At 36.8% G+C, this 72,089-nt stretch overlaps 1 protein-coding gene across 1 annotated transcript; it reads right to left on the bottom strand.

Moving 5' to 3' along the window:
- Positions 1-47,068: 47,068 nt before the first annotated feature.
- On the bottom strand, positions 47,069-68,326 carry CXXC4 (CXXC finger protein 4; the record flags this gene model as incomplete). Its single annotated transcript, XM_080698079.1, has 2 exons — positions 47,069-47,113; positions 67,292-68,326. The coding sequence occupies 2 exons, from the start codon at positions 68,324-68,326 to the stop codon at positions 47,069-47,071; spliced, it is 1,080 nt and encodes a 359-aa protein (XP_080554205.1).
- Between the last annotated feature and the right edge of the window lie 3,763 nt (positions 68,327-72,089).

The raw sequence follows: 72,089 nt of genomic DNA, 5'->3' as shown, positions 1-72,089 counted from the left end.
CATCAGTAAGGTAATTAAAAAAATGTTTAGATTTTTGTTTTCATAGACGTAACAGTATAAATGCAACTTCTGCTCAATTAAGCTCCAGTGTCAGCAAGAGGGGGAAGGGAGGAAGGTTTCTTTTAATAAGAGCAAGTTCCAGGCTTCTCTCTTCACACTGGAGATACGGATTTGTGATTTTTCCCTCCCCCCATGGAAAGGAATCTTTAAATAAAGATGTCTTCATCGGAATTGACCACCGTTTATAAAAGCAAATCTGGTCGGGGCTCTGCTGCTGATGCTATAGGAACATTCCTCCCCATTACAATGGCATTTGCACATTTATAGGGGGAATAAAGAAAAAGATGCATGATACATGTGAAGGAGCCTTCTCTCTGCCATCCACAGAAAGAAGAACTAAAAGGATTATAAAAGTTCAGATTAAAATGATATAAAATCTAGCATTTGGCTCCAACACTAGTGCCTTGGTCCTCTGAAGCTAATCTGTATGCACTCTGTGACCTCCTCGCAGCGAACCCTGCTAAATATATTATTCCCACGGGGGCTTTCACTGCTGCTTGGTGTCAGAAATCAATATGTATGAGGCGCGTGGATGGGAATTTCTAATAGATCTGCCTGGCCCTGTGCTGCTTTTCAATATCTGCCTTGGACTATTAGTGCCGGCTCGGTGCCTGTGAAATAACCGAGATAATCTTTTAAGGTGCACTGTTAAGGTGGAACCTAAATGTTGCTGTTTCAATTAAAACAAAAATTATATTCATAAATCAGTCAGGTCTATGTAACCTTGTATAGTCACTCTGGAAGGCTGATTAGAAACAAGGTGGGATTTAAGGCTTTTAGGAGTGAAATGTTATTTTTAACTTCTATTTAGAGTTCAGATAAAGGTTTTACGTTTTAAGGCTAATGATATGTTTGGGGGAAAGGATATCTGATTAGAAATGAAATTCAGAGAGCTCAGAGTCCCCTAACCTAACAATGCTTATTTTATTTGATCACCTTACATAAAGAAAAAAAAAGGAATGGCTAACAAAGTCATTTTTATATTAGGTGAGAACACATTTGTATATATGGTTCTTTTTCCTATAACTTATTCACATTAAAATTACTGCATGGGGGAGGGTGATTTTGTGTTTTGGATACCTGAACAAATTAATGGTACCATCATCAGGCAATTGTACCAAATCATTTTTGGTACTTCTATCTGTATAGCAATTTGGAGATAAAAGTGCGCAAGAAAGTAGCTCATTAAAGGTCCCTGTTACCTGCCCTCACTGATGAATAACTTCCTTTCTTCAGTGGCACAATCTCAGAGCACAGTAGCGGGATGAGCTGTGTACAGGGAGTAGGGCTCCAGTGTCTTGGTTCTCATTGTTTTCTCCTTTGTTTTCAGGCCAGTGTTCCGAGGAAGCCGTTCCAGTTCAATGCCCAGAGGTGCAGCACCCCTAAAATGGCACGCTCTTCATCATGACTGGTAGTGTCAGTATTAGCATAAACGAGAACCCACACATACATGCATCTGGCTCTGTGTGCAGCCAGGCTGGGTTCGAATTCCTGCAAGGTGTGGCGGGAAGAGAGTGCTAGCCCAGGAGCTGCTTATTGGCCACCTTTCACTCTGCTGCTTTGTGAGGTTGCCACCCTCCCAAAGATTCAGGAACTGGCATATCACTTTGTTTTTTTCCCTTCCTTTCCTACACACTTCAGTTAGCACAGCATAATCCACCTGACAATCCTCTGGAACCACCCTGACTGCCTTGGGCCTTCTGGGGACGGTGAGTGAGGACTCAGCACACAGCCAGAGAGGTGGGGCTCTGGGCTGGAAACACAAAAGGAAGCAGGACAGGAATCAGGCTGGAAGCCTCAGGTCCTTAGGGAGCTGCCTTTAAATAGTATCTCAATCTATTTGGGCTTTATTTTTAGTGATAGCGGTATAATTATGGAGGGGGTAAAAGTACATACTTTACAAAATACACACTTTTTAACTTGTGAACTGATTTTGTAAAAATGATGCCAGCAGAGTCGAACTTGCTGAGCTGTGACTATTACTCCTCAGCTCGTTTCCTTCCCAACATATAAGAAAATATACTTTGAAGTTAGTTTTCTTTGCACACCTGTTTTGCTTTAGAGATGCCAACCCATGGGCACATTTCTTTGTGATCTGTACCTCCACTTCAGAGGTATTAGAAGAAAAGAACTGCTGGATGCACAAACCATTCTCTGACTTCTTCATGGATGACATGGAGCTGTATGTATGTACTAATTTTATTCAAAATGTCACCAGAACCTGTGAATGAAATGTACAGAGTGGCACTTTATCATCCAGTCGGGAGAAAACAAGCTAGTCAGCTTTATTTTCAACCGGGTATATAACACAAACAGTCATGACCTAACATGAGAAATCTCCAGCAGTTTAATCTCTTAGAAGCCCCTCCCTTCCAAGTCCCTCCCTCCCTCAACCCTTCAATTAGAGATTTGTGAAAACAATCTCCATGATTTCTGCATCTCCCAGGGAGGTGTAATGTTGGGAACAGTGGCTATACGCTTCCATAATGCAAATGGGAATTATGATGGTGTTTTATAAATGAGAGCTCCTAGCAAATGTAAAATTTATAAAGGGAGAAAGAAACACCCACCTAAGCAGTAGTGCTAAACTGTTTCCTTCTACACTGGCTGAATAAGAGTGACCAGTCTTAAGAAATTTCACCAAAGGCAAATTCAAGGTGAAAAAAATAATTTTGAAGGTGATTTCTTATCAAAATAGTGGTGTTGAGCAGTGAATTCACCGAGTCCAGTACAGCTACATCTACGTACTCAAGAACAGTGAGTCAAATTGCGGGCCACAGAGGAGAAATCCCAGTATTGTGCCTCCTGGGACTTGACCCAGTGAGGGAGTGGTGGTGGCAGAGATATCACACCATAGGAGAGCGTGCAACCTGGCACCCTCCGTAGTTTAAAGCAGCCTCTATCGACTCCCTGGGTCGGAGACTCTGTGATACAACCCAGTAAAGGAGTAGTAGGGTCTGAGATAATACAGACTCGAGATCCAGAGCACCTTAAGTGAAGCCATAGTGACCCAAGGGAAGAACCCAGAGAAGGCACAAACCTCCGAAATCATGGGAAAGAGGAATAACACTGAAGTAATGAATGTGCACAACCCCACAACATCAGAACCTGATAAAACAGAAAATCAGAGATTTCTAGAAGATCAAATCAGGAAAATAACTGTAGAAATAATAGAGGTGCTTCGAAAAGAACTCAGAGAGAGCCAAAAAGAGATAAAGGATGCAATTAATGAAGTAAAGGCCTCAATTCAAAGCACAAACAACCGATTAGACCACATGGAGAACAGAATCTCGCTCTTAGAAGATGAGCAATCCAAAAATGAATGCATAGTTTCTAATCTAGAAAAAGATATCCAACAGCAGGAATCTGACATTGAAGAAATATGGGCCCATCTTAAGAGAGCTAACCTAAGAATAATTGGAATAGAGGAGGGAAAAGAAAGTGATACCAAAGGGATGAACAATCTCTTCAAGGAAGTAATAGCAGAAAATTTTCCAAATATAGAGCAAGAGGTTGATACACAGATCCAGGAAACTTATAGAACTCCCTTTAGACAGGATCGGAGAAGAGGATCCCCACGCCATATAATTGTCAAAATGACCAATGTGGAAGCCAAGCAGAGAATCTTAAAGGCAACAAAAACAAAGGGCCAAGTGACATTCAGAGGCAAACCAATTAGAATCACTCCAGACTTCCCAAACCAAGTCATGAGAGCCAGAAGGGCTTGGAGTAACATATTCCAAACTCTGAAAGAAAACAACTTCCAGCCAAAAATTTCCTATCCAGCAAAACTTTCTATCAAATTAGATGGAGAAATAAGAAGCTTCCATGACAAACAGAAACTGAAGGAATTTATGTCTTCAAAACCAGCGCTAGAGAAAATACTCAAAGAGATTAACTACAAAGAAGAAATAGGTAACACTCACCAGAACCAGAGAAACAAGAGTTTCCATCCAACAGACAACTAAGATTGGTTATCTGTGGAGATTCATTATTTATGTTAGTCTTTTACCTATCTCTAAGTTGTATTGTTTACCTTTATTATTGTTAATTTTTAGGATTTCTAGTTGGAATATTAATATATCTTCAGATATAGCATTTGGAAATATTTTATCCAATTCTATTAGTAACTTTTAACTCTGTTTACAATGTCTTTGGATATACAATATTTTCTTTTATTTTTTAGGGAGTTTGTATATTCTTCTGTTGCCTGTGCCATTGAAATCATATCCAAGAAATCACTGCCAATTTCAATGTTGTGAGGTTTTATGACCCAGATTTTCTCCTAAAAGTTTATAGTCTTAAGATTTATATTTAGGTCTTTTATCTAGTTTGAGTTAATACTTGTATATGGGATTAGGTAAGGGTCCAATTTTATTCTTTTCCATGTAATTATTATTTTTCAACAATATTTAGTTAAAAGAGTATTATTTCTACCACCAAATCTTCGTGGAAACCTTGTCAAAAATAACTTGACAATATAGGGAAGAATTTAGCTCTAGGCTTGTATTTAACTCCAATGGTCTATATATCTGCCTTTAGAACAGTACTACACTGTTTCAATTATTGTAGCTTTATATGGTTTGAAATCAGAAAATATACATCTTCTAGCTTTGTTTTTGCTTCGAGATTGTTTTGGGTATCTAGAGTCCATATTCCATATCAGGATAGATTTTTTTCTGAAAAATAAATATATGATAGTTTCACCTAAAAAAAAGAAAAAAATATTCTCTGGTAAGAAAGAAAGCAAAAAGAAATATTGAAATGTTATCTTTAAGTCATCAAAAGCTTGGTATCAGACAAATGAAACTGTTATGTGAGATTATCATTTTTAATTTTGGATAAATTGCTATAATACTAGATGTCAACCACTAAGCCAAGCATGGGAGGGAGGGATGGGGAGAGAATGGGGTGGGGATCGGGTGGGGGCTGACTGGGCGATGTGTGCATGTATGTCTACAAAAGTTTGTATCCCACTATGATGTATGAATACAGTGCACCAATAAAATAAAATTAAAAAAAAAAAAAAAAAAAAAAATAGTGGTGTTGTCCAGGCCTAAACAAAACAAAATGTGTAGAAAGATAAGAACAGTAACAATATGTGTGGTTAAAATGAACATAGGTATTGGATATTTATATGAAGAAAAGTAATGATAATATTTCTACGTAATGTCCTTACCCTCATAGTTGAAAAAATACCTTCATGTATTTACATCATTGTGTGTGTGTGTGGAGGGGGGTATTTGTTTCTTTGACAAAGTCACCACAATTATATCTGTCATGGATTATCTAGAAAACTAAATTGTAGCTGGGTGTGGTGGCGGACACTTCTAATCTCCGCACTTGGGAGGCTGAGACAGGAGGATAGCGCAGGTTCAAACCCAGCCTCAGCTACTTAGTGAGGCTCTCAGCAACTTAGTGAGATCCTGTTTCCAAATAAAATATAAAATAGGGCTGGGAGTATAGCCCAGAGGTAGAAAAGCTTCTGGGTTCCACACACACACACACACAAATACATTGTATAGCATTTTTTATCTCATTAAATCTCAATAACTTCTATAAACACTAAAGCATGAGAACAGAGCTTGGTGGTGCATGCTTATAATCCCAGTACTTGGAGGCTGAGACAGAAGGATCACAGGTTTGAAGTCATCCCCAGCAATTTAGTGAGGCTCTCTGCAACTTAGTGAGACCATTTCTAAATAAAAATTAAAATCAGGTTGGGGGGTATAGCTTGGAGGTAGAATGCCTCTGGGTTCAAGGTCTTTGAAGTAGAGTCTACCACATAGCCAAATAAAAATAAGATAAATCGAACCATTTCTGTTCATACCTAGGAACAGAACTAATTCAAATATAGTATCAAGCCAGTATATTGGAAAAGAGTCTGAGCTCACATCAAAAAGGGAAAGGATCATATCGTGACATTTTGGGCAAATTTAGAAGAAAAAGGCTTCCTTTCACAAGTTCTGTGCTCTTCCAATGAGATAGGAATTTCCTACAAAGAGGTTTAAAATATATTGTTGCCTCTGTCTGTCAGACTAGTTATTTCTCTCTCTCTCTCAGACTAGTTATTTCTCTCTCTTACTGGTCATTTCCTTACCCTTTTTATAAACATTTAAGTCTACAAGAATACAGTATTTGACTAAATAGATTACAAATACAAGAAGGAAAATACAGAAGAAAGTATAAGGTAAAGGGTTGCCTTCCTTTGAAATGATAAACTCCTTAAGGATATCCATCTATCATTGTTCTTTAAAATTCCACGAATCCGACTAGAAAGTTTTCTCTAGGGTGATAATCTTTCTTAGAAATTGTTATAGGATGTGATTTCTTCCTGAATTCTTGCCTCTTCTGAGAGAAAGAATTTGAATGGAATGCACAAATAGGGAAATATAAGAGGTTTATTTAGGGAGGGGCACCATGAAGGAGTTACTTTCCAGGGAAAGGAGCCTTTTCCATGTGGAGAGATTTATTCAGCCTGGAAACCTTTTCCCCTTATGCATATGTATTGGAAGAGGTCACTATCTCTTTTAGTGCCACAGTTTAGTGCAGCTACACTGTTCAGCCATGTTGTAAACTTTCCCATTAGCACCTAAGTGAAAGCCCAGGGGGCTACACGTGTAGCAAGTTTAGCCTCCTGATATCTCTGCTGTTCTCTGATCAGTGCTAGGTGGAGAGGCCCTGCATTTCCTTTCACAACACACAAGGCTTAACTTTTCCTCAAGTCCATTCCAATCTTTCCTTTCCTGCTCATTTCTATCTAACTACCTACACATTAATTAAGCGCGCGTGCGCATGTGTGTGTGTGTGTGTGTGTGTGTGTGTGTGTGTGTGTGTGTTACCAGGGATTGAACCCAGGAATATTCTATTTCTGAACCACACCCCAACTCTTTTTAAAATTTTTAATTTTGAAACAGGGTTTCACTAAGTTGCTGAAGCCAGTCTTGAATCTGTTTTCCTCCTGCTTCAGCCTCACAAGAATAGGCATGCATCATCATGCCAAGCTCATTGGGCATCTTTAAATGTTGGTCAGTATGCCAGGTTCTATAAATAAAAGGCTTTAAGGTTTAATGCCCCCACGAAATTTATAGTCAAATAAAAGAGAATGGCCTGCAAACAATATTTAAAGTATTAACTAATAAGATTAATGTATCATCTAGTTCTATGAAGTCAGGTTTTCAGTTTGTTTGACTTACTATGATTGCCCCAAAGCATAGCCATGTTTGGACTAATCAAATGTCCAGTCAGGGAAAAAATATCACTCGATCACTCAAGGTACTTCTAGAAGAGGGGAATTTAATGTGGGAAATTCATTACAAGAGTTACAAGAGCTGCAGGAGCTATAGGAAGAAAGGAGTGGCCAGTGAATCAATATGGAGATGGAGATTATTCAGAGTCCTGAGGGACAGTGAGATGCTGTTGGAACAGCATCCCCCTGAGCAGGACAGATCAAGGAGCACAGACCGTGTTGATCTCCCTAAAAGTGCTGCTGCTGCTGCTGCTGCTGCTGCTGCTGCTGCTGCTGCTGCTGCTGCTGCTGCTGCTGCTGTCAGAACTGGTGGCCTGGGCAGCAGCTTGAACACCCTGCTGTGACCACTGTGGAAGCAGCTCCAGATGCTGGGACCTGGTATGAGAAGGTTTCTTCTTTCCCTTGTGTCTTCCAGACTCCTACTAGTGCATCTTATTGGCAGACTCTAACTAGAGGATAGCTGAGGAAGAAATCTATAAAAGTAGTTTGCAGGCTTTCAGCCTACTGAGATACAAAGGAGAACAATGAATGATGGCAATGGAGCCTAGAGTAAATAGCCAAATAATGGCATAGAACAGTGGAATGTATAAATTTAAGGGAAAAAGCATTTGGATGCCTGCATGGAGCCCTATGTTAAACTCCAATGATTTTGAAATGTTTTTGACAATAAAACCAGTACATTTTTCAAATTAAGCTTTAATAAGAAGCATTCGTGCATACTGAGTGACAAAAGCAGTCACGTAAGCTTTAAGTACAAATATATTATGTTACAAGTTATTACAGAGTTATTGAGAATAAATAAAGCTCTATTGAAAATGAAAACATCAGCTTGGTGTGGTGGTGCACACTTGTAATCCCAGTACTTGGGGGCTGAGAAAGGAGGGTCACAGGTTTGAGGCCAACCTCAGCTACTTAGTGAGGCCCTCTGCAACTGAGACCTTGTTTCAAAATAAAGAATAAAAATAGGGCTGGGGAGTGTATCTTGGAGGTAGAATGCCCCAGGTTCTACCCCCAGTATTGCAGAGAGGGAGGAAGGGAGGGAGGGAGGAAGAAAGAGAGAGAGAGAGAGAAAGAGAGAGAGAGAGAGAGAGAGAGAGAGAGAGAGAGAAAAAAAGAGAGAGAGAGAGAGAGAATGAAAACATTATATTAGAGATTGTAGCTGATACTTGTAGTCCAGATCCATGAAATTCCAATTGAATATTAAGAGTTTTCCTAATGAAGCATCTTGTCCAATCACAGGGCTTTAAGAGTATTAAAACTTTTTCTGTTCTATCAAAAATAGTGTATTTGAGACTTATTCCCAAATTATAAAAGATATCAAAGTAGCTATAGCAGTCATAGTATTTCATTATAAAGGATCTCATTTTAATATAATTTGTATAACAGAAGTTTATGTATGCCAGGCAATATTTATTTTTTCAAAGCTGCATGTAGTAAGAGCTTTAACACAGAGCCCAATTATAAGCAGTGAATAAAATATGTTTATCTACTACATTTAAGATGGCTCATCTCTCTGTATAGGTCCAGGTAAGACAAAGAATATGGCTTTGCCTGCATCACTCCTTTGCTCAAATAATCTTTTAATATTTCTTCACAGCCTACATGATAAGGCAATGATGTCTAGTTAGCTTAAAATCCAAGGACTTCTAATGTATGAAATGTAACTAATATCCCAATCATATCTTTCAAGACTTATTTACATGACTCCTCTGCTTCAATTGCCTGCACATTATTCACATTTTTCTGCCTTTTCACTTTCAATCAAGTCATTCCCTTTATCAAATTGTTTTCCTTACCCTACTCCAGAAACTCCTCCAAATATTCACACCCACATACACTTTGGTTACCTCTATAGTATTTGTTATTGTGTGCATGTATTCAGGGTTGAAAAATGCTAAATTGGATCTGAGAGCACAATTTACCAAAACTCAATATTAAGCCAACTTTTAAAAAATAATAATACAGGCAAGACATAGTGACACACGCTTGTAATCCCAGCATTTGGGAGGCTGAGACAGGAGTATTGCGGTTCATGGACAGCCTCAACTACTTAGTGAGGTTCTCCACACTCAACTTAGTGAGACCCTGTTTCAAAATAAAGAATAAAAAATAGGGGTGTAGCTTGGAGGTAGAATGCTCCTGGGTTCCATCCCCAGACCCACAAAAAAAAAAAGAAAAAGAAAAAGAAAAATTAGTACTCAGTATTTGTTGAATTAATCAAATTAAATCCCCAATATTTTAAAAGATCGTAATACACACAGACAGGCCTCCACCATGTTCTTCCCTATGCATGAGATGACATCAAGAGCCAATCTAGGCGTTTATTTACTGAACCCAAATTTACTTTAATGATCTCTTTTTATACAGTGCTCCAAGCAGCCATTATTCATCTCTCTGAATGGAACAGGAGATAACAATTTGCCATCCACTGACACTTGATCAGTCTTTTGAATATGATTACTAGTATTTTCATTTTACATTTAATGTTATTTCAACATTTTGTCCCATTAATTGGATAGAGACTGAATGTATCTCTCTAATCTATGTAAGTCTCTGCACATAATGGAGAATAAATAAATATTTGTTTAGTATGATAGAATCCATGCAGAAAAAGATCTGTAGTTCCAAAATACTCTGATTCTTTTCTACAGTGTACCCACACCAATGAGTATAGCACAGGAGAGCCTAAAAAATTGCCATGAAACACGTTCCCATTACTGAATGTCAGACTTCTACAGAGCACACTCAGTTGAAATTCTTGACACAAATCTCCTGAGGATCACAGCCAAATAGAAGCCCATTTGAACTGGTCATAAACTTTTCTGCTCCCTCTCCCCCTTTGCCTGTGAATTATTCTGCAGTTTGGGTTATTTGTGTGTGTATGTGTGCTTAAGATATAGAAGAGAAAAGCAGACAGCATTCTTTTTGTCTGCACATCACATATGTGTTCTCCAGTCTTGCAAATGATGTAATCAGCTCTTCTTTTAATATCAGAGCAAAATAATCATTCATCAAGTAAAACTGTAACAAAATGTTAATAAAATCAATGAGGTAGGGAGAGTGATAGGAAGCTTAGAGCTTTTACTCACAAGAGCAGGCTGTAGGACTGGCTAAAGAGAGGTAAAAACCCAACCACCATTATCACCGAGCACAGCACTGCCATTTAGCCTGCAGCTAAGACCTCATGGATTTTTCAAGAGCCATGAGAAAATGATAACTATACTGCAACTGAAGAACTGTCCTCCCATGTGGACTGAAAATGGCATAGCTCCCTTTACAAAGAGAAAAAAAAAATCTATCTTTTAATCATCTTCCCAGTCTGCCTCTATAAAAGACTGCAGGAAACCGGTTGACATACAAAGTGTGGAACAGCCTGTTTCTCCTATATTTTTTCTTCTATAAAAATAATGAGTTTGATAGAAGTTAAAGTATCAAGATGAATCCAGTCAGGAGTCTTCTACCAAACTCTCATCCATCATGCTGGGCCCCTCTATCATAACTCCTTGAAACTAGATAATCCCTTTACCATTGTGGTCCAAAAAGCTTTATAGATACTACCTCATTAACTTTGGAAAGGGCTATGTAAGCTGAAGAGAAGGCAAGTAAACAGAGACCTGGGAGCTGGCTCGAAGTGTCAAATGATGCACCAAATGCCCATGCCCAATTTGTGCAGCTGAGTTCATAAATCAAGGCTGCTACTTGTTTCTCTTTCTCTTACCTCAATGAATGAACTCATGACGCCTCATACAAATGCACTGAAGACAAAGTTTAGCAAGGAGTGGTTCAATTCTTTAGAAAAGATCTTTAATGTATGTATTACCATCCAGGATAATTCAGGCAATAATAATAATAATAATAATAATAAATAATAATAATAATAATACAACTTGAGTTAATTAGCTACTCTGTACTAGATTCGTGCCAAAAAGAATGAGATTAATATCAGTAAGTAAACATCCAAATCGGCCTTTTACCATTCATTACCAAATAATTGTTCATTCCTTGGGTTGAATACTCATTTACCTGCTTCTGTGGAGAAGCCTAACTTTAGTAGACCTATTTCTACTTGGAATTAATCCTTATCATTAATAAAAAGGATATTTTTGCTTCATTAACTAAACTCAATATCAGGAAATAACTTTCTGACGGATCTATGACAAAAAGTATTTAAAAAATTTGCTAGAAACATCTATTCCAGTCGTATCATATAAATATGGAAAACACTGGAAACCTACTATACAGAAGAACTACAAACTGGCCTCCAAAAAGATGTGACAGATATTTCTAAACTTCATTTTTAAGGTTATGAACAATATTAGAATATTGGATATGACAAAACTTCAAAATAAAGGTAGTGAGCTCTAACCCAAATCCTTTAGCATATACACTGACTTCTCTTTTTAAAACCTTTTCTAGATATTCTCTAATATGGTCACTTATTTTCCACTTCACAAAAATTTCAGTGCCAAATAACAAATCACATATGAATAATTAAATCATTTCATTTGGATTAATAACAAATATGTGTCAATCAGACTCTATAAGTCCAACATAAGGACTAGAGATTGAAGAATGCAAAATGCTACAATCATCCTGAGGTTTAAATCTCCTTGAACTTATTGTCTATATCTCAGTCTTTCAATCTACATTTACTTGCTTGCTATAATGACAAATACCATCATCATTATCTAGGTGGCTCAAGCTAGAAATGACTCCTTTCTCTTTCTCACTCCCCCATCCCCAATGCACACACCTCGGGAAATCCTTTTTAGAATGCTTCTTAATTGACTTAATTGCAGAGTCACTACCCACATCTAAGTCACCACTGCAGAGACCAGAGTTTGAATGATTCCCTGGTTCTAAGCTTGCCTCTCCAGTCCTTAACAGGGACCACACAAAGTTGTCTACTAAGAATCCAAGTCTTATGTTGCCATGACTCAAATAAAAACTTTTCTCTACACTACATTTTATCCAGATAATGTTCATACTTGAAACAAAATGTCTTGCATAAATTGGTTCTAGCTTGACTTTCAAACTTTATAATTTTTAAGTTCTTTTTTTATTTTATTTTTTTTATGTGGCCTGGGAATGGAACCCAGGGGCCTTCTGTTTCTGAGCTACAACCCCAGCCCTATTTTTTTATTCTTTATTTTAAAACAGTGTCTCGCTGAATTGCAAAGGGCCTCACTAAGTATATGAGGATGTCCACCAACCATTCTTCTTTATCAGCCTCACACCAGGCTCAACTTTTATCATTTTTAAATCTACTCCTCAATAGATGTATATATATATATATATATATATATATATATATATATATATATATATATATACATCCCTGAGAAAGCCACGTATTTATAAAAGCCCATTTATTTTTCAACTGTTCATATAACTAGATTACATTTTCTAGCATCACTTGCCATTAGTAGTGCCAATTTGACACAATTCTGACCAATAGAGTATGAGCAGGAATGACTTGTTATTTCTGAATCAGAGTGGTCAAGGAATAGGTGTGTTTGCCATTTTCTATCTTGCCAAATGAAAAAAACTTTGAAGATGTGAAAAAGGTTAAGATATGTTGGGCATGTAGAGATAGATAGATAGATAGATAGATAGATAGATAGATAGAAGATAGAGCTCTCCATACTCTCCATATATATTGCATATATCATATATATGGAGAGAGAGACAGAGACACTACACTATTCAGGATTGGTCCACAAATTATTATGTGGAATGTTACAATACCAGTAATACTGGCCATAGATTAGACTTTGTAATTTATGTTTTAGGTATTCACTCAATTTTAGTTTTGGCACATGCTGTTGATTGTCTAGAATTCTCTGCTTTCCCTGTTCCTTGTCATTTCTCTCACTCCCAATCATTTGCCAGATTTCAGGTTAAACTCTACTTCTAAAAGCTATCCTTGACCAGCATAACCTTTCCCAAGGCCCAGTCTGTGCTTCATTTGTGGGATTTCATAGCATCTTCTACCTACCTATACAAGTACCTGTCACACATACATTGCATTATAATTTTCTACTGATCTGTCTATTCCAGTACCTTTAGTGAGCCTCTTGAGAAGCGAGACTATGACTCACTTGACTCAATATTGTACATTTAACAACTTACACAGGGACTGGCATACTTTAACTATCTTAGCCCTTTCTTGAAATCCTACCATGAGCCCACCTTTACTAATTTTTTTTTTGTGGCTAAATCTCCTGTATTTACTTTAGTAGTTGTTTATATAGAGAGACCTTGCCTCATTTAAACTGTGTGCTTTTATTAGAATCATTATTCATTTTTGTGTATTGATAAAAATTTTATAATGTAATGAAAATTTCAGGTGGTCTATCCCAAACCCATCCTTTTATATGCCCTTTTATTCTGTAAATTTTGTGGATTGCGGGGTCTTCCAGGAGCCTCTGTATTATCTTAAAGCAGAGACTCCTATATCTTGTGTGATCTTGATTTTCCTTCTTAAGCTGTTTCCATGGACTTGTCTCTGGAAATTACTGGGTACCTTGCTCTTCTTACCAACACTAAACACTGGGCATGTCATTTGGTTATATCAGTGCATAGAAAATCTGTCCAGATATACTTGTCTAACTGTGAACTTAGCCTCTCCATCCAACTTGGTGAGTTTTCTGTGCAAGGCATTTCAAAGTGTATGTACTGTCACGAACAGAAATAAAATGTGGAGAAGACAATTCACTTATCATCTTGCAATGACAGAGCTCTGTGCCTGGTTTCTTTGTCACCCTGGGTAATGCCTCTATATCAGCAGCCAGCCACGCAGGAAATCTTGGAGTAATTGTCAACTTATCACTGTCCTTGGTTCTATAGATATACTTTCTTCAAATCTCACTGTAAATGTTCTTATGCTTCCCAAATATGGCCTTTCTTCAGTATACTTTTACTTTATGACCTTCTTATACATATCAGGTTAAAATTCTCTGATCACTAGACTTTACATGCCCCATGATAACGTATCATAGGGAAATGAATGAATTTGAGAGACAGAATGTTATGCGTCACAATCTTTGCTTTGAAGAATCTAATACAGATTATTCAATCTGTCTGAATTTATATTTTACCATAGGCAATATGAGAATAATAGTGCTTACATGCACAATTATTATGACTTTTGAATAATTTCATATACATTAAAATAGTATGTCAAAAATCCAAATAATTAAATTAAATAATTAAACAAATATTTTACCAAAAACTCCTAAAAACATTAATATTGTATTTTAAAAGATTTTACATGTGGCTAATAAACAGACTGAAATCCTAGTAGAAAGACACACACTACTGCCATTTGTATATCTGATAAAGGGCTAAAACCAAAAATATATAAGGATCTGAAATGACTCAAAAGTAAAATATATGTGACCCAATTAAAATATATAGGAAAAGAACCTAAATAGACATCTTTCCAAAATAAATATAAATTGCCAGCAGATGTATAAAAACATGTTCAACATCTCTGATGAACAGAAAAATTTAAATCAAAGCCACAGTGAGATATCACCTCACATCTGTTAGAATGGCTTTTCTCAAAAAGATAAGTATTGGTGAGAATATGTAGAAAAGAGAACCCTTGCACACTGCTGGGAGAATATAAAATGTTATAGTCATAGAAAACAGTGTGGTGGTTCCTCAAAAAATTACAAATAAAACTACCTGATACCCCCTACTGGGTGTATACCCAAAGGAAATAAACTTGATATGTCAAAGAATCATGCAATAAACATTCCCGTGTTTACTGCAACATTATTCACAATAGCTAAGATCTGGTCTCAACCTAAATGTTCATCAGTGGATGAATGGATAAAGTACAGTGCTTATATACAGTTCAATGCTATTCATTCATAAAACAAAAATTCCTTGAAATAACTAATCCCAGAAAGCCAAATACAATATATTCTCACTCTTATGTAAAATCTAAAACAGTTAATCTTATACAAGTAGGAGCAGTTTAATGATTACCAGGTTTAGAAGCAGTGGGTTTAGGTAACAAATTTGGCCATAAGATACAAAATTTTAGTTAAGAGGAATCATCAGTTCAAAAAGTTTATTGTACAACATGGTAACCACAGCTAGTAACAATAAATTACAGTCTTGAAAAATGCTGAAAGTAGATATAAAGTTTTTCATTACAAAACAGGATAATTACGAGATATAATGTATATGCTCATTAAATTTAAATATTCCAGATGTATACATAATTCAGAACATCATGTTGGCAGGGCATGGTGATGTATTCCTATCATCTCAGTATTTGTGAAGCTGAGACAAGAGGATCTCAGGTCTGAGGCCAGCCTCAGCAACTCAAGGCCCTCAGCAACTTAGTGAGACCCTATATAAAAACAAAATAGGACACAGCATGTAACTCAGAGGCAAAACATCCCTGGGTTCAATTCCTAGCAACACACACAAACACATACACACATTGAAAACAAAATAATAGAAAAATAAATAAACAAAACCAAAAAATGCTATACATAATAAATGCATATATTTGCTATACATGATAAATGCATATATTTAATGTCAATTTTTTTAAAATATGAAGAGGAAAAAACTACAGCCTGCTGGGTATATTCTACTTCTTTGAGAAGTTTTACTCTTACAGTTCTTTAAAATATTATTGTAGACCACAAATTATTCCTCAAACTAATTGTTAAGCAAACTAAAATGTGAAGTAAGAAGTCTCACTTTATAACTTTTACATCACTGCTGTGGAAAGTATTACATTCCAGATCTTCTGTTACAGGCTCAACCAAATCTGAGAAACCATCCTTGAAGAGGGAAGACAGTGGGGAAAGGTTCCTGGTTCTGCATGTAGAGTATTCAGCTATCCTACTGGCTAGCTGACCTTACTCACATACATAGCTCTTCTGAATTCAAGTTACACACTTCCAAAATTGTTTAATGTTCAGGGTTATTTGAGCAGGGCCACCATAAACAGGTGGGCAATTTGTGTGTTGCATAAAGACACTCATATAAGAAAACAAGTAAGCTTAAAATGATCTCTTCTTCAACATCTGGATTGTGACCCTGGTGTTGAGTCTATCTACTGAGAAGATAGGGGTATTTTTCTCTCTAAAATATCCTCCACTTATTGAGCTTCTTGAAACTTAGAGTTGTAGCTGCCCAGAGCAGGTATTTTCCTAGTTAATTCAATGTTGCAGCATTAGGCAAGCTGAGACCCTGATTACAAAAACAACAGTAAAACAAAAATTCCAGCTATAGAATTAAGACAGAAAATGAAACCACCATATGACCCAGCTATCCCACTCCTCCATATCTGCCTTGAAAAATTAAAGTCAGAGTACTGTAGTGATACATGTATACCCAGGTTTATCATAGCACAATTCAAAATAGCCAAATTATGGAACCAACCCGTGCGTCTATTAGCAGATGGATGGATAGTGAAAATGTGGCATATATGCACAATGGAATTTTAAACAGCCATAAAGAAGAAAAAAAATATGTCATTTGCAAAAAATTGAATTAAACTAGAGAACATTATGTTAAATGAGACCATCCAGTCTCGGAAATCCAGGGATTTTATATACTTTCTCATATTTGGAAACTAAAGAGGAAACAGGAAACAAATGAAACTTTAGTTGAAAACCATAAAAATAGTGGAAGGGGGGTTGAAGGAGGATTGTGTGAAGAGAAAAATGAGTCTTGAGAAAGGGAATAGTTTAAATGATGTTACGTTTATATATAACTATATTACTACCAACCTCACTAACATATAAAGGGAGGGAGGAGGAGGATACTGAATTGGGATGAGGAGCAAAATACATCAAGTGATATGTGCGTGTACATTTGTATCATTTGGGTTTTTTTTTGTTTTTGTTTGTGTTTTTGCAGGTCTGGGGATGGAACCCAGGGGCATTCTACCCCCAAGCTACAACCCCTGCCTTATTTTTTATTCTTTATTTTGAAACAGGGTCTCATAAGTTATGGAGTGCCTCATTAAGTAGCTGAGGCTGTCCACGAACCATGATCCTCCTGTCTTAGCCTCCCAAATGCTGGGATTATAAGTGTGCACCACCACATCCGACTCATTAGTGTCATTTTGAATCTGAGTGTGATGTGTAATTACAATGCAGCAGTAAGTGTATAAAAAGAATTATATAAATATAAAAAGTATTCTTAATGTAAAACTAAAAATAGACCAAAGAAATGATGCATACCTAAGTAAATATAAAATATTAAAATTATGTAAAGATTTTAACATACTAGCAGTTAGATACAAATTAAAAAAAATAAAAAATATCTGTAAAATATCTTCTCATAAACTAGTAAATAATAAAATAATAAAGCCTAATATTGAGATGAAGCTGTATTAAAGAGAATCTAAATGTTCATGTTTAATTGGTACAGAGTATCTTAAAATCGTTTTCACAAAATTTATCAGAGCCTTCAAAAAATATTCCAACATAGTAAATTTCCAGAAAGCCTGTAATACTGACATTCTCAGAATTCTCCTTTTCTTAGGAAATCAAATAAAACACAGAACAATGTTGCCAAGAAATTATGAAAAAAGCCATATAAACGGGATCATATAGCAAAAATAACTTATTTAGCATCATTTGAAAATGAAAGCAATTTAAATAGACACCTTACATAGTTTGTGCCTATGTATGTAATTTGTTTACTATAAACAAATCGACTAAAATCTATGGGACAGTCATGCACTTATATGAATGAAACAAACTCACTTGTTTAGAATATAATCAAGAAAATATTGCTCAAAATGCACATTTAGGTTTCTACCAAAAAGAAAAAAAAATGTTCCTTATGTCTGTCTTAGTACCCTTTTGTTACAATTCTTAGATAAACTATTAACGTAAAGAAAACTTACTCGCCTACTTTTTTTGTTCTTTAGTTTTAAAGCTTGAGATATGTTTTTACTCCATCACATTCCCTAGGGGAGTCCTATACCAATAATTCTTTTAATTCACTTCTTATAAATTCCACTGAATTTCTTTTGTACTATACATTTTCTCCTCCTGTTCTGTTTCCCCTTACCTGGTTTGTACTCCACACACATCACATAATCACTGCATTACATAAACATATTTCTTTTGCTTCTTCTATCTTCCCACAATTCCTTCCACATAAATCTAATTATTTTTTACATTAGTTTACATTCCTGTTAGTAAACATATATAAAGAAAAATTTATAGTCATGTTGATAGGTCTGACTTTTCAATCAATGATTATGACTTCTAGGGAGTCCTCACTCCAGCACAGTAAGCCTACTATATTTCCCCATGCAAGGAGCACACTTTGTTGTTCCCATAAACTTTTTAAAAAATTTTCCCTTTTGCTTTCTCCTCCATCTACCAATATCTTTCACCTTCCTACCCTCAAGTTATGGTTTTGTTTTCTTGTTGTTGTTGTTTTGTTTTGTTGCTGGGGATTAAATGCAAGGGCATTCTACCTCCGAGCTACACCTCAAACCCTATTTTATTTTTTACTTTTGAAACAGGGTCTTGCTAAGTTGCTAAGGCTGACTTCAAAGCTGACATCCTTCTCAGTCTTCCAAAAATTGGTATTACAGGCATGTTGCACCAACCCAGCTTTGCTTTCTACTTATTAATAAAATAGCCAAACAAGATGGTGCATGCCTGTAATCCAGGAGGAGCACAGCTTTGAGACCAGACTCTACAATGTAGCAATAAATCCTCAGCAACCTAGCAAAATCTTGTTTCAAACCACACACACACAAAAAAAAATTTTTTTAAGGGCTGGGGTATAGCTCAGAGATACAATGCCTCTAAATCCAATGTCCATTAGCACACACACACAGAAAAAAAAAAGAAAAATAAGAAAATAGGAGTTTTTGGAAAATGAGTTTTGTATCCTCTTCCCACCAGATCTATCAAATCTGCATCTTACTTTATGAACAGACATTCTTTTTATTTATTTTTTGTGTGTGTGGTACTGGGGTTCCTGGAAACCCTTTTACCTTTGGGCTTCACTCCCAGACCTATTTTATATTTTATTTAGAAACAGGGTCTCTTAAGCCAGCGCGCCTGGCTTCGAACCTGTGCGATCCTCCTGTCTCCGCCTCCCAAGCGTGGGGATTACAAGTGTGCACCACCACGCACAGCTGAAGGAGGCATTTTATTCTCATCCGAACAATGAAGCATGCTCACATGATGTCTTTTATTATTTCACTACTTTTATTGGTGCATTGTAACTGTGCATCATACTAAGGTATAGAGTGAAAAGAATATACATGCACACAACACTTGTAGCATTTCCCAGGTCTTCCTTCCATTATTCCTCTTCAACATACATGTCTTTGAGATTGGCATTGGTAATTTAATATATGTGCATAGCATTACTTCAACTGTTACTTTCTTTGTGTCTCTATTCCCCCTCCTCCTTCTCCTTAACCCCCTCCATCACTCCAGTGGAGTCTCTGCTCCTCAGTCTGAGGTCACCCCCCTTGTTACCCAATTTCTATCTAGCTTCTGATAGGCCTACTTTAATCAGTCTGTTTCCTTACAGCTAGCAATAGGGTCTCAGCAGGTTACTCCCAAACTGGCATTAGGGTATATTTAAGGATCTTATGATAAACTCCTTTTCTCTAGTAAGTCATGACTCTCTCCAATGAGTTCTGTGAAAGTCAGCCATAAATTATTATATGGTGATATCATCTATCTAATAAGAATATTCTAGTTTGTGGTTCATGTTGCATAATGCATAGCATTAACATTAATCTAAGGAATCTTATCTTTATATTTTTCTTCTCAAGGCATTTACAATTCATAGCCTTAAATTATGATTCAAGAAACTACTACAGAAGTGTGAAGCAGAAACCTGGTATAAATGCCCTTTTTAATTTCCAAATTGGTTTCAAGATCTATAGCTCTGTGTAAAACTAAAAATAAGTGAAAATGATGGCAATACTGAAAAACAGATATGCCAGTCTTAGAACCCTTGTTCTTTTAACTATCAATAATAAGCTACATCTGACACAGGTCAAATGGTAGTGAGAAGATGCCTCAACAGTAGTCAAGATGAGTAAAGGAAAAATAAAGAAGGCGTATCAAAACATCACATTGTACCCCATAAAAATGTACAGTTACTATTTACCAATTAGAAATAAAATAAATAGAAGGCAGAAATGGTGGTGCGCACCTGTAATTCTTGTACTTGGGAGGCTGAGACAGGAGGATCACAGTTACAAGAACAGCCTTACCAAGTATTAAGATTCTCATCAACTTAGTAAGACCCTATTTCCAAATAAGAAATAAAATTAGACTAGGGGTATAAGCTCTAAGGTAGAATAACTCTGGGTTCAAACCCCAGTCCTACAAAAAAAGAAAAAAAGAAAATAAATATTTTAAGAAACTAAAATAATTAAAATAAAAATATTTATGTCTTGATCTGAAAGAAAAAACTAAAAGCATAAAAAGCTAAACAAATGCAACTTGAAGCAGTTTCCAAGCATGTAAAATAAATAAGGTTGCATTTTTTTTCAAATAAAATATTTTAAACAGCGGCACATTATAGAGTATTTCTATCAGAAGAGACGTTTCTTATGGATCCCAAGAGTCCTTTGTCTACATTTTCTCTTATTTTTATTCTTTGCCCTATGTTTATAAATATTGCTAAAATAAAATAATAAGAAAGCAGTATGTTATACTGGAAACGAGGTAACTGATGTGATTTCTGGTCTTATTGTTACTTGTTTGTATGTTGTGAATTTTGCTCACCTCTCTCATCACTTGTGAGATTAAAAAAATAAGATGCTGCCGGGCATTGGTGGCGCAGGCTTGTAATCCCTGCGCTTGGGAGGCGGAGACAGGAGGATCGTGCAGGTTCAAAGCCAGCCTCAGCTACTTAGTGAGGCTCTCAGCAACTTAGTGAGACCCTGTTTCCAAATAAAAAATAATATAAAATAGGTCTGGGAGTGTAGCCCAGAAGTAGAAGGGTTTTCCAGGAACCCCAGTACCAATAATAATAATAATAATAATAATAATAATAAGCTATAAAAATAGACATGCATACATTACTATGGTAGTCTGATTTCAATTATTTTGGGTAAATAACCAGGAGAGGTATAGCTAGGTCATATGATAGGTTCATTTCCATTCTTCTGAGGGTCCTCCACACTGTTTTCCAATATGGTTTCATTAATTTTCTTTTTTTTTTCTTTTCTCTCTCTCTCTCTCTTTTTTTTTTTTTTTGGTGGTACTGGGGTTCCTGGAAGCCCTTCTACCTCTGGTCTACACTCCCAGACCTATTTTTACATTTTTTATTTGGAAACAGGGTCTCCTAAGCCAGTGCGCGTGGCTGGCTTCGAACCTGCGCGATCCTCCTGTCTCTGCCTCCCAAGCGTGGGGATTACAAGCGTGCGCCACCACGCCTGGCTGGTTTCATTAATTTTCAATCCCATCAACATTGTGTTAGAGTTCCTACTTTTCCATTTCCTTTTCAGCATTTAATATTGTTTGTGTTTTTAATAATTGCCATTCTCATTGGGACTAGGTGAAATCTCATAGCATAATTTTTAATTGCCAAACTATAGAACCAGCTGAGGTGTTTATCAATAGATGAGTGGGTTAAAAAAAAAAAACTTGTAACTGTGTCATTACAAAAAAAAATGTAACTGTGTCATATACACACAATTAAATTCTTATTCAGCCTTACAGAAGAACAAAATTATCATCTGCATGGAAATGGATGAAACTGGAGATTATCCAGTCATAAAGAGTAAAAGGTCAGATATTTTCCCTCATATGTGGAAGTTGGGGAGAAACTTAGACAGAGGAGGGACTTCAGACAAAGGAGGAGAAATCTTAGGGGAGTCGGAGAGAGGACATAAATGAGGGAGGCAGGGGCAGGGAGAAGAAGGAAACACCTCAATGGACATGAGGTAAAGACACAGATTTATAAATGCCGATCACGATGCCATGCACAGGGAGGTGGGGAGGGAGAAGGAGTTGGGTGGGAACTGAGGGAGGGCTCAAAGAGTGCTGCGTGCTTGTACGGCTCTATCATTCTGAACTTCACCATGATGCAAGGTTACAATGCACCAATAAAAAAAATAAAAAGATGCCTGTAACCTCAGGTTATGATAAAGATCTAATAGAATATGTTAGACCTTTGACTAGTAGACTATGACTATTGAAATGACTAACATGATTTTCTTATTAGATAGCTGTTTACTTCTTAATTATTTCTTAAAATTTTGCTGGTACCATACTTTTTTTTTTTTTTTTTTTTTTTTTTTTTTTTAGCAGCCTTCCGCAGCAATCTCAACTTCTTCCATAGCAGTAGTGACATGTGTTTTGTGGCAATGCTCAGATCCTTCCCATTAGTTCAGGGGTTTCTTCTGAACTTACCCTTGCCTTGTACTACAAGTTTCATGAGAAGATATTACCAATCACAAAGACAAAAAGTGAGGATCACCCTAGTAGTCTGTTTCCTTCACCTCTACTTCTAATACATGGACAACTTTACCAGCTTAACCTTTAATGTCTCTTTATATCAGTATTATATAATTATTATTATATTATTATGATCATCCCCTTACCTCTTCCCTTGTCTCTTTGTCCTTCTCCATATGTCTAGTCTTGCCTCATTTAAATTAGTCTCACTGTCACTATAGAATTTTTTTTTCATTCTTAAAGATACTGTCTTCTGGGGTCCCCACAGCATATAGAATGAGGTCCTGATTCGTTGTGTAATGCAGATCCTCTAATATATGCAGACTTTCCTGGACTTATGAGCTCTTCCTGCTGTAAGCTCTGGCTATCAGGGGATTGCAGTTGTGTACATGCATGAGGATATCCCTTGCTTTACTGCTTCACCCATTCTGCTCTTTGATCCCAGAATGGCTGTTCTGCCCTATGCCAAGCCTATGCCTTCCATCAATCCACTGATAACCAATTCCTCTTCCTAGGCATCACTCAAGCATTTCTCCAAGAAGCCTTCCCTTCTTCCCTCTTCCCCATGGAACCAATCCCCATCTTTTGTGTGGTCTCTATGCTATATGTTGTCTTCTATCAAAGTTCCTATTACTCCTGATTCATTTATGTGTTTACATGGTTGACCTCATTTCTAAAATTCAAGTCTCTTAGAGGCAACAACTATATCTAATTTCTCCTGCGTCAATCAGCTCAAGAGATGATGCTGCAATCAAAATTCATCATTGGAGCAGTGTTCAATGATGACTCATATTTCAAGGAGTGTGTACATGATTTGGGGGGCTTTGGGAAGCCAATAAGGGATGTCAGAACCTGGGAAAATAACATGAAGGAAAATGATACTGAAGGGTAAGGGAATAAAGTAATTACAAAACCCAAAGAAGGTAGTTTCATGGACAGAGTTTCCTGTGGTATAGGGCTGTGGCTTTTCTATAGGGATGTTTCTAATCAAAAGCAAACCTCATAGGGTTTAGGTTTAAGACAATAAGCAATCCTACTTCAGCATCTTCCCTCTCTGCCAGTGTCTCCCATATTCTGAACCCAACCCTGAAGCCAGAGGGAAATGTACCCAGGCCATTGGAATAAATGATTATTGTTAGCTTTGGTGGCGGGGGGGGGGGGTTCCCATAGCACACAGAACAAAAAAGAAAATATACATTGCAGAATCAAAGAAGCTGATTATTCTTTAAAAAAAAAACACTATAAGTAAATTTGCCCACTGGTCAAATTTTCAGTAAGGAATTAATGTTATTTTTCTTGTGTTGATGGCCTGTGGTGATGTTTTTAAAAAGAGTCATTCTTATTTAGAGATACACACCAAATTGATCGCTGGAAGGATGTACCTGGGATTTGCTTCAATATAATGTGGAATGTAGCTTCCATATGTGACCATAAGATTGACTATAAGCTGAGGAAGTGTTGAAGCTGAATTATGGGTCTGCGGGGTTCTCTCTGCTTTTCTTCCTTACACTGTACACATTTGAAATTTTTTTATAATAAAAGGCTAAGTAACTTTAAGAAAACGTATGTGGACTGAAAATTTTTTTGAAGGATTATTCATGGGCCTTTGGAACCTGCACAAAATGGACTGTAAAGAGTTAAACACGAATGCTCTAAAACAGCATTTCTGCCAGCTTTCTACAGGATTATGTTGTGCAGCCACTTAGCTGCTTCAGCAGAGAAATGCTTTAAAGGGAAAGAACAGGAAACAGAGGAGAGAAAGGTTTTGTCATATTTCCTGGGGGAGAAATGTATTGCTGGTGGTCTTACCCAGAAGGTGGTCGTTTGTGACAAAACGGTGATGTCTCTGGAGGATGGATGCAAGGAAATTAGGAAGGCCTGCATACAAACACAAATAAACAGGTAGACATAACAAGAGTGATGCCTGAGTGAGAAAGCCCGCAGTGCAGACAGGGAAAGAAGCGAGTTTCAGTGATAGCTGGAGAGAAACAGCGGCAGTGTGACTAGAAAGGAAGGAGAAGTCGGAGAAATAAAGTGAGATAATAAGGATTTACTGCAAGGAAAGCAGGCAGTAGCATCAGCAGGAAAATGAGATATCTGCAGAAGGAATCTGTAAATCTCCCACAAAACTCATAACAACTGTGAGCGCCTTGGAATAGCATGTCTGCAGCTTGGAAAGATTGTCCAGGAAATGACAGCCTGCTCAGCCAGCAGGATGTGCAAGGACAATGTAAGCTCTTAGGAAAACAAGGAAATAAGACCAAAGGATGAGAAGAAATGGCTTGGGACACACACCATCTAAATGAAGATTAATGAATTCCTAACAATTAGTTAGAGCTGTCTTCCATTAACTATACATGCGCACATTAATTCTTCACTAAACTGATTATCATTTGAACATTCTGTGTATACAGAACTAGCTTCAAATAAATCAAATCGTTGATTAAGCTTCTAATCACGAGGTGTCAAAATATCCTAGCCAGGTATTGTCTAGGAAAGAGATGCATGACTCCATAGAAGCTAGCAAGGAAAACTTAAGGGAAGCTGTAGGACACAAAGCTCAAGATTGTGGACTTCAGGTTAGACGTGCTTCTATGTCAGTTCTTGCTCTGCTGCTCAGCAGGTATGTTAAATTAGTGGGTTTGAAATCTGCCTTCTCAACCTAGCGAGACCTTGTGTTTTTCCCCCAAAATTAAAAAGAACTGGGGGTGTACCTTGGACTGGGTTCAATCCTGGTACCAAAAGAGAAGAAAAGAAGAGAAAAGAAAAGAAATCTGGGTGTGGTGGTGCACACCTGTAATCTCAGTACTTGGGAGGTTGAAATAGGAGAATCATAGGATGTTCGAGACCAGCCTCAGAAACTTAGTGAGGTCCTGTGAAATTCAGAGAAACCCATTTTTAAAATAAAATAATAAAATAGGACTGAGGTATAGCTCAGAATGACCCCGGGTTCATCCTTTGTAACACACACACACACACACACACACACACACACACACACACACACAAGCCATGCCTCCATTTGATTCTTGAATCACCATAAAACATTGTAATCACAGTGATAGATAAATGCAGAACATTATTTTATGAATTAATTATATATTAGTCAACAAAATGTAATGTCATAAAGTGTCCAGTTATTTCCACCTTTTAAATTATATTTTCTTTAGTTAAATAGTTTTTAAATGCAAAATGTAAAGAATACCATATTTGTATCCCCTAGATCACAATTTCAAGAATTATTCCACATTATAAAAAAAAAGTTGCTTCAAACTTTTAAACACATAGTGGGTCTTTAATAGATATTGATATTTTCTGACTAAATAGGTGAGACCTATTTTGAACAAATTTATGGTATAAATTAAGAATCAAACATGTAAATAAAATCTTAGTTATTAATCATTTTTAACTAGATGAGGCTTTGTAAATATAATTGATGCACCTAGCTTAGAAATCAACAGGTTTTTTTAGATTAAAAGATTATTTATTTATTCATTTTTTTAATTTTTATTGGTGCATTGTAATCATGCATCACATTGGAATACAAGACTTGAGAGGATATACAAGCACACATCATCCAATTAGCCCTCATCCAAGCCCCATCCCATTCCCTCCTCCTCCCTCAATCCCAGGCTTGTTTGGTGATTATCTTTGATACATTTGTTTGTATACCTCCTGAGTTTTAAAGAGGTTCCATCCTCCCCCATCCCATACCCTCTGATTGGTCACCTTAATTGCTTCACTATAGGGCCCTTTCTATAACTCAACCTCCTCCTGTTACCCCTTTCCTCCTAGTTATTGCTAATTAGGGGAAGCATCTGGTTTTTATTTTCTGTGATATTTATCTGTGCATGCCGCATTGCAAGTTCCGATCCCACTCTTGACAGCCTCAGTAGTGGCCTGGCCACCCAGAGGACTCTTATCCTTACCTCGCTGGCTCCAGCACCGGCCTTGCCTCATGGGAGGCCCCAATTCTGGCCTTGCTGGCCCCCGCACCGGCCTAACCCCTCAGCTGGTTTCAATCCCACCCTCAGATCGGAGCCTGCTGAGGGGTTAGGCCGGTACTGGGGCCAGCGAGGCTGAGATCAGAGCCTGCCGTGAGGCAAGGCCGGAGCTGGGGCCTCCGAGGCCAGGATAGGAGCCTGCCGAGGGGTTAGGCCAGTGCCAGGGTCAGCAAGGCTGGGATCAGAAATCAACAGGTTTTAAATATTGAATTAATGAGGTTGAGCCAAGAAAAACAAAACTGTAATACATGTCATGTTTTCAGACCACACCACTTCCCAACTACTTTCGTTAACAAGTGAAAAAGGTAAGCAAAAACCTATTCGTGCATAAAGTATTTCTTACCACTGTGGGATTTCTTTGCCTTCACTTTTAAGAGTGATTTTTGAGTAAAAATACTGGATTTTTTTAATTCTTTATTTTATTTTTCTCTAGAGTCAATGGAGAACAAAATTTGAGAAATACCTCCTATTTCATCAGAAAAAAAACACAAAGGACTGAATTTTTTTCTAAAGTACCTTACTAGAAGTCACCAACGTTACAGTGTGCTCAAGAAAACAGGTGTCCTTTTTGGTGATTCCCCTAGTCTTTGCAACAGTGCAAACTAATAAAACATAAAGAGACCTGAGACCTAATATGTGAGCTGTTTTAATCTAGAATTCAACTGTTTGTATTCTGTATCTAGAACATCTTTAAGGCTAAACTCAAAGCCGTTCTTCTGCTCCATCATCCTGCTATAAAATGTCATGCTACCCTTTCCTTTCCCTTTGTCACAATGGCAGTGACAGAACTTATAAAGCTGATGTGAAGGGAAGCCAAAAGAAAAAGATCCCAATGGTTCCACGGAGTTTGCTAAAGGAATATCCTTTTCTTCCTTCTGTCTCTCTCTCTCTGCTAAGAATCTCTGGATAGAAAACAAAGATTGCAATAATGCTAAATGGGAAATGCTTATGAAAATAAATATATACATACATACATACATACATACGTACATACATACATACATACATACACAGAAAGTAAGAAATAGCCAGGTGTGGTGGTGCATGGTTGTAATCCCAGCGCTTGGAAGGCTAAGACAGGAGGATTGCACAGGTTCAAAGCCAGCCTCAGTTACTTAGTGAGGCTCTCATGAATTTAGTGAGACCCTGTATCCAAATAAAGTATAAAATAGGTCTGGGAGTATAGCTCAAAGCTAGAAAATACAGGCAGAGATTCAGACAGAACTGTAAACATCTTCTGTCCTCAGCTTCCTATAACTTGTTTAATTTATTCAATATTTTAAAGTACTTTATGTGCTGAGCATTTTGTTAGGCAATGGAGGAAATAAAGGTTTTAAAACTAAAATGATTTCTTTCCAGCCCACAAGGGACAGTGTGGGAAAAAGAATCCTGCACCAGACCATTTAGAATGAACATGATAAGGTCCACCATATTAAAGTCAGAAAAGAAAGTACTCTGGACTGGAGTGTTCAGAGAACTTCCAAGAAGAGGAGGCTACCAAATTTCAGCTTGAATATATTGTTTAATTGGTGTCGAAAAAAAATTTAGGGACAGAGAAGGGTCTGATCAGAAACAATGTAGAGGAATAATATTTTGAGATAGGAGCCAAGATCTGACTCCTGCAATATATTTCATTTTAGTCTTTGTCTCCTTTCCTCTCCTCCTTCTCACATTAGGGAAGAGATGTGATATTACGGTATGCAAAGAAAACCTTTTGATTTTCAAAAACTAAACCATTTAAAATCTTGAAAGGCCAGACTTTTTCAGGGAAAGAAGCTAAGCCCTGCCTGAACCATTGAAGGCATAAAGTTTATGCTATAAACAAGGAATAAAGAACCAGATCTTCCTACTCAGTCTACATTAAGATTCTACTGACGAAGGAAAATGGAAAATAACCCAGGAGGAAGCTAGGGCTTAGAGGCTGTTAAGTTCCTAAAAAGAACTCTGCATTCTGCTTTCCCCTAACTTTGAGAGGTATAATTAAACCCTTAGAAAGGCTGAGATACCAAAAACAGGATGAGACCTATTCAAACTCAATAACAAGAGTCCTCAACTGGGACAGGTATTATTCTTAACAGATTTCATCTGAGTAATAACCACATTATGAGAGACTTACCAAAAGAGCATCACCATTTTACAGATGATAGGCAATGTTCATAATTATTGTTCCATCTGAGGGAGGATCCGGATTACTTAAAATTTAGTGTCTAACACTAAATGGAAGTAAGGTTCAACATGAAACAAGTACAGTTACAGAAAAAGAAATCAAACTACAGTATTTTGAGTGAATGACCCTGTGGCCACAATCATAATAACAATAGCATTTATGTGGATGATTTCTTAACTTTAATCCCTTTAAACTAGTCTGTATATCAATTTAAAAGTAAAAAAAAAAATTGTAAGGGAAAGTTATATATGTTAGCTGGCCCAAAATTACATAACTAATAGGTGGTCCAACAGTATTTGAACTTTGGCAATTTGATGTCCAAATTCATGTTTCCAATCTCTGTGTCTTCATATTCATAATTACTATGACATCTCCATGTTCAGCAAATGGCATCTGTGATGTCCATGATAATGGACATGTACTGTGTCAATCTCTTGCTTTAAAGAATATGATTGACTGATGGTCCCAACTGCTACTCCATCATTCTTTATTTCTTTTTTTTTTCAGAGGGGTCCTAGGGATTGAGCCTGGGGGTTCTACATCCAAACTATACCCCCATTGATTTTTATAGTTTATTTTGATACAAGGACTCATTATGTTGTTGAGGGTTTCGATAATTTACTGAGGCTGGCCTTCAATCCAAGCCTCCCAAATACTAGAATTACAGGGATGCACCACCACAGCCAGATTCCACATTCATTCTAATGCTACAGTCTCTACTGGATGTCCCCTCAATGGACTGAGCATGGCATAGTGACTTGTAGGGCTCCTTCAGTGTGGATGTTGGCTCAAAGAGGCTTCCCATGGGCCTAGCCAAATTTCTCCCAGACAGTGAGCAATCTAAGATTCTTCCTACCCAATTCCCCCTCTCTCATAAAATTTATATCATAGTCTAAGTCTGATCTCACTGTCTGTCTCTTCTTTTCTCAGTATATCTCCTGCATATCTTTCTTTTTTTTCCACGTCTGCTTCTTTGTGGACCCCAAATAAGTGGGTAGTGTGAGAAATGAGATTGGTCTGAGAAATCCAGTGGTAGAGGGGAGTTGGTATGGCTCATAAATCACTTCTTATTATCATTATTAATAATGGTTATATTATTGCAAAACTAGAGATTAAACCCAGGGTCTCACACATTCTAGGCAAGCACTCTACCACTGAGTTATATCCCCAACCCTACAAACCACCCATTCTGAGTAAAGAGTGTCACAAAGAATTCATGGAAATGGCCAAATTACTAAGGTTTTCACTGGTTGATGATCTGCTTTGCAGGCACCACAGTTCAGACATTTGAAAGACAGTGGAGTTGGCTAGTTAATGCTAAATTTTATTGATATTGACACCCTGCAGAGGGTGAGAAACTGAGAACTACTAATAAGTGGTTAAGTATGAGAGCCAGAGGGACTGTTAGTAGCCTACAAAAAGCATTTATCTCCTGAAATGAAGAACTGCATTGCCAAGAAAGAGAAAAAAGGCCTGTGAAATACACAAAGCTCTGGAGGGTTTAGAATACTCAGCAAAGGCATATTTATTAAACTAAGCTCAGAGGTCTGATTTGGAAAATCTGGGATCTTGAAATATGGGGTGGGTGCCCTGAAGATGTTGACCCTGCCAAATTCTACTGTCCCTCAGCACTTGCAGAGGAGGCCTTGTTAGAAGATGTTTCAGAGGACACAGCTTTGTAAGGCAACAGTTGCCCCCATCAGAATCATCTGCCCTTCCTCTTCTGACTTCTAGCACTGAACTACATTTAATTCCAGCATTATCCAGCTACATGTTTTTAGAAATGATAAAAAGAGGGAAAAGACCACCTTCCAACGAACTTGAAAGAATTAGCTAGCATGTTCCAGCAATAACCTGGGAAGTCGCCCTGAAGTTGTTTTAGAAGTACTTAATCAAGAAGTCCAGAAAGTAAGAACTAGATAAGGAAGAAATAATGGACTAGGAGGCATTTTCTTCAGATTTAACTTTTCCAGATTTAACATTCTGACAAAGGTCCTCATGTCCTGGGCAAAACATTGCTTTCAGGGATGAGCCCAGGCAGATCTTTCTTAGAACTGTGCTGCAGTCCAACACTAATCCTACCCAGTTTTCCTCCTGAGCACTCTTCTTACACAGGTGTCAGACACTTATCCTGTTTCCACCTTCTCCTGCTCCTTCCTGCAAGATTTCTCTTGCCTCTCTAATCCTATTGTATTGTCTGCTTCTAGGTGAACCAGCCAGAACACAGAAAGTAAACATAGCCATAGATTTTATAGGGCCAACACCAGGAAATGAGCCTGAAAATTTAGGCCCGGATATGATCATCTACCTTAAAAGATAGAGTAAGACATCGTGTTTTAACCCAGTAAGAAAACTGATGGAGATTTATGGTTAGTGTTTAATATAAACAAATCTTGTTGTTGGTACGATTATTTGGGTTGAGGAATCAAACACTTAAACACTGTGTAACACTTCAAAATTTGAGGTAGCAATGTGAGACAATTTTGTGAATGTGTGAGATAATTATATTAAAATAATAAGCAATGACCTGTTAAAGAGCCTAAGTGATTCTTTTCTCTTTTTGACCAATTTAAAAATCTGAAGGCCCAGATAGGAGGCTCTGTCATTTACCCATATCAGCAGTGCTTTGGTAAAACAAAAGAGATTAGACCAGGATACATTAGGTTAAAAAGTTTTAAAAGTATTGCCTGATTATATATGAATACTTAACACATTTGCAAATGAGTGCTCTGCCACCACAGATCTGTTGATCGCTGATGAAATATCATTAGGTAATAATTGAAAGAATATATATATATATATATATATATATATATATATGGGGTTTTTTTTTGATTTTTGGTTTTGTTTTTTGTTTTTTTTTTTGCTGGAGGACAGGGAATTTCTGGTGCTGAATTTGGGGCCAAACCTGGATGAGACAGAGGGAAGAACTCCTGAACACAGGCCCTAAATAACCAGATTCAGCCATGGCTGGCATCAGGCTGTTTAGTTACACAGGCCAATGAAATCTTATTATTTACAATGCCAGTTTAGGCTGGAGTTCTGTCATTTGCCTCTTAATGAGGCAATTTTAATTAGGTTAATCTATAGAGAACAAGGGTGGAGGGCGGCAAGGAAATGATTCCTAAGTAAACTTCAGTGGAATCACAGGAATTTCTGTTAAAACTCTTCAAGCCCAGGCTTTGCTCAAATTGTAAGGGGCAGGAAGTCCAATGCTTCCCTGGCTTCTTTATGGGTCAGTGGAAGATGACAGTTGTCAATCAAATAAACCATAAATCCTTGAATCACCAAACATTAAGTAAAATCACCTGAATTGCAAAAGAAACTGGTGTCTTTATTTTCTCAGGTGATTCTTATATATCTGCCTGTTAAATTGGAGGTCAGTCATTCAAACACTTAAAAGATTGTTTTCCATTTGACAAATGCAGGTGAGCCGCACCTATTCTTTCTTATCAAATATATCCTACCTCAATATGCCTGTGTAAAGTGGATTTGTTTTTTTTTTTCACTTCCTGTTTCAGTTTGGGCAACTTCTATAGACCTATCTTCATGATATAAATTCTTCTTTCTTTCGTTGTGTCAAATCTACTCATGAGCCCAGTGGAGGCGTTTTTCATTTGTTATTGTGTGTGTCTGTGTTATTTCTGGTATTCTCATCTGATTCTTTCTTACAGTCTATATCTCTCTGCTGAAACCACTAATCACGTGTTACATATGGACCATCTCTACTTAGAGTCAGTGTCCAGCTCTATCAGGACTCATATCTTGATACATCAGGACTCATGTCTCTCTCTCTGTAGGGGCCTCTCCTTAGATTTGGGACCAATTGGTTCCTGTGTGACATCTCTGAGAGGTTCAAAAAGTCATGAGCTTGCTATTTGTCTAGATTTGTCCAAGTTTCATTCTCACCTTGTGCATTAATTTACTCTGGCTCTCTATATTCCTAGTGGAAACCAGAAGTTCTGTATGTGGGACTTAGATTTGGGTTGTTTCAACAAAGAACAAACATATTGAACTGGCTGGCACCACCAGCCATGGCTCATTTTGTTCATTTTGCCATCTCTTTGTCTTATCGTGGTGTTGGTATATTTATTTAAGTATTGCATTACATACAGTTTTATTATTTGATAAAATAATAGAACAAAATGGGGAAAATGCTGTTTTGGAAATAATAAATAAGAATTTTCTCATAAGCACACAACAATTCAGTTCAAGATGGAAAACATTAAGTGTGCTGGAACTAGTAAACCTTTGACTTCAATCATACTCATTGGGCTGAATCAAGTGAAATGAAGATTCAATGATGAGGCAGCAAATGCATTGAATAATCTACATAAAATGCATATTAAAGTCTCTGATGAAGTCTGATTTGTGTTTGGGGATTTTGTGATCTTTTTCTCTTAGTCCTCTTTAAAAAATATTCCTGTATAAGCCTATTGCCCATCTTCTACAGAATCAATATTTGCATGCATTTCTGTAAGGCAATGTGGTGACTATAAAAGAATTTTGTTAGGAAGTCTAGCAAACTCATTGTAAATCATCTTCTTCATCCCAGAAATAATGTTGCGCTCATGAAGGCCCAATCACAGGTATAAAAGTATCATATACTCCTATGCGTTATATGTGTGTTTATGCATATACATGACTAATTAATAAAAAACCTTCCAAGTTAACCAAATAGAGTCATCACACAATTATACAGAAATTAATGATCCTATTAGAATTCCAGCTAAGATCTCAGTTCCTGCCTTCCTCTCCTGCTGCTTTCTTGTCCATTAACCCTTCAATATAACACGCCACAGAGGCCATTCATTATCATTCCCATCCCACTCTCTTCTCCTTTCTTCCCCTCTTCCCTGTCTTTTCTCATTTTCTTTCTTCTCTTTCCCCTCTATTACTCCTTTCTTTCTTTTCTTCCTTCCATGCTTTTATTTCTACTCACTATCAATTTTCATTTCTGTTTCTGATCATCATGCTGATTTTCCCTGAAGAACTTTTACATTTCTGATCCATGTGATGCAAAGAGGCACATTCCCCATCCTCCCATTCTGACCTTGGGGAAGCTTAAGTGTAACTGAATCTTTGCTTGGTCCTTTATATGGCTTACTATAAGGGGCACATGATCCAATTCAGACCAACTGAATCCACCAAGAATTAATTCTGATTTTTTTTGCTCAATCTTGAAATAAAATTTTTTCCTATTTATGAATTCCTAGCAACAGAAAACAGATTAGAAATGCTAGAGACCATAGCATAAACAAATAAGGGCTCTGAATCAGGCTGCTGAGAGAACTATTGACACAGAGAACAAGGTAAACTAACATGGTCCTCACTCTAGACTTTCCTGAGGACTTCTTAGTCACCTGGGATAATACATTCTCCTGTTATTGTTTAATCCATTGTGAGTAGTTACACTTTCTACCTTTTACAGAGTAACCAACTTTGAAAGAAGAAATACTGAACTATTCTATTCTCATAGAAACCTTTTATTCTCTTAGAAAACAAGAAGGCTAATTATATTTAATATAATAATCTGATTTGGTGTTCCATGTTAGCAACTCAAGAAAAGATCAGTAAAGTTGGGAACAAGGTTGTGAAGATAAGAATAAGTTCATTTTTATGCCATTGTTACTTGGTTTTTTTTTTCATTATTTCACTTTGCATCTCTTCTGTAAATTATATTTGACCATAAGCATCAGAATAAGGAGTGATGCACTGTATTTCCTTTTAAATACTTCAGGACTTTGAATAAAATGCTTTTATAAACTATGGCCTGTAATTTAAAATTTTGTACATAGTGCCGAGTATGGTGGAACACACCTGTAATCCCAGCATTTGTGAGTTTGAGACAGGAGGATGACAGGTTCAAATCCAGTCTTAGCAATTTAGCAAGACTCATTAGCAACTTAGTAAATTAGTAAGACCCTATTTCAAGATAAAAAATAAATAACCTAGGATGGGGGGGTATAGCCTGGAGGTAGAATGACCCTGGGTTCAATCCTCAGAATCACTGCCCAAAAAAGGCCTATTTACTTCACTACTCTCTAAACAAATCAGTAAGTCATCAACTAAAGTAAGCTCACCTCCAAGTCATTTGTTGCTTATCTTCTTTAAGGCAAGGAAATACTTACCTACAATATAAGTATTAAAATTATCAAAAATAGATATTCAAGGAACATACCAGTAGCATTACACTGAATAGCTTTGCTGTCTTAAAGTTCATAAACTAAGACATGCTAACTTCACGCCAAGAATACAACACATGTTTATCTTCCAATCACATTTGTTATTTTAGGTTACCATGGGTGGCAGTCGTATGTAAGAGCAATTAAAGAAATCTAATGAATGCTCCATGCGGCAGAGGAAGACTACAAAGGATCCTCCAAACTAATGCAATTTCTCCTTCAAAGACAGAGGAGGATTAATAGTCATTTTTATCTAAATCAAGAGGTTTATTTACCTATCACATGCTGTTTCCACTAATGACATAAGGAATGTATACATATATTATGAATTGGAGGCTATAAATGTACAACATTGGCAGTGTGTGTGATGATTACCGACAAGAATTAATCAGCATTCCTCGTGCCATACACAATGCCGTTAGAATAGAAACAGCAAATCTGTTCAAGCAGTGCAAACAAGCTGCAGAAGAGGCTAAACAAGTAAAAGTATATCATCAGTCATGACTCAAATTACATCTTTAAATTGTTTGCCAGCTTCCTTTAAATTAGTCATTTTAAGAACTCAGTCTCTGGTAGGCTTTATAAACTGGAGAGAACCCCATCTTCTCAGGCTCACAAGTTTGTTACAGTGTCAGTATGAAAATGCATTTAGCAACTCAGATGATAAATTAACTCCTACTTGATGAAGCTGATATGTTGCCATCGATATTTATGCGGTATTTCTCTTAATGATGGAATCTGTTGCTAAGCCTCAGAAGTTAATGATAGCAATATTGCTTGAGCTCCTAAAAAAAGTACAGATTGTGGTGCTGTTGCCAAATTCTTTCCAACTCAGTATTTTTTATTCTTTCCATTTTCATACAATTCTCAACATTTTTCATCAAATTGTGAGATCAGGCACTTCGGTTTTTGTTGCAGTCATTGCTTTTGCTAGCTTATTCTGGATATATTGAGGTTCTTGGTATTTTAATGGACTAAAATATTTGCCATTTTATTCTTTCAGATTTAGAGCTGATCATCCTATAGTCTTCAGGACTCTGGTGGTAAGGATTCTACTGGGGTCTTACGGTATGTAGAGACTTCTGTCAGATGGTAGATTTGGAACCATAACTGGCCTAAGGTATTTCTGGTATAAAATGTATTCTCTCTGCATACAAAATATATAAAGAAACACTTCTCTCCTAACCATGCTCTCTGGAATGTATTTCAGCTATTAGTGAAAATGTTTATGATTAATTAACTCTGAAAGAATGAAGGATAGAGGAGCAAAAATGAATTTAACTGAAAAATTCACACTCAATATTTAATAGATGACTTCTTCCCTTGTGGAGGATAATTGAGGCAAATCTGAAAATCTTAGCCCTTTCTTGTGGATAGGAGTCAAACAAACTTAATTTCAGTTTTCAACATCTACTCACTTGATGCTCAAGCAGGTTAGTCCCTGGAGATGTCAAAATGTCAAAAAAACAGTAATGATATCATCTCCCTTAGGGGACTGCCAACAAATTTTACAGGAACAGAAAGATAAATTGTTGAATCAAGTCTAATAGAACTGTGCTTAGTTTGTGAAATATACTAGCTATGATTAAAACTATGTGTATTATGAGAAAACATTATCATATTATTATTATTTTTTTTTTTTTTTGCTGGTCTGGAGATGGAACCTAGGTGCATTCAACCTCCGAGCTACACCCCCTGCCCTATTTTTTATTCTTTATTTTGAAACTGGGTCTCACTGAGTTGCAGAGGGCCTCACTTAGTAGCTGAGGCTGTTGACAAACCACGATCCTCCGATCTCAAACTCCCAAATGCTGGGATTACAAGCATGTGCCACCACGCCCAGCTCTACATCATCATATTATAATTATTGCTTTATAATATTGAATGTGAATAAAAACAAACAATATTATAAACTTGTACATGCAGCAAAAGTGTGCATACACTGAAGGGAAGGAACAGTCAGTCACCTGTGGATTAAGGTTAAGGATTGGGGTAACTGAAGGTCGAAAGAATTTGGATCACTATGAAGAAAGGGAACTGGGATAATTCATTTGTAGAAAATTTCCTTGGGTTTCCATTTGTTTTCAGTGTTGTTCAGTGTGGAAGATGAACACCCAAGCAAGACAAAACAAGGAAAGCAAAACAAAAAGATTAGAATGAAAGCAGAGGTACAACTGTTGTGCGTCTCACATCTCAGGTCTCTACTTTCCTCTCCCTATTTGTCCAAACTTAGTCCGTTAACAATCTCACTCAGGCCCATTATCTTTAAATTGTATTTGTACCCCTACCTATCTAGCTTGAACTCTAAGCCTCTATGTGCAATTGTACAAATTATCTTTACTTTGATGTCTGAGAAGCAGTTTAAGCTTGGTATGTCCTCAAACATAATTTAGTCTTCCCCATCTTAGCAAATAGTAACTTCACTTTCTTATTCACATTTAAAATCCTCAAATAGTTATTAATGCTTCTTTTCGATATATATATATATATATATATATATATATATATATATTCCTACATGTCTACAAAATATTGCCTTGATTTTATACTATATGCTGAATTCAACCTGTTTTTACAAACTTCACTATCATTAGCCTGGTTCCATTTGGTTTGGATTACAATAACCCTACCAAGCTGGTCTCCCTTCATCTTTGACTTTCTGTAGTCTATTCCCTTTCTCTCTTCTTTTTCTTCTTTCCTCTACCTCCAACTTCACTTCCCCCTCCCCCTCATCCCCCTCCTTCTTTTTCTTTGCATACTGGGGATTCAACTCAGGGGCATTCTGCCTCCAAGCTACACTACTAACCCTATTTTTTATTCTTTATTTTGAAACAGGGTCTAAGTTGTGGAGGGCCTCACTAAATAGCTGAGACTGACCATAAAACTTTGATCCTTCCCTTTTAGCCTCCCAAGTACTGAGATTACAAGTATGTGTCACCATGCCCCATTTAGCTACTCTATGTTTTTGTTTTGCTAATCTATGTTTTGTCTTACTACTCTATGTTTTTGTTCTACTAATTGTTTTTGTTTTTGTTTTGAAAGAGGATCTTAGTAAGTTGCTGTGGCTGGCCTTGAACCTATGATCCTCTGTCTTAGCCTCCTCCAAAGAACTGGGTTTATAGGTGTGGGCCACTACACCCAGCTTTAGTTTATTCTTAACACAATAATCAAAGAAGTTGTTTAACAATATATGCTAGATCTTGTTGGTCCTGTCTCCCTTAATCAAATTTTCCAAAGTTTTCTTTTTTATCCAGAGTAAAAGTAGGAGTCCTTAACAGGACACTACACAAACTTATCTCTCTTCTCTGACCATATTTTTATTCTCTCTCTTAAACTGTACCCCAAACACAATGGGATTCTTGTTGGTCCTTAAAATATTTCAGGCTTATTCCTGTGACATGGCCTTCTTGCCAGGTGAGTTATTTCCAAAACAGCCACATGGTTCACTTTCTTGGCTTCTTCCACTCTCAGCTCAAATGTCATCTTCTCAGATAAGCTTTCCCTAACTGTTCATTTAAAATTCTATTTCTCAGCGGGGCCAGGTGGCTTACCCTTGTAATCCCAATACTTGGGAGTCTGAGGCAGGAGGATCAAAGGTTCACAGACCCTCAGCTACTTAGTGAGGTCCTCTGGAACCTATTAAGACCCTGATTCAAAATGAAGAATAAAAAATAGAGCTAGGTGTATAGCTTGGAGGTAAAAATGTCCCTATGTTCAATCCCTAGTTCTGTAAATAAATTAATTAATAAATTTCCAGTTCTCTTCCTCATTTTTTATTACAGGCATTCCAAATCATATTTCTTCACCTGATTGTTTCATAGCATAGGCAGTATTACCATATTACATTTATATATATTTACTTCTTTGCTGACCAACCTCTTTCCTTCCATTAGAATGTAAGCTCTGCGAAAGGGGAGGGCTACATTCTGGTTGCCTAGATGAGTGGAGAGTATCTAGTGAATTTTTGTTGAATGAGACAATTTATCAATAAGCACAAACAACTTTGAAAAATTATGATAGGTAAGTCTGACATAGCCACCAAAAAAAGGAAGGACTTCCTTTAAAACACTGAGTCTTTAGCCAGGTTCTAAAAAATGAAGAGGCATTGTCCAAAAGAAGACAGAAGGGAAGAAGATTCTAGTTATTATGAACATGAATATAATTGAGAGGAAAAGCCCATCTTACAGCTTTAAGGACTGGAAGAATGTCTATGTGGCTGGAGCCTCAAAAAAGGAGTGGTAGGACAGGTGGTGAGATTGCAGATCCTGACCACAGAGGACCTTGCAGATCACAGGGATTTATTCTAAGCAATTAGAAGCCACTGCTGATAAGCTTGGAGCTGCATGAGATGTGTGTGTGTGTGTGTGTGTGTGTGTGTGTGTGTGTACTACTCAGGCTGTAGCATATCACATGTATTGAAGGCAGACATGAATGGTGCGGTTGCTGCTAAAACATCTCCATGAGAAATGCTAGCAGCTTGGACTAGGGTGATGGTATCTCTCGGGTCTCGGATTGCATCCTCTTTCTTTGCTGCCATTCCAATCTCTTTGCCTTCCATACTTTACCCTCAGGATTCACGTTCCAGCGTGGTCAAGTTTTGTCCTCTTCCATCTACTAGGAAGAGTCAGAAATAAAAGAGCTTCATCCTACCACCTCCAGCTACTACACAGCAGACTTTTCCCATGGATTTTTATCTATTTGAGTACTTATTTCAGCTGTTTAAGTTTTTAGGTGATGATAAATGTGCCAGAACCATTTCTTTTTATCGTAGTAGCCTTGGAAGCTGGCACATTGAAAGTATATGGTAGCGTTTGTTTAATAAATAAGAAATTCAATCAATTGCTGGTTTGCCACTGCAACAAAATATTGACAGTGTCCTTCTCTTTCCTGCTCTGTGCACATTAGGTGTTTTTTTTTTTTTTTAGATGAAGGCTTTTTCCATAGGTCAAAGTATATAAGATATTGATCAAGTCACCAAATAGAGAAATAGCTCAACATGCCCCAAATGTTCAAATTATGGAAGACAAATACTGTTTTTGGAAAATTCAACTGTATAGATAATATTAAACATGGTTTCTAAAGTGACTGAAAGTAAAATACAGTGAATTGAACTGGGAACTAAAGAATACTTTGAAACCCCAAAAGAATCCATGTAGTTTTCCCAGTTTCTCTGATTCCCAGAAAACAGGTTAAGTATTATAAGGTACTGAATCAACAAATACAATTAAAACGGTTTAATAGTGAAAGAATTCTTTCCAGTAAAGCTTCCTAACAAGCTACACTGACCCTTAAGTATTCTGTGGCATGACCTAAACTCTATTAAAAAAAAAAATGCTTGTGCTCATATATACTGATCTATCTACATGCATGTATATACATATAAATACACACAGTAATTCATTATTGTTATAAATAAAATGATAGGCAAATAATTAAGTTATAAAAATTCTTAAAGGATACAATGAATAAGAATGTTCAGCTGCATATGCTTTATTATAGTATCAAAGTTAATAATATAACTGAAATGTTTTTATTTTTAACCTACCTTCCAACTGTAGTTTTCTCAAAGCCATAAAACTTTAGATAGATTACTTTTCAGAATAATTGTAAACAATCATATTTCAAACAAGACAGCCAGATTATCCTACCATCTAACTATTAAATAAGTTATGTAATTCAGTGGTGCATTAAAAATGCCTCACACATAGGATGGACATTAGAGTCGTGTAGGTGGTCTAGGAAAGGGGGGAGGGGGAATAAATGGAGTCACTTCCATTGATATTACATACATAAATGACAATACCAAAGTAAATCAATGTACTGTGGGGGGAGGAAGAAAGCAGGAAGGAGCCAGGGGAAAGCTCACCAAGTCTGTTTGCATGCATGCATTACCCATCACTCTAAACTACAGCATGACGTGGGGCTGTAATGCATCAATTAGAGTATTAAAAACAAATAAATAAAAGTAATATTTTTGGAAAGAGGTATGTACACAGCTTCTAATTTGCAAAATAATAGCACCTGTAGAACAAAGTGATATTTGCAATAACAATCTGTAAGCAAATATTTACTGATATTTACCGTAAAAATTGGTTTGCTAGTTTACATTTTATATACAATGAAATTAAGAAACACTGACTTTAAAACTGGCCCCCAATTTTTCAATTTGAAAGGACACAAAGGTCTCAAGCCGTGATATTAGAATAAAAGATTAGAAACAAAAATTTCAAATGAGCAAAATCTTCATGTATAATATTTATGCAGTATATGCAAATATAATCTTAAATTTTATTCACTGTGTTTACTTCAAGTAACTTTTTATTAAAATAAGGACATGAAGGAAAGTGAGGAAAAATGGAATGCAGTTTCTGGATAAAACATAAGAACAACTTTCTTAGCCAGAGAAAACATATGTTTAGACAACATATAAAATTATCTGGATCAAGGTCTAAGTAAGTTATATATATTCTCCTCACACCTCTTTTGCTTCCATTTTTGGTTTATTCAAGGACTCTCAAAGAATTATCCTATTATATATGAACCTCCAGGTATTTGTATTATTGGTTACTGCAAGTAAATAAAATTCTCTTTCTGAAAATTCAACTTATGCCGGGCGTGGTGGCGCACGCTTGTAATCCCCGCGCTTGAGAGGTGGAGACAGGAGGATCGCGCTGGTTCGAAGCCAGCCTTGCTGGCTTAAGAGACCCTGTTTCCACATTTTAAAAAAAAGTTAAAAAAATAGGTCTGGGAGTGTAGCCCGTGGGCATGTATCCCGGAGGTAGAAGGGCTTCCAGGAACCCCAGTACAACCAAAAAAAAAAAAAAAAAAAAAAAAAGAAAAGAAATTCAACTTACTATATTTAGCATACTGTTGTTCACCCCAAAATATATAGTAAAGAATATAGTGACTTACCTGAGAAACTGCTGAGCATTTGGAAGTTCCTATTAACTCAAATTACCAAATTCTTCTTTCTCACTCTTTGTAATCTATTTTTCTTCCCCTTGCTCTGATATTTTATATTTGCAATATTATACTAACAGAACACAGGTTGATAGTTGATAAAATTTAAAAAGATCTTCTAATATGGTATTATATGTTATGGGCACAGACTCAATTGTATGATGTTTCATATTTGTAATCATATTAAGGATTTGCACGTTTATAATCAGGTTTTACTTTTGTTGTAATTTTTAAGGCATCAAAAAACTAGATCTTTGACGCCGGGCATGGTGGCACACGCTTGTAATCCCCGTGCTTGGGAGGCGGAGACAGGAGGATTGTGCAGGTTCGAAGCCAGCCACACTGACTTGAGACCCTGTTTCCAAATAAAAATATAAAATAGGTCTGCGAGTGTAGCCTGGAGGTAGAAGGGTTTCCAGGAACCCCAGTACCACCAAAAAAAAAAAAAAAAAAAAAAAAGTAGACCTTTGTACTGACAAGCAATGAAATAAGGTTAAGAACATTCTTTATCTACTAATAGGTAGCATGGGTGGACCACTGTATTCCATAACTTAAAAAGTAACACAATAAAAAATTCATCTCAGAGTATTGCTTGGAGTGGCTGAAAGTGGAATTCTGATGTTACACATTTCTTCATGCACATTCGTGTTTTTAAGTATCACCACTAGGACTTTTCATTCCTGGCACAAGGGATGCCTGAGATGGCTTTTTCCTGGCACTCATAATGCAGTGGGAAATAAAAGCTGGGGGACATTCAATTCTTCAGAGTTCTCTGACCTTTTCAAGTTTTTAACAGAAACATATCCCTTTAGAAATGTTCAAGGATTATGTTGTTCTTTTGCCTTTCTTTATATAAGAAAAAATACATAAGGAAAACCAAAATGAACATTACAGGCATATTTTATGAAAGGTTTTTGAGACAGTATTCCTTCTATTGAATGTAAGTGAGGAATTATAAGCTTTTTTCATTAACACAACTAGATTTTCAATATCATGTGACCATGACTCAATACCACAAATAAAGATTTTTCCATGGAAAATAGAGATATTTTGAATACTAAAGTCCTTTATTCAACAACACAGAAATTTCACAAAAACAACTGGGCAAATTGAAGTGATTTTTTTGTTTTTTTTTTTTTTTACAGTTTTGTACATGCCCCATAAGTGATTTTCTTTAATAAATACACTGTTTTCCAAAACTGCTTTTTAAATAATTGCACAAGCATACATACACCTTACACAAATATCTATTAGAAAATTTAATAGATAACTGCACAGTTCAGAATAGGAGAGCACTGTGAAAGGAGTACACTTTGTGGTCCACGTTCCTGAAATATCTCTCTGGCTATTTTGCGATTGTGAAAATGGAATCCCTCCTAAAACAGTAGCTGTCTTTTATTCACTAAAAATACAGATCTCAGTGTGAAATGCCAAATTTAATAAAAACAAAATCTGAAACATTTAGCTGTTACATGAGAACCAACTGTTTGATATCACGATGAATCTAGCCATGATCAAAGACCCACTACAGCTTTTTGCTGAACATATTTGACCCTGAATAGTGTGCTCATTTAACTTCTTTCCTTTTTTTCATTATTTGATTACAGACGCTGCCCGCTTAAAGGCTTTCTACGCTTTAGCATGAATTGCACCACTTACACGCCAGGGGTTCTGCATGCAAGGAAGGCAATGTTCCTTTCTCTTAGTGATTATTTAATTCACTCATCAAGCCCATCCTCTCTTGCTCCCTATAGGTGTGTTTAGAAGAAGGAAGTTGAGTGTCGGAGATTAAGCAACCAGGAGACAGTTTTATATAGGCTTACATAGAGGAAAGAAGACTATTACTGTTTTCTCTCCCATGGATGGGTACATTACTGCTTTGTGGATATGCTTCCGCTTGTACACACACATGCAGAGTCCATTAGAAAGCCACTTTGGTCTGAAGGTCTAGGAAGAGAGGTTTGCATTATGGTGTCCTTCCGTGTTGGAGTGCTGAGTGAGAGATGAGAAGGAGATTTGCTCACTATACTTGGTACCAATGCGCCAAGTATTTTTCATCCTCCCCCCGCCAAATGCTCCCTACCAGGATATGGCATTTTCTTGAGAAGAAAAGACCTCGTGTAGGTGAACCTCTTTCACAAATTTTTTATTTTTTCAGTTTTATCTGATATGTCATTTTTAAGTTTTGTAGATAGTCCACACAATCTATATTCTGATTGCTATATTCTGAGTTTTCTTGACACTGAATAGGATGAATACAATGAGAAATTTTGAAAAGTTGTATTTCATTGGTATTTTAGAATAATGAAAAATGTAAACCTTTGCTCACTGTCCTAAGTTTAAGATGATGCTTTACAAGTTCTCAGAACACAGGGTGGGGGAAGGGGAGAAAAACAGAAGGAGTCTGGAAGAGTTATATCTTTTCTTTAACATCACCAATGAGAACTTTTTATGTACCCTACATTATATAAATAGAGTTTAACCAAAAACATAGAAAGTGGGCAGTATAACAATATAAGAATAAAAACATAAGAGAATTAAAGAAAAGCTACACCATTCCATTTCAGCAATTAACTGCTTTCATTGAAAAATGAATTGACAGTTAAAACACATTTTACAATATACAGATTCATTAGTTCTTTTTAAAAAGCAAACAAACAAAAACACATGGTGACATGCAATACCAGAATGTATTTTAAACTGTTGGGACATTGCTACAAGATCTTTATGTTACTATATGCCGAATAAAGCCTGAAAAGAAGTCTGCATCATTTTTATAATCATAATTTTTCAAGAAAAAAACAAGCTTCCCATTCAAGTATGAAAGTAATTTTTTCGCTTGTAATTAATTAGCAAATTGGTAAAAAAGTAATGTAAAAAAATAAAACTGGAACAAGAAAGAACTCATATAGGTCTCATTGGTCCTACAGCAGAAATAGAAAATCTAACTAGAAACCCTCAAAGAAATATACATCAAGTAGAAAGCTACCTCAAAATTAATATACAGCACATTTCAGCCTGTGATTATTTCTCTTCTCTAAACATAGATGAGTGTAATACATAATGTATTTTCTTCCAAAAGGCTTTAGACCATAACTGCAAACCATGGATCGGTACTCCAGGCAAGCTAAGTCTCACTTACTACTCTTCACAATGCCATTTGCATGTGCCTTATGCATCTCCCTCAAAGTTCTCTAATAATGAAGCGCTCCTTCCACCTTTAAAAAAATCCTTCCTTTGTCTTACCATTTCCCATTCCAAACAACAACTAGATTTTAAAAAAATGGACCCGCTAGTCTTTCCAACATTTTCCACTTGAAACTTGTCACTGCTCCATTCCTCTTTCTCAAGTTATTGTTCTCCAGATCCATTCCACTAACATGTTTCGACAGGCTGGTAGCCATGGGCTGAAAGGACTGGCTGGTGGACAAGGAGCAAAGAAGTGGCAGTGTCATGGCAACTTTCATACTCTATTTTTGCTAACCTATGTTTTATTCCTGAAACTGGAAATAATCTTTACCATCTAATCAGAAAATACAATAAAATGCAAATACTATTTGTCTTAATGAGACAGCCTTAGGAAGTCTGTCATAAGAAAATAGAATCCTGCATTCAAAGGTAGCCCAGGAGTTATGATCCTTTGTGTGTTCTGGGGGAGGGGAGCAACTGTCTGGCATTTATGAAATTCCACAGACCCTGCCTTCTCAGGAGTGAAAAGCATCCCGTGACAAGAATGGGAATGGGAGCAATGGAATGTTCCATGGAAAGACTGGGGGAGACCACTGGTCCAGCTGGGAGACCATGAGAAAGGAAGATAAAGAGACAAAATGCCTCACTTCTATAAATGTATGTAATTGTTTTTAACTTACAAATGTACCCAGACATGCCTCAAGGCAGGCCTCAATGCATTCAAGTGTTAAAACAATACCCATTTCATATCACACATGGAATTAAAACATTTGGAGATTCTTTATTATTTTCATATTTCCTACTAAGAAGTTTTTAAAAACAAAAAATAAACAACTTACACAGCCTATGTTTGGCAGGGGAAAAAAAAGTCAGTTATGGATTTCTCCCCCTAAAATCTGACACTTTCTTTAGCTTAAAAAACACTGTTTTGTTAAAATTTTGATTTAAAAAATTATACAACTGATTCTGCATTTCCCAACTACTCTGAGTACTCTGCTTTACAGTGCAACCCAAGACAAGTCAACTACACTAAGTATTTGGGAGGTATACCCTTCTGTACAGCTCGTTTGTAAGCAATGCAAGTGCATAACCGCTACTCTAATATAGTGCTCAAAAGATTAATTGAAACTCTCATAACATCTTCCCCTCTTAGAACAATACGACTGAAGGTAATTGCTGGATGCATCCTTATCTTTTAGTCTTGTGAAACTTGGCATCAAGTCTCTACGGAAAGATGTATGGCAAAACGGTGCCAGTGCTGTTGCTGCTTCTAGAAACAACTGGCAAAAAATATTTAAAGCTAAAATTTATTGCTCCAGATTTAACTTGCAGAACCATACTGTTGTGTACAAACTGTTAATCTCCATAGATGCTCAGACATGATTGTCTCCTTGTGTCTAAACACACAAAATACAAGCTGCTATCTGTACAGTTTACAGTACTGAAACACATATATTTGAAAATGAAGTATAGATATGTACTTTGCAAAGATACATGATTTTACAGCAGGGGTTTACCCAAACTTATTTTTTACAGCCACTTTCAAAATAGACAACAACTTCACTAGTATAGCTAAATTACATTAAAGAAAGAATCAGTGTATTGAAACTAAATAGACTGGCCAATTCCCCAAGCTCCCACATAATTTTTATGTTTTTTCTCTTCTTTTCCTCTTTTTTTTTTGAAGAAACCCCTATACATAAAATGAAAATAATTTCTGAATATTTTCTTCAATGATGGACTAAGCAGTTTCTTAAAACAAGACATTAGTTTGCCCTTCATTTCCAAATGCCTTGAAAATAAGATACACTACTGCTTTAAAAGAACCATCGGAATGCTTCAGCGCTGGGAACAGGTGTTCTCTATAAAAGAAGAGCAAGAAAACAAGTTAAGCTTTCTTTCTATGTCAATATTAAACTAGACTTTTCTCCTTTACACTTCAGGATTATTTTTAGTCAGCAATATACAACATAGTGATTTATGTATTTTAACATCTAATGAAAAGAAATGCTAAATGGTAGAACATTATGAAATCAAATATTAAATTTAATGCTGTTTGAATATACTGATTAAAATATATTGTCCTTAAAAATATAGGAACTACAGCCTGAAACATGTATAGTGATCATAATAAAGGTAGGGTTCAAGCTAACCCAATAGTAGAAAGACTGGCCAGCACAGGTACTTCAAATCTGTATCTGCCCAGCAGGATGCCTGTATCGTTCTGAATGGATCATCTTAGTGTCGGTACATCATACACAGGTGGCACAATCACATTGTGTAATAGGGTTTGTTTTTACTATTTAATTTCCTACACTAATCATCTTTCATGTGAGAAATTTACTAATTTATTTTCCTATTTTTAAAGATAAAAGCAGCTAATCCTATTTAATGTGGGTGGGACATATAAGCATCATATGCAGTTAAGGTGACTATAACTGAATGAACCTACTTTTAACTACACTAACAAAAATGTCACCAAACACTTAAGCTAAAATTTAGACCACTGTTTTTATGTACAAATCACAATAAATTCACACATACACATGCAATTTATATAAAGCTGATATGAAGTATTCTTTTCTGGAGAACTTGGCGGGATAGTAACAAATATCAGGGCAATATTGCCTACATCACTTATCAATTATTAAATGTTAAGCACATTTTTATAACTAATCCAATGAGAATTGTAAATATATCATAATTCTAAAGCCTATATTTTCAAACAAATTAATGTATATGAGACAAATTGATAGCAATCAATGATATTCACTAGAGCATAACTATTCTTTTGTACCAAAAAAATATCAGAAATGCAGCCTCAGCTACTTAGTGAGGCCCTCTGCAACATAGTGAGACCCTGTTTTAAAATAAAGAATAAAATTAGGGCAGGGGATGTGGCTCAGAGGTCAAATGCCCCTGGGTTCCATCCCCAGACCCGCAATATATATATATATATATATATCAGAAATGATTTTCCAAAGGATTAACAAGCTAACACCCAAAGTAAAAACAATCCTTTTAGCAAAAAAAATCATACTATGAGTGTTTTTGTAAGATAAGCGGTAGTTAGGCTTTTCTTCTATATATTATCATTTCAATTGTGTTAAAATAAATAAAAGCTAATTTCAAGAATATGGTTGTGATACCATATTCTTCTTTTTTTGTTTTGAGTTTTTAGTTCATATACATATGTATATATACACATATACACATATATACTCATATACACACATATATACTCATATATACATATACAATATACATATATATATTGTATATTGTATATACTTTTTTCCCAGGGCCAAAGATAAAACCCAGAGCCTTGCGGGTGCCAAGCAAACATTTAGCCACTGAGCTAAATCCCCAACCCCATCCTCTTTTAAGTCATGTATTCTAATGGTATACGTAAAATAATCACGTTAGTAATGAAGGTATATATAAGAAAGCCAAGAGTATATTTTCCTATAAAAGTAAATGAAGAAGATGATTTTATTCCTTAGACCAGTCCAACAACTGTGAAGACTATAAGACAGCTGTTAAATTAATGTTAAATGTTACCAAAAGTTGAGTATCTAAAAACATGTGAACATGCATGCATTCAGATACCTTGTAATACATCTTAAGACAATGATGATAATACTTGATTTCATATTTCAGAAAATACATGAAAAATTTTATTATAAAGACTCTGATAATTGAAATTAGCTTTTATTTATTTTTGTGCACATGAGTTATTTGCTAGGCATTCCCTGTTGTAGTAATATTACCTAAAAATAAAAATATATTAATTGACTAAGACATCAATTATAAATTTAATGAATAAAAATATCCAATTTGGAAGGTAAATCTACACTTATCTGCACTAAAAGAGTTTTTTAAAAACTTTCCTCACAATCAACAATAAGATTCAAAATGAATGTATTAAGATCAAATAAAGAATACGCAAAAATCTAACTTGAGTTCACTATATAGGCACAAAATAATTTTGCTTATGAAGTGTTTTCTCAAAGCTCAAAATAGCTATACTATACTGATAAAAAGTAGTGTCGATTTTAACAATATTTTATTCCTTATCCTAATGATATAATCGGTTTTCTCCCCTCTACATCATTTCCTATCTAGATCCTATTTCCTATTATTATGACTAGTGACTTAAAAAAACTTTACTACTTTTAAAAATTAACTTTCAAATAATAAATTTAACAATTATATGCTCTAATTACACATTTTAATAATTATTAAAGTAACTATATAATTAGAAAACATAATATATCCATCTAATATAAATACTTCACACACACACACACACACACACACACACAGAGTAAATGAAAACTTGAAAGTTTATACCAGATGCTTACTTTCTGGCTGATGCCAACCAAGAATAAATTTTATATAAGTATGCACACTTATATAAATGTAGTCATTTTTAACAAGATAAATTAGATCCAAGTATAACCATGCAATTACAAATCTATGGTTACATACTCACATATGAAAATAAACATGTGCATATATCTTCATATATATTCACATTTATGTGTATATGTATGACAGTGATGCCAACTTACTCTCAGATGCCAACTGGAAACAAGATTATAAATATATACTTATGTAATCTGTAACTTGATAAACATATATGTTTATGAAGATAAATAGAAAAAACATATGAAATACATTTTGTAAATGAGATGAAATCCTTCATTTTGTAAATGAGATGAAATCCTTATGCCTTAGATATGCATTTAAAACTGTTCCAGTTTTTTGTTCTTCCTGTGCCCCTTTTCACTATTCAATTTTACTCCCAATTATTAGAAAAAGTAGGCTTTTAAAATGCCTCCTAGGGTCAAAGGTCATGGTGAGGAAAAGGATGAAACACTTCTCAATGCCTGCTAGCACTGAAGGTACTTAAACAATGGAGCATAAGAAAAGCAGAGCATAGGATTCTATATGAACATAATCTGTCATAAAACTGAATCATAGTGATGCTATTTTGTGATGTTACTGTGGGTACTCTGAAGCTTGTAGATATCCTGTATCCTTATACTAAGAATATGAACAATTTATCACAGATGAAGTGAGAAGATAAGCAGTGAAGTCTATTTTATTTATTTATTTTTCTTTGGTGGTAGTGGGGTTCCTGGAAACCCTGCTACCTCTGGGCTACACTCCCAGACACCCATTTTTTTATATTTTTATTTGGAAACAGGGTCTCTTAAGCCAGTGAGGCTGGCTTCGAACCTGTGCGATCCCCCTGTCTCCGCCTCCCAAGTGAGGGCATTACAAGCATGGGCCACCATGCCCGGCGAAATCTATTTTAAAGGTGACTTTTTCCTAGTTTGGCATGGTGGCACAGCCATGTAATCCCAGTACATAGGAGGCTGAGACAGGAGGAACTCAGGTTCCAAGCCTGCCTCAGCAACTTAGCAAGAACCTGCTTCCCAGTAAAAAATACAGTAGGGCAGGGAGTATAGCTCAGAGGTAGAAGATCACTAGGTTCAATCCTATACCACACACACACACACACACACACACACACACACACACACCAAAAAAAAAAAAACAACTTTTTCTTTATATTGAGATTTTAAGGTCATGAAGCCTAAAAGTTATTAGTTGGGAAATCACCTAAAATAAAACGTGAGAAAAAAATAAATAAGAAAACCACTAGCACACTAATTAGAACAAAATCTCAAGGCACTCACCAAAAACTTGTAAGTTTTCTCTAACACATTTATTTCAGGGTTAAAAAACAGCAGAGCTCTTTAGAGTTGAAGAAGCCACACAAAACCAACCTATATCTACTCACCTGCCTAGTTTTCATCAGGCTCACTGGAAACCAACTGTAAGCCTGGAATGAGTTCTTTTCGGCCAAGCAGAATAGGTGAAATATTGGGTTAAATTATAGGTTATTCATCAAGTCTGTACAAATTTGGGCACACATCTTCACTGATTCTATAAACTAATGAGGTCATCTTTAAAAGAGGACTATTTTAAATGATTCAGGGGCTTGAAATACCAATATGAGAAATTAAATACCCTGACCAGCCACCTTCAGGTTATATAAATTCAAAGACCCAGCTGGGGAATCACACCCTTGATGAGATTACAGTGACTTTCTGCATCTCAGTGATGCTTGCAGAAGATAGTTATCCTGAGTGACAGGAGAGCCAGATTCCCTCAGAAGAGAAGGGGGCAGGGAAGAAAAGAGAACTGAGTTGGTGGGCATTATTTAAGGAAGCCATTCCTGCTTCTGCAGGTGCAAACAGCAGCTCCCAGGAGGCCATTGGAAAACATTGCAGCTCCCATCTAATCTGCAGCTCTACATCTCTTTCTGGTACCTCTGAAAAGCATGGTAATCTAGAGCATCATCTTTACACAGACAGACACAGAATGACCTTCAAGTTTAAACAATGCCTTCTATTTCTACCTAAATAACTTTTTAAAGCAAAGAAATTTCCTTGAATAAAAGAATGGTAAAACCCAAGCTTTACTACGTTTTACATTTACTCTTAAAAATACAGACATAATTAATGTGTCTGGCAGAAATGTGTTTCAGTTTGGCTTTTGTTAAATCAGTAATGAAGAAAAAATTAAACAGCCTAGAATAATTAAGTATCCCAGAAGTTGCCACTGTAAGGATCTGAGACTGTTTCTCTTTTTGGTACATACTAAACAATCATGTGGACTGTGAGCATCATCAGCCCAAGCATACATCCACATATTCTTGTTAGAAAAGGTCAAGTCTAATAAAAAACTCAGCTTCTAAGGGCTGAAAACACAGCATCTATGACTGCACATATAAGGAATATGTGGATTGGTCCATTCATATTTGGATGTAATATGCAAAATGTATTAGAATTTGAAACACTATGCTCAAAACTAATCACTTTTAATGAAGTTAGCCCTGTGGCTCAAAGAACAAATTTGAGATAACTTTTGATGCTAAAATCTACCCTAGAATGCATAAAATTTTAAATTGAGATGATTATAATATTTGAAGTTCCATAACTAAAGTTAAATATATCTTTCCAATATTTATTCACATACTTTCTAATCCAAAAGTTTCAGTGACTCACCTGAGCCTTCCTAATTCTAGTGTGAAATAGGATGGCTCTAATACAATCATTTCTAAGTGCAATTAGTATTTGGGGGTCCCACTGTTCGTACACTAATCAAAAAAATTTTGTACTAGGTTTTAAACCAAGGGGCCATCTGCCTTTTACTTTCAAGCCCATTTTATTTTATTTATTTATTTATTTATTTATTTATTTATTTATTTATTTTTGTGGTACTGGGGGTGGAACCCAGAGGCTTTCTACCTCTGGGCTATACTCCCAGACCTATTTTATATTTTATTTGGAAACAGGGTCTCACTAAGTTGCTGAAAGCCTCACTAAGTAGCCGAGGCTGGCTTCAAACCTGCGCAATCCTCCTGTCTCAGCCTCCCAAGCACAGGGATTACAAGCGTACGCCACCATGCCCGGCTCCCATTTTATTTTTTATTTTGAAATAGTTTCCCTAAGTTATCATATTATACTGCCTGTATAATGCTTGTTTCATCCTTCCAAGTACTGTGATTTTTTAGGTATGTGCCACTGTTCCAAACTAAAAAGGTTACTTTTGCCAGGCAGAATGAACAATAAAATAAAATATTTTTTTTAGGTTTTGCATTTACTATTAATTCAACACAAGGCATAAAATCATTTTCTGATTCCCATATAGTGATGTAAAGTATGATGTTTTTCAACCAAAATCTGAGCAACTTCAAATTGTAGTTAATTCTGCCTTTTGTGAGACCTTTTGGTATACTGTTATCATGGTGAGGAGTCTCACTACGAGTTTCTCAAACTCCGAGGCATCTAAAGTCTTGACATTGGAAAGGCTTACTGTATTTGAGTCTGCCTTTTCACATAAGAATTTGAGCACCTTGAATGAATCAGTGAAATAGTGCTTCAGAAAGTATGTGAATAAATATAAAAAAAGACAATTAATAGACCCTATTGTTTTCCTTTAGTTATTAAAAAATGTTTTAGGAGCCAGACATTGTGGCAGAGGCCTGTAATATCAGTACTTGAGAGGCTGAAACAGGAGGATTGAAAGTTCAAAACCAGTTTCAGCAAGTGGTGAAACTCTCAGCAAACTAGTGAGCTCTTGTTTCAAAACAAAAAAATTGAAAAAGGCTGGAGGTGTAGTTCAGAGCAGAATGCCTCTGAGTTCAACTTCAAGTACCAAACACACACACACACACACACACACACACACACACACACACACACTCTTCCCATAAAACTTTCAAACTTTTGGAATTTTTAGATGAACAAAAGCAAAAGTTTTCCTGATAATGAGAAAATTATTTTTTTATGATTTGATTAAAAGAATCAAATTATCATTAATAGGTTTTTAATCTTTCCTACTGCCAAATTTCAGAATCTACCTGATGAAATTAAACAGTGTAGCACATATACAATATTAGAAATATGAACACATTAATATAAATGAATATAAATTAATATACATACTTGAAAAGTTAACAATCATGATGTATATTGATATTTAGCAAAGATTAACACCTCTCTAATGATAATTTAGCAGAAAGTTTTTCCTATATCATACTTTTAAATAATATTTTATATAAAGCATAGTCTACTAAGCATAATAGAATTGTTGGAAGCACTAATATAGCATAGGTCAGTAGTTATAAAAGAACTATTAATTTATGATAAATGATCATTACACAACCAAATAACTTGGTATTATGAACAAAAACAATTATATATTAATAACCTCACTTGAAAATATATAGATTAATAAAAATATACAGTTTCTACTATATAAATTAAATCTCACTTTGTTCTTCTGACCTATTGGAATATACCATTTTAGTCATTACCCAGATGTAAACTAAAAACGACAGCTAGTATTACCAGTAACTGGCATACTAGGACCACTACCTAAAGGGATGCATTAAATAAGTAATGGATAATTTTATGATTCTTTTCTGAAGGTCTTAATTACAAAGAGCATCCCACTTTTTAGTCTCCAAATTAACATTTGTGGCCAGAATTTCTGTGTTTAAATGTGAGAAATAGAGATGTCCTTCAGCTACTGCCAAAGAGTCTCTCCTCTTCTCCCTTTCTACAATGCCACCCTCATCCCATCACCACCAAGACCTCAGGATTTCAAAGGCAAACATAGGTAACTTCATGAAAAGAAAGGTACGTTTCTAAATTATGTTGCAAAGGTGGTAAGACCATATGGTGGTTGAGCCCGTCAGAAAAACAACTGTCTAAAGGAGAATGTATATGACACATTCTCCTTGAAAAGAAGCAAAATGGCAGCCTAACACTATGATTCACGCTAGTCCAGAAGTGACCCCAAAAGACACTCTGATTTAGCTCTAGTTTCTAAGTCATCACTTTCTTTAGGCAAGTTTCTTGATTAATGTTAATTAATTAATTAAATGTAAAATATTTCAAAACAAATAAATTTATTGTTATAAAAATGAGTAGTTTAGGGATTAAATGCTTTTTGATATATAAAAATAAACTATAATATGATACCATGGGAAGCAGAGAAGAAAATTTTCAATGATATACCAATTAAAAGAGTATTTTTCAAAAATGACTTTGCATAATATTCTAGTCTTATATGTAAGAGAAAGTATGAAAATAAATTTAAATAAGTAAGCAAAATTTAGATTAATAAAATCTATACTACCTTGTCAAGAATGAGTGAAATATGTAGTTTTTATTTATATACATTCATGCTTATATTTCATTTGTATGCACATACAAATACATGTAGCAATAGAATCTTAATATCTATGTATGTATAAATGAATTTCTATGTGGATATAAATTTTAATAATTCAATCTTCAATCAAAGTCACTCTCATAATTCCTGTTGCAACAATACCTCTAGGCAATATCATTGGTAATTAGCTACCGAAAAACAAAACAAACTTGTTTAACAATTTTAAAAGTGCTGATCAATTTTGGTGATAGTGAGTTGTATCAACTTTATTGCTCTTTTATTGAGAAGAAATATTTATGTAAAATATGAGGAAATACAAGGTCACAAAAACTATTGAGGACATTTAATGTGACAAAGTTATGATTTGAACAGCCTCTAATTTTTATTAAATAAAATATAATGGTTACACTGAATATCCATAAGTAATTCAAGCCATGATGTTCTCTTTATTATAGACCTGAGAATTGGAAAAATATTTATTTTTTGGTATTTGTAAAAGTGAAAATGATAAGGTTACTAGAAAATGTTCTCTTGGGCTAAGTCAAGTAGCATTTTGGTTGTGGTCATTTCATTTTTTTTTTTTTTTTTCAGAATCTTTCAGATAAAAATCCAATCCCTGGGACAGGCCTCACCTAGAAACCCCTGCAATTTTATGTCTACAAACTACTAAGAGTGATTCAGAGAACATTAATTCCAAATATTTCAGCCAATTAGATGTTATCATAAGAATAATGTGCTTAGCTAAAACTATGCCCCCAAGAATAACATGTGAGCTTTTAGAATCTGTATTTCTTTATTAGTTCTATTCCTCCTTTCCTTCTTCTCTCCCTTCCTTTATTTTAACTACAAGTACCATCACCTATTGCTCCAATTCACAATCATTCTGTCTTTGCCTTTTTGGTCATATTCTTTAATACTTCTTTTAAATAATAAAAGCTAAAGTAAAAATAATTTTAATTTAATTTTTTCAAGGTTTTTACATATTTCTTAGATCATTAGAAATTTATTTTGATTCCCCTACTCTCATTAAAAGGATATACACTATAAAGCACTCCCATTACCATGGTTTTAGAACATATATTAGGTTCTAATTTACCCACAGAAAATTTTCATGGATTATCCCTTTTCCCACAAGTATCAGGTGCTCCATCTTTGTGCAAACACAATCAGATTCACTTAGCTAACTAGCAAATAACGTAATAAGCCTAACTTTGACTTAGGCATAAAGTTTATAAGAAACAGTGATTGATAACATTTTTATCATTTTTCTGGAACCTTTTCATTGTGTTCAATTGTGTATTTTATAGGAAATTCTTATATAACCACTTAAAATTATGCTAATATATTTTAACGTTTGTCTTTTTAATAAGTACAGATGGCCTCAATATCCATCGTTAATTTTGAGAGCTATTTTTCTCATTTGGGCCTTTATTTCTAATTGTAGATCTGAAAATTACTCTTGAGGAGAAAATTTTAAAAAGAAAGAAAGAAAAGAAAAGCTACTTAGTTTCTCTGTAAATTGTTTTTCTCCTATGGAGAATGAACAGAAACATTTCTGAGTGGTTCTAGTAAGCCTAAAATCAGATCCATGACATTTTCCCATAAACTTAAGGTCTTAACCCTTATTACTCTTTATTTAAACCATACTCAACTGACCTGGAACATGACAATCCTTTCTGCCAATATAGTCCTATCTGAATTATCTTAAATCTGTAGCAACCCTGTAGCATGCCTGCCCAATTGCCGACCTTCCTCACTTCACTTTGTTTCATTTCATTTCTTTCCTCCCTCCCTCTCTCTTCCCTCCCTTCCCTTCCTTCCCTCCTTCCCCTCCTTCCCCTTCCCTCCCTCCAGTCCTCCTTTGCTGTTTCCCTTCCCCTCCCTCCCTCCCTTGCATTCTTCCTTTCCTTACTACTTTATGTCTTCCAATATAGTAACTTTTTCTTTTTCAGGTGAAACAAAGGTTCCTGGTGTCTATAAAATATGCGTTCATATGGAACAAAACCTAAGTACTACATCACAGAAACACATGAGGTGACAAGAAGAGTTCAGATCAGTCTCTGTGTGTGGTACTGGGTACTGGGGGTTAATTCCAGGGGCATTCTACCTCTGAGCTACACCTCCAGCCCACCTCTTTTTTTTTTTTAATTTTAAAACAGTATGTCACTAAGTTGCTTAGGGCCTTGATAAATTGCTGAGGATGGCCATGAACCTGTAATCCTCCCATCTCAGCTCTCCAAGTACTGGGAATATAGACATGCACCACCATGCCTGGCTACTAGACTGTATTATATATCCGGATGTAGAAGACTAAGGATCAGTCAATAAATCTTAAGGTTTTTATAAAGAAGTGTGAGATTGTTTCCACAGTTTTCTAAAATTTTAATCATACCATTTAAATTTTTTCCATTTCGTGAAATTAAAAATATGAATGGGAAATTACTTTTGATGAAAGATCTAGAGTTGAAGAATTATAAGGGAATTGAACAAAGGCAATTAGGAATAAAGAAAAGTTTTGATTCCTTAAGCCAGGGTTCACACACACACACACACACACACACACACACACACACACACACAAATATATCCAGAGAATTTAATAAGCTTAGTCGATAACAGTTTCTACCTAAAAATTTGTTCAGTTGAAATTAATTTACCAAGGGCTCACTATGTTCTTAGTAATACCACATATTTATGAATATACAACATAGGTACAGACCTACCTAGGAAAAGTAAAGACACACTATTTACAGAAACATACTTAAGTTTTACTCCTTATCTTGTTAACAATTTTCAAAAATAATCTCTTTCCCCACTACAGACTTGTTCCATAGTGTTCTTGCTGTTGCCATACTAGTGTTTATGAAATATTTGACCATAACCAAGTTAGAAACACATTCTACATAGCAATCCAGTACATGCATTCACATATACTCATGTAAACATACATAACTGAAACTGTCGTTTAACAATACTCACTACATGCCATGCATTTATGTGTTTTCTGCTCCATTCTATTCTATTCAACTTTCTAGAAACCCTGGTGGTAAGCTAAAACATTGGTTTCACAAATCAATAGCCTATTGTAACCTGCAGCTTAAAAATATGCACAACTCCATAAAACACACCACCACATCATGGAAAACCATATTCATGTGAAGAGCATCATGAAAGGAAATTCCCAAACAACTCCATTTCATAACTCCACATGTAACAGCCTTGCAAAAAAGATAAAATTACTTCTTTGGGGATAGAAACAAGCCAATATCCTCTATTTTATGTCTCACGGATGAAAAGAGGAACACAGAATATTTAATGTTTAATACAAGATTTCACATTTCAGTTATCATTTACCTATAGCTTGTCATTGGTTTTTTTATTCTCAGCTCCCTTAAAGTCATCACTTAATCAATAAAAAGAATACTTTCCATAGAAAAGTCATGCCCCAGCACAACTATTTTTCTACCCCTGATTAATCACCACTAATTATCACCATTTCCACACAACTAAATCTATATAGTCTTTTTTGAAATTTTATTTTATATATTTATACTCTAAAGTTTGAGAGAAAATATATCTTCTTCAGAATTGGCCAGATTTGCTGAACTCCACAGAAATGTCCATCATTCTTCCTGATCTATAAGCACATAACCCTCTCTCTCCTCATCCTGCTTGGCCTCCATCCTTCTGATGCTACTGTCAATCATCCAGTTGTGGCTTGGTGTTTTTAGCCAGAAACAGCACTTTCAGCCATTTTTTCCTACAGTTTAACACTACTTTTTCAAGACTGTTCTTTAAACTATGAATTTAAATGCAGATGAGATACAAATGGGATCTGATTTTCTACCCATCTTGGAAGCATTCTTTTTTTAGTTATACTTTGGGTTTATTCAAAGGTGTAAGTAAAAATAGCACCAGCTATGACACATTCTGCTCCCCCTTGTCGCTAATTCATCTGTCACTCCACTTCATTTAGCCTCAGCCTGACTCTCAAACCAAATGTGTTGAGTCAAGTCATGAAAAAGTTATCTTCCTTCTTTTTGTATTTTCCATTCTCTATAAACCTTCCATAACTGCTGAAAGAAAACAGACATCGATACCCCACCTCGACAAGTCCTCACTAGATACTGCGTTGCATCCTGGAATAAGTTCTCTTTCTTCTTTGGTCTTAATTTTTCTTGGTTAGTATTTCAAATCTTTTAGGAATTATCACTATTTTCTGCCCAAAAGAATGCAGCTTTTCCTATCATTGTTTTAACAACTCTTTTCATTCTGCGAGTACTTTTGTCATATTAAAAATAATCTCATTATATATCTCAAAATAATATTTACCTGTTTAATTTCCTACCTGTATTAATATATATTCACATTTTAACTACTTGTTCAATATATTCAATTTCCATTATTTGTTAAATATGGTCTTCAAATAGAATTCACGAGAAGCATTTAGTCATTTCTTCTTATAGAGATTCTCTTGAACTTGCTAATTCACATTTAGAAAGACCCTATTTCTGTTCAGAAAAAGAAAACAGTAGCCAAATGTTATTGGATTAGTCATGTGAAACACACGCATGTACCACACACCTGTGAGAAGGTATAGAAATGAGCGTGGAAGTGTTCCTGCTGTAAGGGAGGAAAGAGAACACTATTCTAATCTGGCTCCCACATCCACTGACTTCACTAGGTTATTTTCTCAGCCTCCTTGGGCATTTGAAAAGTATGGGAATGAGAAAACTTTATTGGACTTATCTCTACACACATGATCTTAAGCCCAACTAGGAGATTAAAACAAATGTGTGCATGTATGCCACCATCACTATGAAGTACATTATGATGTGAGCCTCTAATGCTCCAAATACCTATTAAAAACACTAGAAAATAGTCTACCAGGGGTTTACCATCTGAAAACAGTAAGTGACTTGTTGATGTATTGAATCATCTCTAACTCTAGTTGTTTGAAAGCATTTTTTTTTTCATTAATGACTGCAAGTCAGTGAAGCCAAGTGTAGTGGTACATCTGTAAATACACTTGTAATCCCAGTCCTTGGGAGGTCAAGACAAAAGAATTGTAAATGTGAGGCCTGCCCTGGCAATTTAGCCAGACCTTCAGCAACTTAGTGAGGTCCTGTTTCAAAATAAAATCTAAAACAGGGCTGGGTGTGGAGCTTGGAGATAGAATGTCCCTACGTTCAATCCTCAGTATACACATACACACACATGTGCGCACACACAATCTGAGAAATTATATAGCATCTTTCACTTTGCAAAAAAACATTAATCTATTTGTAATACTAAAACATGGTAAAGTACATGGATATCAGGACCTCCATTTGATGGGGAAATAGGTTTAGAGAAGTTATGCTGCTGCACCTTACTTTGTTTAACTGGTAAATAACTTCAGATTACTGATTCTTTCCAGATCCTCTTCTATAACAATGTGGCCCAGATTTTTTTGGAGGAGGTGTTGGTGGGGGTGGGACCAGAGAATTGAACCCAGGGACATCCTACCTCTGAGCTATACTCCCAATCCAATTGTATTTATTTATTTAAATTTTAAAACAGTGTCTCACTAAATTGCCAGGGTTCTCACTAAATTGCTGAGGCTGGCCATGAAGCCTCTATTCCAGTCTCAGCCTCCCAAGTACTAGGATTAATGGTGTGCAGCACCACCATGCTTAGCTCCAAATATAATTTTTAATTAAAAAATAGTCAAAGTCAGAAAACTAGTAGCATATTTCCTAAATATAATTTTATTTGCTTCTGTATCAGCTTAAAATATATACCTTGAATGTGAGTTGATTGACAAAATTCATTGGCTATTTTGCCACTGTTTATTGAATAAGAAATGTAATGTGAAATAGATGTGTTAACTATTAAGAAAAAAAATCAGCAAATCTATCTATGGAGTCTTATGTTCTTAAAATAAATTAAGAGGAAGCCCAGGAGTTTCACAGAGAAAAAAAGATTTCTCATAATGTTTTGGAGTAGAAGTTAACAAGCCTGCTGGGATCCTTTTAGCCCCTGCAGAGCTATGTCTTCAACATTATTAAATGGCTGTCGCATCTGAAGTATGGTGCAACATAACTCAATAAACAACAGAAAACATTTGATGCTGAATAGAGGGAGGCTTCTAGATTATCCTGCAGAATCATTCAATTTCAGGACAGGTGTTTGCATGTCATGGAACAAGATATGACTCAAGGATAAAATCACTCCTGTACCCCACCTTTGATATTTTGAAACTCTTAAGGATAATAGCATAATACAAGATTTAAAAAAAAAAGCACAAGAACAGGCAGAAATACTAAGGGACAAGTGAAAATATGCATGCACAAAATCATCAAAATTTACAGATTACCATAAAAATGATTTTCTTGAAAACAAGTTTTTATAAAAATTTATTTTCCTAAAGGATTATTCCTCCTCAGCCAAGATCATCTGACATTTTAAGAAGTGACTAAAAATCATATTATTAAGAAAAATTAAAGACCTTAACATATACTTCTGGTTCATTTTGGCTTTTATAAAATTAACTTAGGAAAAAGGGGAAAGCTGAAAGTGGTCTTTCAAGTTATATATTTACATGAATCTTTTAACTTTCAATTCAACCTATTACTTTAGCTAGATATTTTTATACAATAAATGCAAGTTTCTTTTTAGTACTTTCTATAATGTAAACAGAAATAAATGTAAAAAGTAGAAGCATATGCACTTTCATGAAATGTACTGAATAATGAGATAATTTGTTAAGCTTTTTCTGAGCAAAATTAAATAGTTTACTGGTAAAAGTGAACTACATATCAGACAATCTGACCAGTCGAGGGAGCAATAAATTCTAAGAACATCAACAACTTTAGACTTCTTAAAAGCACATCTTAAATCTATATGTATTAAGATATACTCAAATAGTTTGAATGTTTAACTTTGTATCCAAAAAAAGAAAAACCACCCAACAGTGTTTCTAGAATCATCTCCACATGTGTCTTCAGTTCCCAACATGGTAGACAATGTTCCAAATAGAAAAAATATGTATGAAATGCCCATTCTTTTGGCACACTTTGGAAAATTTTAGCCTTATGAACTATTTTGTTACATTTTTCTATCTATAAATCTGACTATGCAGAAATGAATTCTTAATCCATAAAAATAGATGGCTGAGACCATTCAAAATCTGATGCAATATTTAAATAATCTATCCATAAAACACTTTTAAAGTCAAGTAACTTTTGTTACCTTCCTTGGTAGGTATACTTTCCCTTCTCGCCCAAATATTTTTATCTAAGTATAGATATACTTTAAGTCTAAGGTTTAATGTTATTTAATTTGTTCTTAATGACCTTCTCTTTTGTGGTTCAATTTCAAACATATCTTTCCGTAGCTTAATTTACAAGTGGAATTTGAATGCTTTTTTAACTATTCCTAATCATCTAAAAATCGCTTAGATTTTACATGATGTTTAGATGGGTGAGGGTTTTTTGTTTCATTTAAGAATTATTAAAATGTATGTGTTCTTTAAAAAACTTTTTTACTATTATAAATAGGAAATTGTATGTATTTAGCATGTACAATATAATACTTGATATATATAAAAGCAACTTGGGTTTCTTACTATTTGTGGAATCTTTTTGCTACATTACTTAAATGTTATATTACAATGTTTTACATACTATCATTTTGTTTAAATTTTGTTGAAAATTTTCTATGTCTTTTGGCCAATTATATAGTTGCATTTTTGTATTAAAACAAAAATTTGTATTTCCTGCTGGCATGTTTTGAGTTCTTGAAACAAAAATTGAAACCCCACTTTTAAATTATAACATAAAATGACACACTGGAGAATGTTTCAATTTAAAACATGGACATTCATAATTTATCTATAATTTTTAAGTCACTAAACTTCAAAACCTTATGACATGTTTAATAATCAACTGATTTTACTAATTATACAGGCTCTGAATTTGAGTGGCACACCTATTTTATGTGTGGTCAACAGGTGAAGTTCCTCAGGAGGCAGGTGCCATCTTCCTGCACAAAATGCACAGGATACTTGGTCCAGAATTTGCCACATTTGTGGATAGGGCTCTTAGAATTTAGCATGTATATGAAATATGTTATCCCCTGCCCCCTCAAAAAAAAAAAAACATTTCTGAATCAAATTACTGAGTCTGAGAGCCATGCATGACATACTAATACCACCAGTACTTGGGAGACTGAGACAGGAGGATCACAGGTTCAAGACCAGCCTCAGCAACTTAGCAAGACTTTCAGCACCCCAACAAGACTATGTTTCACAGCAAAAGATAACAAAAGATAAAAAGGACTGAGACTGTAGCTCAGAGATAGAATGCTCCTGGTTTAATCTCCAGTAACACACACACACACACACACACACACACACACACACACACACAGTTACTGAGTTTCGGGTAGTATCTGGATGTTTTTCACCAAACCCCTTATATCAATTCAACTTGTGGAAATATTATTGTTCCCCTGAACATTCTTCAGATAAATTTTTAAAAGAAAGAACATGAAAAAAAAAAAAGAAAGAAACAAAACAGGACCATCTTTTTTCCTGATTTTCCAGTTTCTCAACATCTTCCTTATAAAGTGCTGGCAGTGTGTACCTTGCAGCCAAGAGGGCCAGGAGTGGGGGCAGGGAAACCTCCTGAGGCACCATTTACTAATGTAATTCCATAAATCACCTAATGGGAGAGAAACCAGATCTGTGTGGTCTCTAATGCCGTCCCACTGAGATCAATCATGTCACCTGAGCAACATTTAGGGACTAAGAGGCTTGGGTTGCCTAAGGGACAACTTCATCCCTTGAGCTATATCACTTTGGGATATTTTAAAAAGTTCCATCTTCATTATCGGAAACGTAGGTGTGAATGTAAATACTTTGCAAGATACAGAGGCTTGTTATATAACTTCACATCACAAGAATCATCCTATATGACCTCATGTTTTTAAAAGCCTACAAACTTAATACTGATCATTGAGGGCATAAGGCTTTTAAATAAATTTTGTCACACAAGGGCTGTGTATAACAACTGTTTTCAACAACATGTTACTAATTTTAATACAGTAATTTACTAAATAGACTGGAGATTTGCAAATATACAGTGCAATAAAATAAAAAAAACTAAATGTTATATATGCATCATCATACTGAGTATTATAAAGTGATTTTTATTAAAATATTTTTCAGCATTAAAAGATATTTATAAAGTTAGAATAGTATAAGCCAGATGTGATGGGGCATGCTTGTAATCCCAGCATTTGGGAGGCAGAGATTGGTGGACAGCCTCAGCTACTTAGTAAGGCCCTTCACAACTCAGTGAGACCCTGTTTCAAAAATGAAAAGACTAGATAATACGGCTGGGAGTGTAGCTCAGAAGTATAATGCCCCTGGGTTCCATCCCCAGTACAGGGGGAAAAAAAAAAGAGTAGTGTAGAATTGAAAACTTTATCAAGGAATGCTAAAGAGGCAGCCTTAATAAAAAAAATATGTGCAAGCATTTCAACACATCCACGTGGTGTGTCTTCATCTCATTTTACTTGCCCTGAAAATATCTGATCATGCCTCCAATCTTTGAGATGAAAACAAGTCAAAAGCAATGGGCCATGAGGTTCCAAGTGATAACTGAGTCTAAAAGTTACAATCATGACCCAGATGCTCATTGTTGTCCTTAATTTAAAGCCAATAAATATTAGCTATTGAGTGTATACTTCAATTCTACAGATACTATTCATGCTGCATCCCCAGATCACTACCCTTAGAATGCATCCTATCCAAACTCCCAAGTGTTTCCTCAGAGAGTGAACCCAGTTGAACAGGAAGCCAGGCCAGCAAGAACTTCTCCTGGCCCTAAGTCAGCTCCTGGTTGGTTCAGTCACGTAAGACCAGCCAGTGTGAAGTGTGTCCAGCTGGATTCCTAAACCCCAACTTGTGGTTCCACATGGGTTTAAGGTAGACACATGCCGCCAGCACCTTGTTAATGACCTAGAGAGTATCTTACAAACGTTTAAAAGAGTTTCTTTCTGCCAAATTGAATTTCACTAATCATCTTAGCCCCAAGCCACAAGACCATGCTCTGCTAGGAAGAATTTTCAATTAGGAGGACATCTTCAGACTTCCAGAAGGGGAAAGATGCGCTCCCTCTTTGTCCTAGACCTCGCCTTTGAAGATCAACAGAGAACTTTTGTGCATAGGACTTTTCAAAAAAGAAAGATGTGATCATTCTATGGTAAATCCCAAAGAGATCGCTAAGAAATTTAAAAATTATAACAAGTTAGTGGGAACACTACCAAAAGAAAAAAAGTTAATGTATGAAACCTGCTTAACCTGACACGTAAGCATAAAAACTTGTGCTGAAAAATCTGTCATGTCAAGTTCGTCCAGAGTGGTGACTTACTATAACAATCAGAAGTATTCAGTGGTCCTCCTACTTCATACCCTCAATGTGGATGCATGAGTATAGTTTCACACATATTTTAAAAGAAACTATAAATCATATAGTCTTTATCAATTGGAAACTGAGAGAAAACTTAAGTATCAGTTGAATGTTAGTGAATGTTAGTCTTCCATGGCCTTCCAGACCTAGAGAAGTTATAAGGAATTAATTCAGGAAAGACAATTCAGAAGTTAATTCTTGCCACCTAAGAAAACCATCAGCCTGTACTATATAGTTGCTCTTATCTTTGCTTAAAAGAATTGGCAAAGAAAATATAATAAACCACAGTGCAGTAAAGTTAAACTTCCAACACAGACACAATTTCTAAGAAGGAAAAATGCAATATTTTAATGACACTTATCATAACCAATAGCGATGTCCATATAAATACTGATATTTTTTTAGAAACCCAAAGTGCTATCTGCCTTGATTTATATACTAAGAGGGAAAAGAAGAGTTTATACCTTCTTTAGATTTAGACCAGCAAGAAAGATCTTAAATACTTATCTTTACCCTTTTAAAAATTACTTTGGAGTTATTCATAGAGAAAACTTCTCCAAGAATGCTCACAATTATTAACAGATTGTACAGGTACCCTTTAGGGAAACTTGTAAGAGACTGCCATCCTACAATCCAATCCACAGGATGTTTCCAAGTACCAAATCCACCACCTATATTCTTCTTTATGAAATCTGCTCTCCTCTTTATATTTCATCTATAATTTCCATTCTTTTTGTTTTACTCAGGATACCACATGCAATTTTCATCAAACACATCAGTCTCTTCATTTAGCATAATTAAAAGCCTAATTTAACAATTACTTTAGTAATCATGGCTACAGGGTCTGTTTTAAAGACACACAGTTAAGAGAAACTACCATTGACCATATAAGGCAGGTATCAAACCAAAACTCTGCTTGGTGTATAGGGCTATTTTGCAACCACAGAATGGTTAGTTTGTCAAATGCAGAACCTAAAGGAAATATTTCTTGTTTGTTCTGTAACTGAGTTGTAGAAATCATTTATTTTTGCAACTATGTAAACTTATTTGAAAATCCCCATTACCTGCCCTCAAAGTAACAAATTGTATGCTTTAATTCTAAGTCCTTTCTCCTTAAAAATTCCTGGTAGTCCTCGGATATATATACTACTTTTTCTTTCTTTAAAAATACCAGATACTCAAAAAATAAAATAGAAGACAGAAACATTCTGTTCTGTTGCAGAGAAAAAACTACTACAGGAGGGTTGAAAAATTTTCCTTTGAGTCCAGGTATTTTTACCTCAAAGAATATATAGGTGTACACGTGTGTGTGTGTGTGTGTGTGTGTGTGTGTGTGTACACATATACATGTAAAACACAGGCTTATGTGCCACAAATTGTGTCTTCACTGTTAGAACTGGACCACAGTGTCTTCTCTTAACCAGTAAATATATAGGCTATGATGTGTCCCATTCAGAGATTTTTTTTTTTTTTTCTTTTAAAAAGGAAGAGGGGAGCATTTCAAACCAGCAAGGGAAAATACTGGCCACACTAAATGTGAAACCCCTGATTCTTCAGACCAACTGTGCCCCCCCCAAATAAAAAGGAGGGGCACCCAGTCCTGCAGGGGGGGCGGTAACCTGTGAAGTGCGACTGGGAGTGGGTGGGGTGGTGGAGAGGCCATGCCCTCCGCAAACCACCTACAACTCTCTCTCACAACCCGAAGGAAGCTTCAGAAAAGGGATACTGCATCTTGAAGCCAGACCAGAAGCCCTGCAGGGGAGAGGAGAGGGGAGTGAGGAGGGAAGGGGGGAGACCGGGAAACAAGAAATCATCTCCTCTGACCTCTAGCGAAGTGCCAGGTTTTTTCTTTAGCTCTTCACATTTTCTAAATTTGCAGATCTGGTGTCCCGTTTTGCGGTTCCTGCAACTGCTGCAGACGCCACAGTTGATGAGCCTCTTGCAGGGCACGCAGACCCCACACCTTTTCCTCTTCTTCTTGGCCGGGTTGGCTCCGCCAGCTCCCCCTGAGGAGGACGAGGAGGAGGAGGAATGATTCTGCGGGCAGTCTGCCAGATTGGCAATTTGAAACGCACTGTCTGTGACGGCTGCTGAGGCTGCTGCGGGGGAGTGAAGGGCTGTCATGACGATGACCCCTGGAGGTAATGAGATGCCCCCTAAAGCCGGGATAGCGGAAAAAGTCCCCACGCGCTCGGGGAGATTCATTATCTCTGCTTCAGCAGCGCCGCATTTGAGCTTGTTCATGCATTCCCCCGCCAAAGGTCTGCAGTGTTCGGGGGATAAGGTGGAGAGGAAATTAGTATTTGCCATTTGCAACGACGGCTCTGGCGCGCAGCCAGCCTTCCCCAGCCGCTGGGAGTCGTTTCGGTGGTGCAAGCCGGTCCTGCCGCCGCCGCCGCCGCCGCCGCCGCCCCCGCCGCCCCCGCCGGCGGGGAGGATGGCGGAGGCGGAGGCGGAGGCGGAGGCGGCGGCCGAGGAGGATTTCCTGCCGCCCCCGCCCCCGCCGCCGCCGCCCCCGCCCCCGCCGCCGCCCCCGCCGCTGCCCCAGAGCATGGCGGTGGCGGCGGCGGCGGTGGCCGCGTTGTCGCAGTTCCAGGGGGACATGCCGATGCGCGCGGCGGCCGCGGCGGCGGCGGCGCTGCTGGGGAAGATGGGGGTGGTGATGCGCGCGATCTTGGCCGCCTGCGGGAAGGCGCCCCCGTTGGTCTTGTAGAAGGAGGTGGCGAAGGAGCGGTAGCGCTCCATCTCCGAGTTGTAATCCACAAGGCTGTTGAGGGCCCCCTCGGGCAGGTGGCTCTCCTTGGGCAAGCCCGGCGCCTCGGGGCTCGGCCCCGGCTCCACGCAGACGTTGGTGTTCATGGTGCAAGGGGGGAAGAAGGGGTGCAGGGTGGAAGTGGGGACCGGCTGGTCCGACCCCTGGGTGGGAAAGGGGGAGAGGTGGGGGGGCGGGAAGGGGGTGATGGTGGTGTCGGGGTGGGGGCCGGGGCGGGAGGGGAAAGTGGGGCCGGGTGGGGCGAGCAAGGTGAGGGCCGCTTTATTCCTCTCTGGGGCGCATTTCCACAGACGGCGAATTCCCCGGCAGCGTCTTCCTTGGCATTATCCTCCAACTGTTACAACTAAAATAAAGAAAGTCATTCCAACGAGCTGCACGAGGAAGGAGATTAAAAATAAATAAACAGCCTCCCCGGCTACCCCCGCCGCAGACCCCCGAACGCCGCTCCGGTCAGGTCGTTTGCATAACAATCGTCGAGACGCGACCCCCGCTTCCACCCCCAACACTGCCTCCGCGGCTCCCTCCCTCCCCCCCCCCCCGAAAACCACAGCTCCTCCCCCCGGCTGCTGTTACCCTCCTGAGAAAATGTATTAATAGCCAGGATACCCAGGGAAAGCGGGAAGACGGGGGTGACGAATGCCGAGGGAAAAGGGCAATTGGAGTGCTAAAGACATGCAAATCAGGGTGGGAGGGCGATACTACCTATAAGCAGAGGGCATTTAAACATTATGAAATGTGTGAACAAGCGCTGCCTGGGCATGCAAATGCTGTAAAGTAGAAAACAGCAAAGGCCCTATGAGGGAAATGAACAGGAAATTAGCAAATGAAGTACTGAGAAAGTCTACAATACATCCGAGTATAAACTGTAAGCAAACACAATACAACTGAGAGCTGAGAGCCTGCCCACATACAATCTGAACTAAAGAGGCAGGGAAAAAAGGACTACCAGCTGCCACAGTGTCCTTCTGTGTCTGCGGTCATTAGTTTGAATCCCAGCACAGCTGGCTCTGTTAGGGTCTTAATTCAATGGACCAAGGACAGGTCTCAATTGTACAAGCCATTTGGTGGAGGGGCTTGGTGGGGGTAAAAGGGTGGTGTTTTACTTGTCTAAAAGAAAGGAAGAAAAAAAAAAAAGATTGACTAGATAAAATTAAAAAAAAAAAAAATACAAGCAATGTCACAGGCTTTTTACCAAGTGTCTGCAGCCTCTGTAAGAATATTCCCAGTCAGTCCTAATGGAGATTGCTGTCTCTTCTCAAGACAAGAGGAAAGCATGGGACTTTTTAAAGGGTCTCTCACAATCACTGATTTTTACATTGAGCAAAAGGGGTAAAATCCCTTAAGGTGTCCTTTACCCGAAGATATAACCATTGAAATGATTTTCTTCTATTGATCTCTTTAAGAGAAAAGTTTAATGTTAACTGGGCATTTGCATTCATCTCTCTGCTTACAGGCCATTATTATGCTTTAGGAAGAGGTATTTTAGTTGTTTATGATAGAGGGAGAAGTACATCACAGCCTTTTAAGAAGTAAAGCAAAGATACAAAGTGTATATTCACCTAAAAACCAGTTTCTTTGTTTCCAGATTTTTTTTTTTTCCTTTTGCCAGAATATCTTTTTTGTGACATCTTTTGAAGCCCACAGATTGGTCTAGAATGTAGAGTTCAGAGAATTCTACATGGGGGCCAGTAGTCTCAGTCTCAAATATTCAGAGTTTAAAATAGATATCAATTATAGTAATTATGCTTATAATTAGATTAATGAACCATTTATGCCCAAACTCCAAGTGCAAAAACTTCAAGACCCACTGATGAGGCACCCTAAAAGAGAGGGGTTTATGTAAACAAATCCCTATTAGGCAAAGTAAATCAAGATAAGGAACCTCACCCCAGGCAGGATTAGGAGCTAGCAGGCATCTTTCAATCACAGCAAGTCCCTAATCACTCAGGAACCACCTCTGTGGTTTCACATTAGGGAAAAACTGCTCCCTTCAGAGGTCTGATGGCAATACAAAGGGTGCCCCCAAAACGCTCCTGGCTAAATATTCTTGATGCTTGGAAGAGGCTGAGGGGAAGACACAGCAAGAATATGCAGATAGCTCCAGATTCTGCAAATCACATTGTAACTGCAAGACCATAATAACTGCTACTCAGAAAAAAAAAACTAGTTATGCCAACCATGCAATAGATATCATCACACTGAGTGGAGGGAAAATTTTCAACATATTAGTCCTTTGACCTTGTTCCAAAGAAAGAAATAATTTAATGTCCCTTTTTCAGACTCAGAGTGGTGTTTCCCCACAGAACCTCTCCTTGCTTTTCTGATTGCCATCACCTCCCCCCCCTTCCCACCTCAAGGTTTAATACCACCAGAAACTGGAAGAAAACGAATGTGCCCAGTACCCTGGTCATTATTGTTTAATCAATGCCTCTCTGGAGCATGAGGGGGAAAAAAAGGTACATAAGCCCCAGCTATTGTTTGCATTTTATTTAAAAACAAAATAAAACACACACCAATAACTATAGTTCTGTACCAAAGCTAAATTAGACATACATACTTCATGATTCCGTTTTGCCTTTAAACAATGTGACTGTACATGCCTAAGATTGTATGTCTGGTCTACCAGAGACAGAGAGATCAAAGGTCATATTTAACATTCAGGAGGAGGGGCGGGTGCAGATTAATTAATAAATTAATACAGCCACGTTTTTTTTTTTTAAGGCTGGAGTCCAGCATCAATAATCTACTTTTACAATCCCCACGGACAGCAAACATTTAAAAGGAAGAAAGAAAGAAAAAAAAGCCAGAGAAAGAGAAAGAACAATCACTTACCAGCCTCTTTTTATTTGGGGAGCCTTAGAATTTGCAGACGCTGCCAGTCTGCCTTTAATTAGTTGCACATCACCCCCTAACACAAAGAAACACAAATCCAGATGTGTCTTGGCAGCTCCCAATTACAACTTTAATACTTGTAAACAAACTGTCGGGGAGGGGGGTAAATAAATATGCGGATCAAAAAAAAATACCTGTAAATGGCTTTTTTTTTTTTTTTCTTGTTGCAGAGAGAAGGAGGAGGAGATGGTGTTAGTGGCGGGGGTGGAAGGAGGAGGGGGGAGGCAGAGCCGGGCGTGAGTGTCTGTGAGCGGGCGGGCGAGCGCGGGGCTGCTGGCGGTGGTCTCTCCTCTCCCAGCGCGTTGCTCCCCGTCCGTCTCCAGCCGCCGTGTGGCGGGCGGGAGGGAGCCGGCTCTCCGCGCTCGCCTCGCTCGGCGCCCCTCCCCCGCGCGGTGTTTGTGTGTGTGCGTGTGTGCGGTGGGGGAGGGGCGCCGGGGAGGCGCGGGCGGGGCCGGGTGAGGAGGACGCAGGACGCGGACACCTACCGATGATTGGCTGCAAATTACACGGGGAACAAGAGGCGCTCGGGGCCGGCGCTCCCTTTCACCATCGCCTGCTCGCGGCGCCGCCACGCTCCGGCCCGCGCCCCCCGCGCCCGCCCCGCTCGCCGCGCCGCTGATTATTTTCTTTTGCTCTCGCAGATAATTGTTTGGAAGGGATGGAGAGAGGGCGTTTCCGCCGCGCTCCCGCCGGCGTGAGGGGGTGTGCGTGTGCGGGTGTGTGTGTGTGTAAATAAACTTGTCTGGGTTTGCTGGCTGGGCTGAGAAGAGCAGGGCTGAGAAGAAACAGAGAAAAGGTCGTGTGTGTTTGAAGAATGCTCTTAGTTCGCACCCTACCGCAGGCTTTTAAATAATTTTCCTGGTGTTCCCAGGAAGACTCAGGGGGAAAAAATAATTATCATTGGGATCTTAAAGTAAGGGAAAATAGATCGATGATCTGGTGGCTCAGACGCCTGAA

The sequence above is a fragment of the Muscardinus avellanarius genome (assembly GCF_963383645.1).
Source record: "Muscardinus avellanarius genome assembly, chromosome: 6".
Classification (NCBI taxonomy): domain Eukaryota; kingdom Metazoa; phylum Chordata; class Mammalia; order Rodentia; family Gliridae; genus Muscardinus; species Muscardinus avellanarius.
The sequence above is the reverse complement of the archived record's forward strand: the minus strand, read 5'-3'. Positions and strand labels throughout refer to the sequence as shown.